At 36.1% G+C, this 72,089-nt stretch overlaps 1 protein-coding gene and 1 long non-coding RNA gene across 2 annotated transcripts in view; one reads left to right on the forward strand and one right to left on the reverse strand.

The window, feature by feature from the left end:
• Positions 1-16,176: 16,176 nt before the first annotated feature.
• Positions 16,177-23,068, reverse strand: LOC149847026 (small ribosomal subunit protein uS4y). Its single transcript, XM_089996752.1, has 3 exons — positions 22,928-23,068; positions 22,063-22,444; positions 16,177-16,596 (listed from the first exon to the last, which is right to left on the reverse strand). Exons 1-3 carry the CDS (start codon positions 22,953-22,955, stop codon positions 16,413-16,415), a joined length of 594 nt encoding a protein of 197 aa, XP_089852878.1. The 5' UTR covers positions 22,956-23,068; the 3' UTR covers positions 16,177-16,412.
• Positions 23,069-70,670: 47,602 nt separating this feature from the next.
• The window catches only part of LOC149847027 (uncharacterized), a 7,770-nt gene continuing 6,351 nt past the window's right edge, over positions 70,671-72,089 (forward strand). The window contains exon 1 of the long non-coding RNA XR_016430334.1: positions 70,671-72,089. This exon is cut by the window's right edge and continues 472 nt beyond it. This is a non-coding gene — a long non-coding RNA (uncharacterized LOC149847027).

Genomic DNA, 72,089 nt, shown 5'->3' on the forward strand with positions numbered 1-72,089 from the left:
TATACTTGGAACACATAAATTCAACCCACATGGAATCCCCATAGAATACATCAATCGCAAGCTTTGCTAGGTAAGCGAAATTTAGCTCTTCAATCCTACGAAGGCTAACCCTTCCTTCCCTTTTAGGTTTGCATATCACCTCCCATGCCACTAGATAAGGCCTCCTACCAGAATCTGAATTTTGACATAGGAAGTTCTTGAACATGGTTTCTAATGGCACCACCACTTTCTTAGGAACCTTGAAAGATAAGATCCAAAAAACAAGAATTGCAGTAAGAGTGTTTTGAATAAGTAACAATCTCCATGCATATGATAAAAATCTGGTTTCCAAGCTTCCAAACGTTGTTGGATTTTAGCAATAAGAGGATGACATAAAGATGTATTCAACTTATACCCTTGCAAAGAGGCAGCTCAAAATATTTCAACGGAAGGTTGCTCACCTACCATCCAGACAACTGCAAAACTTGAATAACTACCTCTGGATTCACATTAAATGGCACCATGACAGATTTTTCATTATTAATTTTCCTACTTGCAGCAACTTTAAATTCCAAGAAGATATTCATAATTCTTTGCACTTGAGTCTTTGATGGATTGCAGAATAGCTACCTCAATAACTTTATCGAAAGTTTCTGACAAATGAGTGTAGACCTTGGTATAAAGTGCTAGCTTCAGGCCTCTGGCAAGCTCCAAAACAAAAACCCTTGTTCACCCTCCGATTTTCCTAAGGGCAGTTGGAGAACTGTTTGACATAAATTCTCCTATTTTTTGTATGCTTTGCTTTGCGCAGAGTGTAGGAGGGCGAAGCTGAGGTGTAGAAGGCTAAATTTGAAGTGTAGAAGGGTGAGTCCAGGGTGTAGTGGGAGAAAGTCAGAGTATAAATGAGTATGGTTGGAGTGTAGATAGGCTCTTTGGCACCTGATGTGCTTGATGATGAGTAAAAAAAAAACTATCGAAATTGTTGTGTCTCGGAGGCAGCTATTGTATGAGGCTTCGTCAGAAGATTTGTTGTTGTAAGTTATTTTTTGTCTTTGGCCTGCCTGAGCTGGCAGCCATAAGTGGAATGGCATGTTTCTCCATAGTAGAGGCATTTCTATAGCTCCCATAAACACATTTGACCATGGTGAATCCCATGGTATTTCTGGAATTCTAGCCCATCACCAAACCCTTCTCATTTGGCATTCTCGTGGACCAATTGTTGAACTAGGTGTCCCGGGTTTCGAATGACTTTCTCTTGTTGTTCCACGACCTTAGTCAAGGCATTAGTGTCTTGACCATATCATCGTATGACATTTATTTACAAAAATTCTTAGCATTTTCAAGCTTCATAACATCCTATGTTATCAAAGAAGAATGAATATTTTATGGTAGGATCAAATGTTGGTCGGGACTTGAACCAGAAGTTCTGAACTAGGGCTTTGATACCAATATTGTAATGCCCCAAAATTCAAACTTGAAATTTTAGAAAAAAATTGATTTTTTTTTATTTTGAATAGCGAAAGACAATATTTTTCATGCGAGGGTTGAAAAACTCTAGAGCGGGTTGCAGGTATGAATCAACAATATAAATTCAGAGAATCATTCATGAATCTGTTATGAAAAGTAAACTGATTTATATTTCTAAAAGTATTCATTCACAAAATGCAGTAAGATGGATAAAACAGATAGAGTTGTGATTACACAAGCACTTAGGATCAAAATGATACAAAATTTTTAGTCTAACCCTGGATCCTCAGAGGTTCTAGTTCTTGATGTCGCCCCTGCATCTCATCATCCACGGTACAACATGTCAATCACCTGAAATCCCTTTAAAGAGTTGGACTCGTGAAAGTCTGGTAGGTATACATCAATCAGGTAATTACATAACATTAAAATATTTATTTCTATATAAGATGTCATAGTTCATTAAGGCATGATACAATTCTAACATAGTTTATCAATGCATGTAATAGTTAGCAAAAAATAGTACGACATGTTTCAAAGTTGATAATTATGAAGAGATGTGCAGCTTTATTCATAATATAATTGTGTGTTATCCGTGTATATTTTCATTTCAAAACTGTATAAATAAGAATATTTTGTTTCTCTTTATTGTGGTCTCCTCGGATATACGAAAAAAATGACTACCTTAAACAGTCTTGACGTTGCGGGGGTATATTATTCATGAGTTCTATTTTACCCAAGTATCAAACTGAGCAAGACCCAAAACAGGTGTTCTGTGAGCGAAAGAAAAATCTACTATGTCGTATACTCGATATAGGATGCATCCTAGACTAGCTACAGTAGTTGGAAAACTATCACCTAGGACAAGTTGATAGCCCTGGTCTCCTAACCTTCGAGTGACTGGAGACCATTGAGACATCTTGCTCCCATAAAATAATATTTTCACTCGAAGCTTATACCATCTACCTCTTCAAGTAGACCACAAATTTGAATGGGTTATAAAGTTCTTATTGTGAAATCTTGTCATTTCATGTGCCTCATAGGTAATTCAGGGTTTAATAACCCTAGTACCCCTCCAGAGTAATCTTGATTCATTCATAGATACCCAACCCATTCAGATATTGCTCAGGCACTTTTAGCTCGTACGAGCACTTCGCATGTGAAGGTTAACATAACGTTATAAGTGTGTTTACTTTTATATCCCTTATGGTATGGTGCCTCTTTCGGACCTCATGGCTTCATATCAACCCAAGCTCGTGTATGAGCCAACATAAGCACGTGCATGCCTATATTATATCACATGTCATACACACCACATGCCTAATGGCACTATACAAATTCTTTGAACCCTCAATTCCAACATGAACTAACATACATGCAAATCATATGTCATTTCATGCGTCAAAAAAAATATATAAAATCATGTTTCACTTGTCCTGACGAGTTCCATAAACTTTGAGCTCCATCAGGAGCCATGCATACATCATGTATCACAGTTATTTAATATTTTCACATGTGAGCATAAAGTTCGTAAAGTCTATGGAATCTCGTAAACATGCGAAAGCTCAAAATTATGCAAGAGCTTATAAATATTTTAAAAGCTCGTAAATATTTTAAAAACTTATAAATATTTTAAAAGCTCATAATTTTTTCAAGAGCTTATAATTTTTTCAAAATCTCATAAATATTTCAAAAGCTCATAAATACTTTAAAAGCTTGTAAAAGCTCGCAATTTATTTGAAAAGCTTCTAAAAGCTCATAAATATTTCTTCTTGCATATATATATATATATATATATATATATATATATGAAAATGATATAATTATATGAAAATTGATGTAAGGACCATACTTTGATGTTTGTGTAAGTTTTTGAGGAGTGAAAAGACATTGCGGTGAAGGTGGTGATAGCATGATTCTTGAGACGACAGGGATGCGGTAGCTGCGCCCGTAGGGCCCACCCGACCTTAGTGGTCGCGGTTACCGCAGTTTGTGAGCCACCTATTTTTTTTTCTTTCTTTCTTTTTCGCATGGCAGGGGAAGAGGGAGGGACGACACCTGAGTGGTGCCGCTGCTTAGGCAAGGTGTCACACTGGGGCAGTGTTGCTTTCTCCAAAAAGAGAGAGAATTGAGAGAGAGAGAGAGAGAGAGAGAGGAGGCCCTATCGCTCTACCTAAAAAATGCAGCAGAGAGGGGGAACGAGTAAGGGGGCGGCAGGGGAATGGTTGAGGCCTCTCCTTCCCTGCCCATTTTTTATAGGGGAAGTCAGAAGGCGATGGAGGTGACCCCCACCTTTCTTGGGCTGCAAGTGGTGGGGAGGTGACCACCGCCTCCATCTCATCCCTTGAGGCGCAGTAGGGTACAAATGAACAAGCGACAGGGGAGGTGACCCCTGCCATCCATGGATCGAGGGAAGAGATGGGAGAGGGGAGGTTGGATGGTTCCACAAGACAAAGAGACGGGGGAAGGGGGCTGGCGGCGTTGGGCCACCGTGGGTGGCCATCTGGCCACCTCGTTCACGAGAAAGAAGCAGGGGAAGTCTGGTGAGGCATTGGTGCCCACCGAAAGAGGAAGAAGGAAAGTGGAAGGGGGTAGTTATGGTGGGGTAGTTCCGGTGTGGTGGCACCACCGGAAAAGAGGCTGATGGTGGTTCTACGTCATCGGAGGATAAGAGGAAAAACAAAAAAATCAAGCCTTAGGAAATGATGGCATTTCCTAAGGTTTGAAATGAAACTTAAAAAAGATTGGGTCCCACCACAATCCAAGTGGTTTTGGTTTTTGGGGTGGATTTGGTGAGACCTAAACTGACCCAAATCCTTTTTTTTAATTAAGGTATATATATACACATATAGGATTCATTTGGGCCCTAAACGGAATCAAATCCTTTTTTGCTAGAATGAGATCCGTTTGGGAATCAAACAAATCCACACCCTTGTTTTCTTTAGTGGAATCCATTTGGATCTTTCAAATGAATCCCAATCTTATTTTTTTTAATGGGGTCCATTTGGGTCTCCAAATCGATCCAAAACACTTTTTCCTTTAGAAGGAAATCTATTTGAATTATAGGTGGATTCAAACAACTATTTTACTGTAATGGAATCCATTTGGGTTTCAAATGGATCTAGAAACTTTATTCACTTAACGAGATCTAATTGGGTCCCTAAGTGGATTCAATATTTTGTTTTCTTAGTGGGATCTATTTAGGTTTTCAAATGGATCCAAAATGCTTTTTATTTAATGGGATCCATTTTGATTTTCAAATGGACCCAAAATACTTTTTTTTATTTAGAAAGATCCATTTCGATTTTCAAGCAGATTTAAAATACTCTTTTCTTAGTGGGATCCATTTGGGTCTTGCAAATGGATCCAAATTTTTCCTAAGTCCGGTTTAAACCCCGATATGGGTCTAAACCCTACCCAAATCTAATTCGATTGACCTGACTCATTCAGAGATCCAAATAGTGTGGATCGAAGTCTTGTAAACCAATACAGATACGTTTGAGTTCATACTCTCTCCCAGGTCCAAACTCAATTGTTCAAACTTGAATTGGGTCCCTAAACGGGATCCAATCCCAATCACATGGATTGATCAGTTTGGATCTTCCTGAAAATCCAATTCCAGATATTTTACTAAAAACCTCATAAATTTCTAATTGAATGTTTAAATAAACAGAGTAAACAATAAACCAGTGCATTCCTTAATAATATATATTGAAATATTAAAAAAAAAATCTTGGATATTATATTGAGTTTTCTTATAAGGCTTAATTGTCTCCCTCTCTTTTTCCTTCTATCTCTTTGGCGTTCGTACCCTCTAACGCCCTCTTTTCTCTCATCTCCCTCTTAGACGTCTTATTCTCTTTTCTCCCTTTGGTCTCACCCGGCACTACGTGTGTGGCGGTAGATATAGCATACAAAAAGCACTCAATCTCTTTTATGAGTTTCTTTCATAGATTCAGGAAGGCTACACTGCCCAAGAAAGCTATTTAGAAGCCTCTATACTCGTGCTTCTGTTGTACCGTCCTCTTCGAAGCCTAACTTAGGTAATCAGTCCTTTAACCTTCTAATATTAGTTTCTTAGACCTGTAGCCAGACCTTAGGTTGCATTAGATTGCTTTTTATAGCCTTGGAATTAAAACATCTACCTAATTAACCTGAAAAGTCATGGTTTTACTGTTTAACCTTCTCATCCTTTCAACAACCTATTTCACTATTCTCTGGCCTATAGCAGCCTACCCTAACCTTAACACATGTCCTTAGGTGACCAGTAAGCCCTTGGTTCAGTTTATATCATATTTGAATTGATATTGTCTCCTGATTGACCTCTGGGACCGTTTTTAGCCTATCTGATTTCTCTATTTATGTAGGCCTTTTTCCATAACCACCCGGAACCTTCATCATGGTTATCCTTAGACCACTACCCCATCATGTCTAGCGGGAGTCCTCTCCCCAAAAATGTCCAGCCCAACCTCATAAGTCCAAGAACCTCATGTTCGATCATCTCGCTTCTGTTGGGCTCAAACTAGAGTACTCGTCTGTTGCTAGCTCAGGGCTCCCTTCAGATCCAAGTTATGAACCTTTAAAACTAGATGTTGATGAGAGTGTAACAAATTGGATGAATCATGTGTAATTTTGAAATTTCTTGAAGATCATACTGTGGAAAACCAGTCACAGTCTCCTAGAATTGTTTATGCAAATGCGCATGTATATATTTGAATTTCTTTCAAACTATGTGAATTTTTGACTTATGTACAAAATGTTATCAAATATGTGATATTTTAGCTTTAAATTTCATCCACAAACATAACATAATAGTTTCACCTGTTTAACAATTTAGTATTATATAAAAGCAGAACTTTTGAAATTTATAACTAAAATTCATCCACAAACATAACAGAACAACTACAAATTTCGTTAACTATACATTGAAAATTACAACCAAGTTTTTAAATACAACTACGAATGAACTTTATATCCAAATGGCATCCAAGTATTTGTTCATTCTATCAAAATTATATCCATATTTTTATTATCAAAATATAATATACATAATCATCAATGTATACTTGCCAAGATTGTCTAGAGCTCAGCTAACGTATCCTCGCAATCTGACACCTCATCGTCAGATGCCCTCTTTTTCCTTCCCCAAACCATCTCTTTGGTCCACTACAAACAGATATTATTTCTCTCACGATTATACAATTTCATCATACACTTTCTTTAAATAAGTACATCATTATGAAAAAATGGTTATTAGTAAACAACTAACAATAACTCACATAAAAAAATGGCATACAACATACATGCATGAAATTTATTTTTTTGCCTAAGTCCAATTATTGCATGTACATTAGGACAAATATCTCACAATCATACTTGTAACAATCATATACCAAGTCAAGAACAAGTACATGTACTAATTGAGTTAACAAACATGTGAAAAGTAATTTCAAGCTAGCTTGCTTAGGAATATCTTGCACAATAGTAGCCATCCAAACAGTGTAAACATCGTATCTAAACCGCCTTGCAAAAAAATGAACCTGCAATATAACATTTAGCCTAACAAGTATTTGAAAAAAATAAACACATTATTGAATAAGTAATGTTATTGTATCATATCTTCAAGGTTTTGATCACCAAGATTTGTACACCCTATGAAATTGTACAACCAAACTCCTTTGCATTCATATCCATTTCTCACAGAATCCAATAATAATTGTCCCAGTTGACGTGAATCAAGATCTACAACATAAATCGAGTTTAAGCTCATTGTGCAGTTGAAAATTTATGTTATGTAGACATAAACGTTAAGCATACCTTGTCATATTCATAAAATGGATACGACAATTGGTCGGTCTCCAAGCAAGTGTGAGCCCCTTCTCGATGTTTTGGCATTTTTAGCATTTGTGATGAATTTAAATGTTTACCAATTAGTTTTTATTAGATGATAGAAAAATAATATAAACATTGATTTTGAGACATAAAAGATATGGGGTACAATAAATGGCATTGACAAATTGTGTCATGCTTGCATTTGCTCTGTGTGGTACTTTTGGAGTCTCTCTATGATTCTTTCTATGTGTTATATCATCAAAATAAGTGACACATTTATGTTAGATTTAAATAAGTCTACATACAAACATAAAAAACAAACAACATGTCATATACTCACTTCACTGACCAACAATGTTTTTTCTTTGAACAGAAACACTTAAATATATTTTGGTTATTGCATACCTTTTATTCTTATTACCTTGTTTTCATCGCCAATTGAAATTGAATATCAACATGTATATGTAAGTATCATTAGTTATATACACTCATAACTCAAAATCTTAATAATTATACCTTAGCTACCTCAATTGGGTCCTTACTTGGGGTGCCATTGGGGTTGGTGACCTGAGATTGCAGGTCTTTCTTTTGCCATGTGAATATATAGTACCTTTTGCGAGATACTCAAGATATGCACAATAAACATAACACATTGGAGTAGTTTATTAAAAAATACTATATAAATTATAAAAAAACAAGTTTTGAAGGGGATGCCAAGACCTTGCAATAGGTAATGAATGATGTGATTCAGCAAGTGAGGGAGCAAGTGATGCACACTCTAAGGCAATCAGAACATCCGATGGTAGCTAGATGAAGGCACCTGCAGTATTGGGACCTCCCTTTAAGGGGGTGTGAATAAAGGTTAACATCCAGAGTATCTTTCAAGACAAATGATATATGAGGTAAACGGTGTGTACTCTAACATGTAATATAGTGGAAGTAGGGTGTTTTCCCCATGTTGAGAAGTTGAAAGATAAGAAATGGTCAGCATGGTAAAAAATTCTAAAGAATATGAAAGTAAAAGGGAAAGTCATTATAGAAACAACTCGAATGGACATCTACCATTGAGTATTACAAGCCTTGAAAGGATCCAAGAGGAAAGTTGTATATAGACCTGTTACATACTTTGTGCAATTTTGATAGGGTTACCATTACCTATAGTTATTGTAAAACTCACTTTTTGGTTAAAAACCTAGCACAACTAGCGAGAGGGAGAATTACCTCTTGCACCTATTAACAGAAGGGTGATTTTTTGTATACAAATCACAAGTATTGAATTGATAAATAGGTAGGGTCTCCTTAACCCTGACTTTACTATTAAAATAAATAAATACATATAGAGCAGTGGAAAGCTACGAGACACATCTCTGTCCTACACTGTACCCGATGGATATTTTTTCAAAAATCTGACCTTACGAATGTATTCTGCATGATCGATTTACTAAGAATTGACTCTTGGATAATGCATTTTGGGTGAATAAAATGGTTTTTGGAGCCTTGAAAGTTTTAAAAAATTGTAAATTGTTAGATTTTGAAACTTTATAAAAACTCATCCATGCATCGGAATCAAATGATCCAAGACTCGATTCTTATGAAAACAAGCACTTAGAAGACATATGTGAGGTTAGAATTTCAAAAAAATACCAAAAAATTTAAAAAAAAACCCATATGGTATGGGTTAGGCATGGATGGGATCGGGTAGCTTCCCATTTTCTGCAAACTTTTCATGAATTCAACATCGAAAGTAGACTTTCGCAACAACCAACGTAAAACTCTTGACAAAATCCCCACTCTAATACCATATATATACACTTAAATTCGAACAGTAAAATGAAATTTCGCATGTGAAAGTCCATAAATTTCGTAAAAGATGAATTCTGCACTGAAAGGCAGACTTTTGCAACTACCAACATGAAACTCTTGACAAAATTTGCAAGAGATTTTCACAAGAAGTGTCATGATTTCTGTACTATTTACGTTATTTCTACAAAAATATCATGTGAATTGCATTTTTAGTGAAATTTAGCGAGATTGGAAGAGCGTTGTGACATAACATTCAAAAATCGAAGAGTTCCATGAGTGTTATGGGTAAAAAAGACATAAAAAGTTGAGAACAGGTGAAATTGGACATGGAGCAGATTTTGAAATTTGTGGGGCATTTTAGGAAAACACATCAAATGTGTCATATGGTACGGTCATTTTTCAAATATTTTTAATGTTATTTTTTTACATTTTTACTTTTAAGCTTTTAACATATTTGAGTTTTGTTAACACTTGAATTTTAAGGGGCCCAGTTTGGCTGGGACCCAGGCCCAAGCCTGACCCAATAAGTTGTCAGGTCAGGCCTGGCTTGACTGTATTCGGGCGGGCTTAGGCATCGAGCCAGTACCCGAAGCCCGATGGGCAGCCCAGCCCGATGTCCACCCCTATGGTCAGTCACTTGGACCATCCCTAAAGGCTTCAAAATTTTGTACCCATTTGTCCAGAGAAGTGGGAAAACTTCAAATGCAAGAGAAGAGGACCGTCCCCACTTTATCCATAGCTAATGAAAAAAGGGGCAGGATCATTCCCCTTACTCCAAATGCAACACCCCAACATGTTTTGTCATTTGAACAAAAGATCCACAGCCTGCTTGAGCATTGAAGCTTGCCCCAAGTCATCAGGTCAGTGCCAAACAACTAGCTCTATTGCACGTTTTTGGCAGTCGGATCTACAAGCAATCAAATTCATTGACGACTTGGAATGTCACAAATCTCGTAATAAGGAATTTCTAAACAAGATAATAATTCAAAACTTTTCATAACTTTTAGGATGACTCGGGATAAACATTGACACTATTTCAAAATTGTAGCAAATATACAAAACAAAATAAACATATTAATATCTCTATAAACCAACCTTATAAAAAAAATAAATTTTGGATCTATCATGTTGAAGTCTACTGATATTTGTGTATAGCCCATTGCTGTCAGCATCGTTGCGAATTCGCTGATTCAGGCGGATCCATATCATACCGGCCCAAAATAAATTCGCAGAAGGCTGTTTCGGCTTATTTTTTAATATTCTTTAAAAAAAGGTTTGAAATAATTTTATTTTATTTTTTTTAAAATGGTTTAATGTTTTATTGACGCGTGTCATCTGCTGTATAAAAAGTGGCCGATTCATCTCGATTCTGTCGATTCGCTGTGCATTCAAGACAACAATTGTATAGCCCAACAAAAAACTGATATTTGTGTCTGGCTGAAAACAAAAACAATACAAACTTTAGTAGCTTAGCAATGAACCCCAATTTTGAATGGAAAATGACCGTATTATACAAAAAAATAACCTATTTTTAAAAATGCCTTGTAGTTTATCAAGTTCATGGTTTTCTTTTTGTGTTTAAGCTTTTACTCCTTGCAGGTACAAATTTTTATTTTCACATGTCATGACACTAAAATAATATACTCATAGAACTCGTTAACAAAATGGCATCTAAGGTTATGATTTTTCAAAAAAATATTGCAATTTTTTTTAAACAATTTGCGAAATTTTGAACGAGTTTTGCGCAATCGCCTCGAAAATCATAAAATTTGCGAAAGTCTGATAGTTGCAAAATTGAAGACGAGTATCGCATAAAGTATTAAGAAATTTATTTTTCTTGCGAAATTTTGTACTACCATAGCATAAAAGCAAAGCTAGGGTTTCATAGAAACTATGTTTTTTGATGTCTCCAACCAATGAGAAATTATGGTATTTTCTCACCACTAAGCATCGGCGGCGAGAAGATCAACGACGATGAGTTTTTCTGATAAGGGCATCTTATGGTATGGGTAGCATTGAAAATAAAATTCGCAACTCATTCTCATCATAGAGAATGGGAGCGATGATGGGGGGTCTCTACTTTAACGAACTGTGATAACTGGATAGATGTGTTTTCTCCCCATCAACACAAAGTCGATGTATCTCACAGTCAGCGTTCAATCACATGGTATGAATGAGATAAGAAAAATCAGGAGAACACAGAGTGTAGTATTTTTTTTATATAAAAATTACGGTAATATACAATATTCTTGAAGCCTAAGAAATAGAAGTATATATGCACATACTTTGTTTTGTCCCCATCAAAAAAGCAGTGAGAAGCAACATTCATGTGAAAAGTAAAATAAATGCAATGTACGAGCAACTTTATTTTGTAAAAGAATTGAATGTATGAGTAACTTTGCTTTGAGTAAGAATAGAATGAATGCAACGTATGAGAATCTTCATTTTATGAAAGAATGAAATGAATGCAATGTATGGGCGACTTTATTTTGTGAAAGAATGACGCTTTGTTTCTAATCTATTTTTTGCATCTAGATACCCTATTTTTGCAAACCCCGAATTTTGATCCCCTCCAACAATTTTTTCAATGAATTTTCTGTGAATGATGAAAGTGCATTTCGGAAAAAACAAAATTTTGCAATACTGGTGTGATGCGAATAAGAAATTTTGCAATATCGGATTTTCACAAATTTTTGCATGTACCTTGCAAAATTCCTTTTTGATATAAAAAGAATGAATAAAAATTTGGGTGCACCTTGCAAAATTTCTTTTTAATTTAAAAAAGAATAAATTGAAATTCGCATATCCCTTATGAAATTCCTTTCTGATGCAAAAAAATCACCAGTTGTGAAATTCATATGTATAATTGATTTTCCATAAACATATCAATCACCCATTACATAAACAACACATATCAAACAAAAAACAATATATACATAACTTATTCTTATAAGCAAATCAATCACTTGTTAGACAACAAATAATCAAACAAATCACCTATTATATAAACAATTCATTCTACTCAAAAAATAAGGATCAAACAACTTCATTCTCCTCAAAAAACAAGAATCAAACATCTTTATTCTTTATTATATACATAATTCATGCTCCTCAAAAAACAAGAATCAAACAACTTTATTCCTTGTTATATATGCAATTCTTTTATAAAAAAATGCACATACATGATAAGACTCTTCATTAGCTTTTATTGTCGCAAGTGCAATGGTCACCTTCATTAGTTTTCATCCACAAGTGCAAGTGCATCTTCTGGCATAGACACTTTATCAGCTTTCGTTGCTGCAAGCTTAGCTCTCATTTTTTGGTTAGCCTAATCTCAAATATTGCATATAATCCATAATCACACATGTAACATTCATGTACCAAGTGAACAAACATGTACAAAATGAGTCAATCAGTATGTACAAAAATAATTACCAGTTTGATTGCTTAAGAATGTCTTGCATAACAATGGCCGACCATTTTATAATATAACATTAAATTGAATGAGTACTTGAATAAAAGAAGCACAATATTGAAAAAATAGTATATAAACTATAAATAAACATGTCATAGACTACTTTCAAAATGCATCGAATACTCAGACATTATTTCCTAATCGTATTTCCTCCTATTGTGGCCAAACGGGTGACATACACTACACTTGTATGGCATCATCTCCTTGTGTTCCGTTCTCCATCTTTTTAATTTAGGTTGCCTTACTTTCTTAATTGGTGCAGATGATAATATAAGAGTAAGGGTCGGAGGAGCGACGTGTAAGACATTATCGGTGATCGAATGAAATGTAAAAGTTTTTGTACTTTTATTTGACGTTCTTTAATCGTTATAATTACCTCAAGCACCACAATGTCAATCATGTTTTTCTCATTAGTCCTTTTCTTGTAAAGTTTTATTAATATTAGACAAAGCTTCTAAATAAATGAGATTAAAGACTTGTCATGTATGGGGAGAATCCATAAATTAAAGCACTTTGTTATATTAGAGGTTAATCACTTGTTCCTTCTCGCAAAAAAATGATTGTTAGCCCCGTGTATTGATTTTACTTTATCAATGACATATTTGTATCATTTTTCACTTTGCTCACAGGTCTTTGAAATATATGACATTATCGTCTCGTGGGTGCTTTGGGTGCACTAAGTCACTAAGTGGTGCACCAAATTTCTTCAAAAAGTTATCAGTCTCGTGCTTCATGCAATATCCATAATTATAGTTATGCCATGTGTGAGGGACAATATACAAAAGTCTATCATGCCTATCTGAGATAACTGTCAACTGTTGTTTAACCTGGGGCTTATCATCATCGTAGATATTTATTTGGTCCTTCACATGTCTCAAAAATTATTTTTATGACTTCTTCGACTCTTTATCCACCACTCCAAATGCTACAAAAAATATATCACTGGAAGCATCAATAATGTGAACAAACAACAAATACCCATATATTTTTCTGTTAGTAATGTACCATAAGAAGTAGAGGGCATCCTTTGAAAAACTCATTGATGCATGGTCAAAAGGATATGAACATGTACTTGAATCTATTGTCTATATTAGTCTCAATGAACACTATTGATCCAAGGTTAGTCATCATCAAATCATGACAATAAGAGAAAAGCATCCTGAAGGACTCTTTGAATGAATTATATAGCATCATCCTAGTCAATTTATGTCTACACCATGCTTGTTTGTAAAAAACCTCAACATCTACATTGCAACTATGATTGTTCATGATTTCTCTTGGAGTCATTTTCGGGTTATCGTGTAAGTGATTGTGAATAATACGTGAAATCCACTTCGAAAGCATTTTTCCTACAATAAGGTTGTTTACTGATCCACCACTTGTGCAACTCATCATACAACTGAAAAGCCTTTGCATCAGTTATTTTTCATTGAATGAGAATTTGTTTATTGAGAACCAAGGGTTTGACTTCCCAAATATCATTAGTGCATCGTTCTCACCTACCAATACTTATTCCAAATCATCACTAATTTGGTCATTCCCTGTCATTTTTTAGGCTGACAAAGCTAACATGGTATACTCAGAATCATCGATATCATCTAATTTTGCATTGTGCTCATCATCACTGCTAACACAAAATGACCAATCGACTGCATAAAGAAAATCAAAACTCGACGTATCTATGACTTTTTTTGCTTCAAAAAATGTAATATTCTTGCATTCCCAACTTTTAAGATTAACAAAAAAATGACAACTTTAATTCAAGCATAAATTAAAAAGATCGTCAATATTTACCTATATTTGTCATCTGCATTGGAAGGTTGGATGTTATACTATCATGTGATGAAGATCACTAGCACTGGTTTGTCCAAGTGGTTTCACATCGTTTGCAGTGATCATTTCTCATCATTAATTATTGAGAACTGTGGGATGTTTGTTAGAAGAATGAGCTCAATAGGTGACTGAGATAGATGCACATTATCCATAAGATTTTCATCATTCCATTTTTGTGGATAACTTTTGGTAAAGTCTTGTACATCACTTTAGATTGTCACATGATGTTTAACTATGCATCCTCCAACTTCTTGGCAAACATTGTCAATTTGTGTAGTTTTACTTGCTCCTATATAATATTGATTGTATATCATCACCGTCCAAGAGATGTATCAATATATCTTCACCGTCTAATTTTGAAGTGCACTTATACGAAGAGTCATTAACTCTTATATATACCCAATTTTACAAGACATTAATGTTACAAATTCCTTATAGTTGTTTTTAAAGACCATTATATATCTTCAAAAAGGTTGCATAATGCTACATTAATTTACAAATATATGATGAACTACCTACACAGAACCATATAATGTATCACTAACTTAACTTTAAAACCAACAACCCATAATACTCGCACAACCAACCCCTATTAAATGTTCATTGATAGTCAACCCCAACCAATCAAATAGAGATAAATATTGACAAAACAAACGAATATTGATAAACAACACGCAAAATAAATAACCATATATAAAAATACCTAAAGATCGTAAACCATGAATGGTAAACAAGAAAAAAAAAGATATTGCAACATTTGCAACTGACTAAAGAAGTAGAAGAAGATACCACAACCTTACATAAAGTCAAGCCAACAACTTTCACAGGAATTACCAAAAAAAAATGGAGTTTTAAAGAACGATGATTGAGGTTACCACTCTTTCCAAATACAAACAAGAAAAAAAAAACTAAAAGAACATTTATATGAAAAAAATTACAGTACTAAGTGTAATGCAAATAAGAAATTTTACAATATAAAACTTAGAAAATATTAAGAAATTTCACAATAATTTGTGATACTGGTATGCAATTTTATAATTATCAAACTTTCATAAATTTTATATTTTTCATAGATGATCATGCAAAACTCATCACAAGTTTCGCAAATTGTTTAAAATTTCACAATCTTTTTTAGATAATCGTAATCTCAAAGGAAATTTTGTTGACAAGTTTCGTGGGTGTATTATTTTAATGCCATGACGAGAGAATATCAAAAATTAACACTTGTGAGAGGCAAAAGCATTAAAAAAATGACATTTAATAAATTATAGGGCATTTTTGTCCATAGGTCATTTTCCAAATTTTGAATGACCAATTGCATTGCTGTACAAAACCATCAAAACTCATCAAGATCGGCTAAAGATGGAGGTGACGAAGCTAACCCAAGTTATCACTTGGGACAACCCTGTACTACTTCATGTCAAACCAAGACCAGAAACGCTCGGAAAAGACCAGAAATGCTCGGAAATTGGAAAAACTCAAGTCAATCGAAGAGCACAATCCAATTGGGACACAGACTTTCAGTAACGCACAGAAACAATGGTCATTTTAAGTAATACATGTCATGTATGGCCTTTAAGACATTCATGGTTAACATCAATTCAAAATTTTAAAATTCAGGAACATAATTGGAAACGGCACCTGCTACTATTTCTATCCATTTTTCTTGCACACCATTTGTCTGTCTTATGATGATTGAGCTCTACAGAACTAATATTAAGCAGTGAAACCAATCATAACTTAACCTCAGCTGTCAGCGATAGAGAACAGTCAACACCAAGTACCAAATCTTCAAGTTCAAATTCACTACCATGAAAATCCAGCATATCATATGGCAGTGAAAAAAGATGTTAAAGGGAAAAAAAACAAAAAATCAACAAAAGGTCCTCGCAGTATAACCAAACAGGCAGGAAGCATAGATAAGGGAAAACATGGGCAAAGGAGCTTCAGTTCAGGCTAAAAAACGCTATTATAATAAGCAGAAGAAAAATGAAAAACAAAAAAAGAAACTAAACTCAACCGCAACTCAATCCTCATCCTCTTCGTCACCATCCCCACCAGCAGCCTTCTTGGATGCAGCCTTGAGATTCTTTCGCTTGACACGGCCAGGGCGTCCTCCGCCTAGTGGGCTTGTCAGCGAGAAGTCTATGTGTTTCTGTGAATCCACACGCACTAGAAAAGATGGAATGTTCACCACCTGCCTACCAACCCTGACAAACAGGACAATGAATAAGTTAAGCGATAAATTACATTCATACAATGTTCTCCTTTTAGGATACTATCCAATCCATAAAACTGGAAACCAGCTAAGTTCAGGCACATGAATGATGTAGATGGTTGCGCTTAGGATGGGACAAATCTCTATAACTTCAACATTGCCTAACTAATCTCTACTTATATCTGCTTATCTGGTAGAGGCGACTTGCGAATGCCACCAAGTTGACGGGACATCACAACCCACAGGTGGCATCCCTTGCTGCAAGGTTGACCCCAGTGGGCAGGAGGGATCTCAAGGACTTTACCAACCAGAGGCCAGTCAATGTGCAGTCGGTCATGGAAACTTTTAAAAGAATGTTATATTCTTTCTTAATTAAGATTACAAGTGAGAATTAAGAGTAGTTTCACTAAATATCAATGTTTACGATACACTCCCGTATCTTAAGATACGCCCCTGTATCTTACAATACACTACAATACGGGGTGTATCTTAAGATATCTATAAATGCAGTTTAAATGCATTTATTTCATTTTTTCGAAAACATTTAAGGCCCCTTGGTGCTAGTTCATGTGCATCCCTACAAAGATTAAAAGTGATTTAGAGAGATTTTTTCCAAAAAAAGATGATGTTGATGATACTCAATGATTGACGCTATCTAATTCATTTTTGTTTGAAATTTTAAAAAAAATAGTTATGTAAAATTTTTAAGCATTAAAAAACACTTTTTTTGTTTATGTAATTATGAATCTTGTGACCTATTAGCCTAAAATTGTTTCTTGTGAAATTGCCATTTATAGCATATCATCTATGTCACATAGGTGCGGGTAAGGGTAAGGGTAAGGCGATGCGGCACTTTAAAAAAACTTGGGTGTGGGGAGGGTATATATATATATATATATATATATATATATATATATATACATTTTAACAGATTTAATTTATCATTACTAATGAAATAAAAATAATATCATATCATAAAACAATTATTATATCATCAATTGATGCAATAAATCAAATTAACTACGAAGTACAAGTCAAGTCCGGCATATTGCATAATAATCAAACAAGTCAAGGAGAAAAGAAGTGGACAATTCAAACAAAAAAGAAGCAAATTATACTAACAAAAGAAGCAGGCGCAGGCCTGGGTTAAGATTTTGCCGAACCCAGGCTTGGGTTAAACTCTGAACCCAACAAGCATGGGTTCAGTTCTGCTAAACCCAAGTCTGGGTTCAGCAAGGCCGAACCCAAGCCTGGGTTCAACAATGCAGGGTTCAGCTCTGAACCGAACAAGCCTCGGTTCAGTTTTGCTGAACCCAAACTTGGGTTCGGCCTGGGTTAGGTTCTTCTGAAGCCAGGTATGGGTTCAAGTTTTGTCAAACCCAAGACTGGGTTATGCAGAGCCAAATCCAGCAACCCTGGGTTCTGGTTCTGCCGAACCCAACCTTGGGTTCGGCCCTTGCGGCAAAGAGGGGGGAAAGTGGAAGGAGTAGAAGGAAGAAGAAAAGAGAGGAAGAGTTGGAGAAGGAAGAAGAAGAGAGAGAAGAGGAGGCAGTGGAGAGAGGAAGAGAAGGAAGAAGAAGAAAAAGAAAGAGAGGAGGTGGAAGAGGAGAGGAGGAGAGAGAGGCATAATTGGGTGTCGTTGTTGTCGAAAGAGGAGGAGATCCGGTGTCGTTGCTGCTGTCGTAGGAATAGGAGGAGAAGGAGGGGTTACACAATTGTACCCTAACCTACCCCCCTACCCCGGTAAAAGAAAAACACAATTTTGTTCATGTTTTTTTTACTTAGACAGAAATGGACTCTATAATAGTTGACCGAGTTCATTTCTAAACATTTATAACCCTGAGTATAGGTTGACCACACCCGGTGCCGCACTATGTCACATAGGTGCGGGTGTGGGTGCGAGATGCGGCACTTTAAAAAAACTTGGGTGTGGGGAGGGTATATATATATATGTATATATATAATTTTTAACAGTTTTAAGTTAACACTGTGTATGTCTATGCATTTATGTATTTATATATAATATAGATAAAAAATGGACTTGATTAGGGTTAACAGAATCTACTTTTGGATAGAAATGGACCTCAATGTGGTTGACTTCACCTAACACAAAGGAAGTTGTGTCCAAGTGTCGCACCCGCCTAGGTGCGGGTGCGACGCAGGTGTTATGCCCTGTTAGAAGAGTCCGTGTGACATAGGTGCTGCACCTACACCTGCGTGGCGTCGCATTGATGCGAGTGTCGAGACCTATGTCATATGGGTGCGGGTGCGGGTGCGGCGCAATTTTAAAATTTTTGGACACGGGGACTCGGCTATATATATATATATATATATATATATATATATATATATATATATATATATATATATATATATATATATATATATATATATAATTTTATTTTATTTTTTAAAAAAGATTTTATTTTATTTTATTTTATTTAAAAAGTGCACAGTCACAGCACTGTTCACTGTGCACAGGCACAGCACTGTGCACTGGCACAGGCACTGTGCACTGTAAACAGGCACTGTAAACAGGCACAGCACTGTGCACTGTCTCTTTTTATATAAAAAAAATCATTTTTTTAGTTTTTTCAATAGACATTTTTGGACTCGGTCAAAGTTGACCGAGTCCAAAATGTGGACGGACTCGGCCTCGACTCGTTGACCGAGTCTGACTCGGCGTTGACCGAGTCCAGGCTGAGTCTGAAGCCGCACCCGTGTCCGCACCTGTGTCGGGGCGTGTCGACTCGGGTGCGACACCTCCCTAGCCGAGTCCGTGTGACATAGGTCGAGACCCTATAGAAGAGTCCATGTGACATAGCATATTATCATGATTATTTAATGTCTTATGCATGTCATTCATAGCACATAATTGTTTTGATATGTAATATTATAGTTTTGTCTTATACAATTCATCATTGTTTGAAGATGTCTTATGCAGCTCATAGAAACATAAATGCTTCATACGTGATTTTATGGTTGTATTTTGTGATATTAATCATCGTTTCATGTGTTATGATTTTTTTTCTTTATTTTTTTGAAAATTTAAAAAAATTATTAAAACTTTACAATTTTTTAAGATAAGATATGTATCTAACTTTTGGCCTGACCGATTCGAATTACGATACCATACAACCTTGATCATTATGGTCACCAGCCACAATCCATCTCTCAAAATGTGTCACACTCAAAGCAACCACTGGTTTAAAGCAATGTCCTCTTTAAAGGAGTACTCTTAAGTCCCTGGGACAGATGAATTTGGGCTTGGAGGCCAGAACATTATTCTGCTTTTTGCCGGCGCAATCTACTTCTGTTAGGAACTAGACTATTTCATTTAAGGTAAACAAGTTCTTGAACATTGATGATCAACATACCAAGTACCTAAACAAAATATGCATTCGGGTATCTCCGAACTTTGTGCCTGAGAGAAGGTATACACCAAATGCATGATCCAGTGTTGTGAAAAGCGTTGAGGGGAGGCGAGGCGCTCCACCAAAATCTGAGGCGAGGCATAAGCCTCAAGGCGCAAAGCATAAGCCTCCAAAAAAAATTAAAACTTAAAAAAACTACAAAAATCGTAAAGTAGAGAAAGATATTACATACGAAAAGGATAAAAAGGGAGAAACAGAACATAACTGTTAATGAACTCGCACCATAATCAAGTAAACTACAAAAATCGTCAACAGACAAAGCACAATCAACAGAACTAAAGCAGAACCAGCTCCAACCCCCTGTCGACAAGGCAAATGGCAGGGGGGTTGGAGCCCCCTGCCGGCAAAGCAAGAAGGGGCAGGGGGTGCAGAGCCCCCTGCCTGACGACAAGTTGAGCGACAGGGGGCGAAGCCCCCTACAAAAAAAGAAAGAGACAGGAGCTTTGCCCCCTTGTTGATCGACCAAGAGAGAAAAGCAGAGGAGGGGAAACCCCTGTCCACGAAAGGCGACGACAGGGGCTCCGGCCCCCTGTCGGTCAACCAAGAGAGAAAGGCAGGGGGGACCCCTGCCGACGAGAGGCGACGACAGGGGGCTCTGCCCCCATGTCGGTCGACCCCTCACGAATAAGAAGAAGCAAAGAAGAGAGTTTACCTGTCACCGGAAAACGCATAGCAAAGGCGAAGTCGTGGATGTCGTTCGAGGTCGCCAGAACGGACGACGGTGGCGGTGAGTCGCTAGCGCCCTCGCAACAGAGAAAAGAAGACGGTGGTGGCCGTCGGGTCGCTGACGCCTTCTCAGCAGAGGAAAGAAAAAGGTGGAAGAGGCGATGACCGGCGGCGGGTGGTGGCCGACGACAACGGTCGCGGGGGACGAAGTGGAGAGAGAAGGGGCGAGGGCTTTTGCCCCTCGCCCGAGGCGCCTGTGTCTCTTTTAAAGACACTGGTTCTCGATCCTTCCCGGGTCCGGGCCATCCGATTTTTTAATGAGGCGCACCTCGCCTCAAGGCGCATGAGGAGTACACCTTTATGGTTTTGCGCTTTTTGAGTGCGCCTCAAGGCAAAAAGGCCCTCGCCTCGAGGCTAGGCGTGCTTTTTGTGCCTTGAGGCGCGTTTTTAACAACACTGGCATGATCAAACACATTGAACATGAAAACATTATGGGTTTAATACATAGCCATGGCTCTACATAGAATCATTGCCAGAAGAGGGCCCACATGAATCATTGATAGAACAGTGCGGCTGTTTACACACACACATAGATGAACAAGAATTAAAGAAACATTTGGGTTTGAATAACAAATTAGGGCCTTCTTGGATTATATGGAATATTGGAATCCCAATCCGGAACACAAACCCAGCCCATAACTGCAGTGATTGGAATGATTCAATATCTGGGCCTTGCCATAATGACTAGATTCTTTGAACTAACAGCCAAATATGCGAGAATTTGAAAATCCTGGCATTTCTAAGACAAACCTAAGATCATCTACTATCCAATTTCAGGACCTTAATAGTCAAGAATTTCAGCTTCAACAGAGTCCAATTGGGAAAAAAGAAAACACAACCCGATTGGAATATGCACACGATCAAGCACATTCAGCACTATCACCTTCGTGACAAAGAACAGAGACCTTCTTCTCGAAAGAATAATAAAAAACAATCCCTTCAACTGTTTCCATAAGAATCCTTGCACGACTACATTATTCATATGCTAAATATCACATAATTTCTGTTGCATTATTTATGTTATAAAATGCTCAAAGAATGCAGTCCTAATCATCTATACCACATGCAACAAAAAATAAAAATCACAATACATGTTACAAACTATTATTGTTAATGATACATGAATAACCAGACCATAATAACACACTCTACCCACCTAAAAGCAAATAGAGATTTCAATTGATGATGTACCGTACCCATCAAAGCCACCTCATTACACACACACTTCAATCACAGGAAACAAAATATATAAAGCAAGATGACCACGAATGGCAAACAAATATAAAGATTTTCTCTACCTGATATGCCTCTGTCTGATGAGCACTCGTGCGTGGTGGATCGACTTGGCCATCCCTGACTTGAACACAAGCGTCTGGAGGCGGCGCTCAAGGAAGTTCTCAACAGTGAGGGCCAGGACATAATCAAGCTTGTTCTGGCTCTCGTCTAGAAGCCCATACTGGTTCATCCGCCGCAGCAGGGCATCTCCCTCAAAGATCCGACGCTCATTCTTCTCATCAAGGGTGAGGAGCTCCCTGGCAGCATTCCTGATGCGGCTGAGAGCATACTGAACCCTCCAAAGCTCCCTCTTGCACCGGAGCCCGTACTCTCCAACGAGCTTCAGTTCTGCATCGAGACGCTCCTTCTCGTAGGGACGCCGGGGCTTCTTGAACGTCTTCCCATCTATTAGGACCACAAATTAGGGTTTCCACAAATTGATCATATAAAATCAAACCCAAAAAACAATAGAAGGTTCTGAAAAAGATTAAGAAAGACATGAAGTCAATTTCACAAAAAAGTAACAAAAAGACCCATTGGTTGCCTAGAGGCAAATCCATCAACAAATTTTCATTACAAAAAATGAGGTGGAAAACCCAATGCCAGGTAAAACAGAGACCCTAAAACGATAGAACAAGTGAAAACAGAGATAAGGGAGACGCTCTTCACGGGATCAAACAACGGAATTCCCGTAATGAAAATATGACGCAAAAAACACTGAACTATGAGAGAGAGAGAGAGATATGCTTGTTGTTCGTGGAATCGTTTCTGGAAGTTCAGAAAGATCGAAGACGAGAAAACTGAAACCCCTACATCTCTTTGGAAATCGTTGTTGGATCAGAAAACCTTAAACCCTAGCAACATCAGAGAGAGAGAGAGAGAGCTTACAATTCCTATAGAAGCTAACGTGCACCATGGCCTCTGCACGAGAAGCCTCTCTCTCTGTCTCTCTCTCCAAAGAAGAAGGAGAGGGGATTATCTTTTTACGCTTATGTCATAAGGTACACCCCCCTCAAAAACCCTAGCGAGACCCCGTTTGGACAGAGTGTCTGATATCGATATTTTCTGTCAACTATAAGCAGATCAGGTTTCATCAGATCCGATTTTTGTAAATTACTTGTATATTGTTAGATTATCTCATTTGGGTTCTCGGGTTTGGGTCTACACCAAGTCAGTGTACATGCCGAAGTGATGTAGCGATTAACAATTCTGCCTAAAGACATCGCTCAACTAGAGTCGGGTTCAGCTTTGGAGTCAAGTATGAAATCACAACTGATTCGGAATCCAAATATAAAAAGATCCAAATCCAAAAGGGATGTGTTGAAATATTGTCAAACCGTTACCTGATTCTGTTTGTTAATTTAGCAATCCAGAGCTGCAGTGGAATATGAAACCGCAATCGAATCTGAATCCAAATGTAAAGAGGATCTGGATCCAACGACAATGCATTGAGATATTGGAACTTGATTCGATCCAAGCCAAATCCGTTTCTGATTTTTTAGTTGTTACTTTTAGTATTTTAAAAATGATATTTCACACTTTAGTTATTGCAAGCTTCAAAGTGGATTTTTGGTTAGTAAAGATGTTCTTAGACACTCATATGCCAAGTTTAGTGCCTTATAAAAATATAATCAAATTTGGCATAAAACCAAATCAAGATATGAATCCAATACAATTAGGGGTATCAATGGGTCGGATTTGACCCAGACCCGACCTGTACCAAACCCTATAGGGTCAAGGTTTGGTGATAAAAAGAAGGCCCGATTAGAATCCAGGTCCCACCTGAAGGCTCCGATTAATATATGGAGCCGGTATTGTTTGTGAAATTTCATACCAGACCCGAGCCCACCCGAGTTTCAATTAAGATTCACAATTTTTTAATGTAAAAATGATAAAAAAAAATTTATTATTTTACTGGGTATGGTCCGGGTCTGATTCATGTAATCCTTAGAGGATCCATGGATGGTTTCTCTAATGGTGGGTCCGATTAGACCCGAGTTTGGGCATGGTATCATCATCTCAAGTCAGGTTTGGGTCTGGTTTCACTTAGGTCCGAACAAAACCCAAACCATTGATACTGTTAAGTACAATATTAGGTAACCGGATATGCATTATAACCATTAACCCAGCTTTAGCCTTTTGACAAGGGACCTTAACCTGAAGGTTTCAAACTCATAATGACCCTTCAACTTGATAAAATTTACAGCTTGCTTTAGGTTCTTACCAGGATGACTGGAGCCCCTGTGGGTGATTCAACTATGGATTTGGCACATGCCAGACTTGGGACAGCTTGAGATATAAAAGAGGTTTGGGCCCATATTAAGCAAGTCACTTTTCTCAAAAGGACACTTTGTGTGCTTGAAGTAGGCTACGGAAGTTTAAAGTTTATCAATACTAGAAGTTGAATGCGAACCAACGGGGGCTCCACTTGTGTGGTAGGAGCAGTTAGTGAACATCACCTTGTGTTGGGATGTTAAAGGTTCGAATCCCAATGGTATGGTTGTATAACTGGTAACCCCAGCTTTCTCTGTTGAAAAAAAGAGGTTGAATGTGAGGGCAGATCTAGTCATATTATATATAACTACTTTGCTTGTATTCAATCATCACCTCACATCTCACTTGACCGATATATACATGGTAGAGCTGGAAAACAAACCGAGTTGCTTGTGACTTGGATCATGTTCAACTTGTAAAGAACTCGTTTATACTCGTAGAATAGGCTTGACAAGTGAAACATGAATAATAGGCAAATGAACAGTCTCATATAAGCTCCTTAAACAGTGATTAGTAGATATATTAATATATTTTGTATCATATACTATGGTATAAAACAAAATGGTTGAAGTTGTAACATTTCTTATTTTGATATTTATTCATTTTAAATTTTGTCAAAAATTGGTTAAGTTTGGGAGAAAAATCATTTGAGGCTTGATTTTTAGACTGATGTCTTTGAGGCTGAGCTTGACTCAGGTCTCATCGACAAGGTCGAGGCGAGCCAATCAAAGCGTGGGAAAAAGTTTTAATTTCGACCTTTAAATTCAAGCAAAATTTGATCGAAATTCGAGTTATTTTTTAGCGAAATTTGATACTCCTAAATACGAGCTTCGATTGGCCCGAAAATCACATTTTTCTACAAATTGAGCAGTTTGTCGAACTGGATCCGAAGCTGGATTGGATTGGATCCAATGCATATGATCCAAATTATTATAGATTTGGATCTTATTTAAGACATACTTTAATCTGGAATTAATCCAGATCTTGATCCATTTTTGCTTTGGATATGAGTTTAGATTTTGGATCCAGATCCAAATTCAAGCTCTATATTTTTCTAGCTTTAAATTCAATATAAAGCTTTAATTTGGGGTTTAATAAGGTTAGACAGCCTTCTCGATTAATTTGGCTATTTTTGAAAGTTTTAAATAATAATTAATTAATTAAATAAATTATATTAATTCTGAATTTTTATTTTAAGGCTGAGTAGGACTTCTTAAAAGAGTCCTTATTCTTGCTCAAGAGAGGTTAAGAGAGAGTTTTAAAAGTTCTAAAAAGAAAAAAAATACCAAATGTGAAAAAGTCAACCTTTAAAAAGTTTCAAAAAAAAAAATTGGAAACAAGATGGAGAGAGAGTTCCTTTTTGGAAACTCTCTTAGAGTGGAGTGAAGAAGGGGGGCGTCACCCCCCTCTTCCACTATTTATATAGAAAAAAAAAGAAAGAAAAGAGAAAGAAAGAGGGAAAGAGGAGAGAGAAAGAGAGAAAAAGGGAAGGAGAAGAAAGAGAGGAAGAAGGATGAAGAAGAAGGCTCTTCTTCTCCACCCATCAAGCCCCTTTTTCACCATTGTTTCTCATATTTTTTTCAATTTTTATAAAGGTACGGGTATCCTCTTTTGAATATAAGTGAGAAATCGAATGCCAGTTCGATTTTATGCAATATCTTGGATGAAATCCATGGGAAAATGTTTATATAGCTGATCCCTCAAAAACGCATGGAGGATGATATATGAATCTTTTTCCATGACTGATTTCTGGTTGTTCTTTCATCTTTTTCATGAAAAAAAAATTTGTACATGTTATAACATAATTTTATTTGACGTAAGAGTGGTTCTTTTAGAAATCGCTTTGATGGGTGTTGATTTCCATGGATGGATCTTGATATGGGTGGTTTATATGCATGAAAATATATGTTGGAATCATGTTGTATGCATGAATTTTTTTAGAAAAGTGTGTGTGTAATGATGTGCTTGTTGAAAACATTGAATACATATGCATTGTAGAATAAGCACACACCAATGGCTTGATGTTCCTGTTAGACTTATGAACGTGCATATGATTTGATTTGTTTACAGTCATATGTGAATGTGACTATGTTTAACTCTGCATATTTGAGCCTTAAATTTGTAAACACATGTATGTGCAATCTTGGGAATATTTACAGTGTGTTTCATTATGGAACCATGCATATGATTTGATTTGTTTACCGTCATATGTGAATGTGACTATGTTTAACTCTGCATATTTGAGCCTTAAATTTGTAAACACATGTATGTGCAATCTTGGGAATATTTACAGTGTGTTTCATTATGGAACCTTGCATGATACATGTATAGTTTGTTTTTGAAAAAGATTTTTTCTAGATTATGCTAGTGGGCTGTTTGTTTTAAATATATTTATTTATTTATTTGGTGGTCTGTCCAGCCCTGACAGCACACACATGCTTGAGTTGGGTCTGTGCATGAGCTGCAAGGCCCAGTCGATGGGTTCGGTTGGGTTGGCTCGGCTAACCCGGGCTGGCAGGGACTGGCCAGACTCAGTCCAGCCCTTGGGTCGGCCTGTGATAGGCCTGGCAGTCCACTGCCAGGTCCGGCCAAGGTCTGCCTAGACTAGACCCAGCCGATCCTGGTTTGCTGGGCCTGTTTGAAACCCGAACCAATTGGGTGTAAACCTGTTTATAAAAAAAAATGTGTGGTTAGGTGTTGGATTCTTGTATTAAAAAAAAAAACTTCTTGCATGTGTTGTGTATGCATTGATGTTCATTTCAGCGAGAAATAATTCATTAATTGTATGTGCATTGAGGTGTGTATGTTCGTTTCAAAGGAAAATAGTGCACTGATAGTCATGTAACATTGAAAACAAAAATGCATTGCTAAGTATATATAGAATTTAATAAGAACATGCATTGCTATGGTTATGCAGAATTGAGTGAGAACATACATTGATATGTATATGTAAATTTATTGAGATCATGCAATTGACATGAATATGCACACTTGTTGGGAATATGCATTTACATGAGCACATACACTCAAAGGAAGCATGCATTGGCGTGAATACGTGTATGCAAATAAAAGAATGCACTTGACATAATTATGCATATGAATTAAGTAAATACATGCTTGTGAATATTTTTTCTCTATACGCATAATGAAGGTTTGCATATATTAATGTGCAGTTGAAACTGTGATTTGCGTCATATATGGTATATGGCTATGGTTTTTGCATATGGTGCACCGATGATTCAAGTGAATCATCACAAGCTTGGAGAGCCTTGAGCACTGGATGTTCCTTTTTTATTTACTTTTAAATGCATCACAAAAATCACATTTATTTTTATTGCATTGTATTGCATTGTTCTATGTGTTTCCACGGGCGGGAGTCCCGAGATGACTCTCGCAGAGGTAGATGCGAGCTTTTTCATGCTGAATTGCAAAACTCAATAATTGACTTTTAATAAAAAAAGATAATGAATAAGAACAGTGTAATATACGTTCTGAGATCTCCTGTCAGAAGAAGGGAAATCTTAGAGATTTGGTTTTAGGAGACCACAAGAATACAAAAACTCTGTGTGCACTAATGAATACCCCTGAACCCAATATTGAGATTCCTTCAATAGTTGATCCCTATAAAATCAAGTAGATAGATCACATCTGTATGATCAAAATTTAAAAATAAAATAAAATAAATATGAAAACCCCGTTAAGCACATATCATTAAGCACCTATGCTCTCCTATATATATGAGTTAATCTAACATTAAACTAGTTGTATTTAACATTGAATGTATTCAACCTTATTAAAAAAAAAGTTTTAAAATAATGATATCTTTTAAAATACAAGGTTACTTTTTTAAGTAAAAAATATAACTCTAACAACTTCATAAAGTTACTTTTTTGAAAAAAGAGTTTGACTTTTCAATTTTCTTCAAGTTCAAAAGACCTATAATGCCTGAACAGGCAATAATGTATTTTAAAAAATATATATATATACACACACTATAAGAAAAATGTTAATTAGCGACAAAAAATTTGTGACAGAAATAATCCATCGCAAATTTATGATGGATTAACTAGAGAAAATGAGCCATCCCTAAAATTAGAATTAAGGACGGACTTAGCGACGAAACAATTCTATCGCAAAATCCATCTCTAATTAGCCACGTATTAGCAATGGAAAAATTTTATCTCAAACTTCGTCTTAGCTTCGCGATGGATGAGCAACAGAATTTTTTTGTCGTGACTTAGTCGCTAATTGGCGATGGATTTTGAGACCGAATTTTTCTGTAGCTAATTCCCCTCGTAAAACCCTAATGTGAGCCCCTTTCTTTCCCTTTCTATTTTATCTATCGATCGTCGTGTGCATCCCCTGACCATCGTCGCTCATCGCCCTTTGCCTGCCGCCCATCACCCGTCACCGTGTGCCATCGCTGCCCGCCGACCTCCTTTTTTTCCAACCCCTGCCACCACGTTGCTTGCCATCTCCACCCCCGCTCTTCGATGACCCACCGACGATGCCCTTCGAAGACCTCGTCCCTCGCATCTGGCCCACCCTCTCTGCCTCGCTGGCAGCCTCACCTCCCTCTTCGTCATCGTCCCTGTTTGCCTTCTCTCCTCTCTCGTCTGACCTCCAACCTCCAGCCAAATACCGTGGGAGTCCCCCCCCCCCCCACACACACACACACCTGCGACCCTCCCTCACTGACCTCCTCTTCTTCCTCCCTCTCTGGCGGCCTCGTTGTGCACTTAATAGGCCATAGAGGGCCGAACCCGCCTTCCTCCTCTCTCTGATTGCGCCTCTTCTCTCACCGCCACCCTCGTCCCTCTTCGCTCTCTATCTTCTCTCGTCCGACCTCCAACCGACAGCCATCGGAGTCCCCCCCCCCCCCCCCACCTGCGACCCTCCCTCGCCAACCTCCTCTTCTTCCTCCCCCTCTCATCTTCCTCCCTCTTTGACAACCTTGATCACTCTCTTCTCCCTTGACCCACGTTGGTGACCTTATCGTCGGTAGTCCTCCTATTCTGGTAGCCTCGCTCTATAGTCGACCCGTGGCCAGATACCCTTCATTAGTGAGTCTATAAGTATACCGCCTCTCTCTCTGTCAGGTGGTGGTGGAGCGCTGCTCCTACCGTATATAAATATGCATTGCAGGTACGTAGTTGAGCTAATTACACGATGCTTAGTACCAAGCATCGCATGCGGCTAAAAATACAATGCAAAAAGAAATAAGAAAAAAAATGCAAAGGCAAAAGCAATGCAAATTAGGTAAATACCCGTGGTGAGTAAGTGATGCAAGTGCATCACATGTTATTTACTTTCTTGGATGCGACACTTTCTTGTTTATACACTCACTTAGTTGTGAATATATAGGACTGCTTTGTTGGAGTTCGGAGATCATGCTGAGCATGATTTAAATGTATGGAAATAGAAGTGCTCTTATTTTTGTATTTTGCAGTTCATGCTAGTCATGGTAGTCGTTAGTGGGATAGTGGAGTGTATTTGCTGCAGGTACATGTTTGACGTTATTGGGATATGAATGATTGAATGTATTGCAATGTTTGAAGTGATTGTATTCATGCTTGCATAAAGTTATTTTTGAATTAATTATGCCCTCCATATAAAATTGTATTATGAAAACATACTTAAATTGAATGTATCGTGTTTATGAATGTGATTTCAACTTTCTAAATATCTTTGTAATATATATATATATATATATATATATATATATATATCAAATCATTATATTCACCAACAATGCATGATAAATTTGATATTTTTTCATCAACGCATTATTATGGTTATCTTTTAACTGATGAAGATAATATCCATAACATTATAGGATAAAATGGTTGCAACCGTAAATGGATGTATCGTAGGATAGTTGATAATGAGGTGTCGCTTGAATATATGGATGGTATTGACAATTTTATTGAATTTGCAACGGCAAGTATCAGTACAATGGATCTCATTGGTCAGATCAGGTGCTCTTGCACGATGTGTAAGAACAATCGATTTGTAGAACCTCATGGCATTAGACATCACCTATATATAAAGAGTTTTGTGAGTAGTTATCAGAATTGGACGCTTTATGGTGAAGAATTTTGGTATAATTTTGACGTATGGGTGGATGTGGTGCACGATAATCTATATGTGGATTTGATATTTGATGTCATAGGACCAAAATTGGGTTATGCTATGGGTCCTAGTGATGTATTAACTGGGGTAGAGGAAGAAGAAGTAAACGATACAGCTAGTAGATTTTATGACTTACTTAGAGATGTTGATGAGCCACTGTGAAATGGTTGTGAGAGTCATACTATCTTGTTTGCAGTTCTTCAACTACTGAATTTGAAGTCATAGTATAATTTGAGTCAATCATGTTTTGACCGTTTGTGCTCTATTATGAAGACTATATTGCCTAAAGATGAGAAATTGCCAAAAAAATTCTATCGTGCGAAGGTTATGGTCAATGCTCTAGGTATGAGGTATCAAAAGATAGATACTCGTCCAAATCACTATATATTGTATTTCAAAGATCAAGAAAATAGCAGATCATGTCCATCATGTGGGCATCCTCGGTTCAAGCCAAAGACAAGAGGCAATGCTAGCACGAGGTCAAAAGAAGTGTCATACAAGTCACTCTGCTACTTCCCTCTTACCTCTAGATTGCAACAATTGTATATGTCTTTGAGGACTGCTAAACACATGGGATGACATGCAAATAAAGTTTGACATGATGAAGATAAGATCACGCATCTTGTTGACATGGAAGCTTGAAAGCACTTTGATCGTACTCATCAGACCATCGCAATGGAAGTGAGAAATGTTAGGCTAGGTTTATGTACAGATGGATTTAATCCATTTGGGGGTAGATCAACTCCATACTCGTGTTGGCCAGTATTTGTCTCCCCTTACAACCTTTATCCAAGCTTGTGTATAAAGAGTCAAAATCTTTTTTTGTTTCTATTAATCTCTGGTTCGACCTCTTCGGACCAAAATCTTGATGTATATTTAAAGTCATTGATTGATAAACTGAAAATACTGTAGGCTGGCAGTATTTTAACGTACGATGCCCACAAAAAACAAATTTTTAATATAAAGGCTGATGTTCTATGGACAATTAGTGACTTCCCTGTGTATGGTATGTTATCTGGTTGGGGAACACATGGGAGATTGACATGTCTGCACTGCATGGAGGATACAAAATCTTTTAGATTGACGCATAGAATAAAGTCGTGCTGGTTTAATTGTTATCATCGATTTCTACCCAGCGACCATCCGTTTCGACGATAAAGGAATGCATTTTGAGCAGGCACAACTAAAATAGAAGGTCCACCTACACGGTTGTCTGGCATAGAGATTTTAAGATGTTTGTGATACTTTCCATATGGACTGACAGATGCCTGTAGTTTGACGCCCTTTCTTGGATTTGGAAAGGATCACAATTAAACAAAAAAATCTATATTTTGGAAACTATCATATTGGCTAACCTTATTGATAAGACATAATTTAGATGTCATGCATGTGGAGAAAAATGTGTTTGATAATGTGTTCAATACAGTAATAAATGTCAAAAGAAAAATGAAGGATAATCTGAAGGCTCGTATAAATTTAAAAGTAATATATAAAGGACCATAATTGAAACTCCAAAAGTACAATGACAAAGTACTGAAACCATAAGCAAGGTACGCGCTTCGACCAGATCAAGTAAAGCGGGTATGTCAGTGGTTGAGACTGTTGAGATTTTGAGATGAATACGTCTCTAACATTGCTCAGGCTGTGAAGATAGACGAGGGACAATTATATGGGTTTAAGAGCCATGATTGTCATGTCATTATGAAATGGTTGATTGCCCTAGCATTCCATGATATGTTAGACAAACCTATATGGGGGGTATTATCTAAGTTGAGTAGATTTTTTAGAACATCGTATGCATCAAAAGTTGTAGTAACTGAGATAAAGAATCTTGAGAATTATGTCGTCACTAGTATTTGTCAGCTAGAGAAGATATTTTCGCTAGCATTTTTCGATGTTATGGAACATGTGATCATACATTTGCCATATGAACTTAGGATTGGTGGTCCTGTACAATATCGGTGGATGCACCCATTTGAAAGGTATATTTTTTTATACTTTTCTCTCTAATTCTATTGAGAATTTATTGTATTACGAGATATATATTGTTGACATATGCATGTTTGACCTAAAAAAAAAAGGTTCAAAATAAAACAAGAGTGGAGGGTTCAATTTATGAGGCGTATACTTTAGAAGAGATTTCAAATTTCTCATCTATGTACTTTGAACCTCACATTCCAACAAGTTACACTTTCCCACCTCGTAATGATGATGGAGAACAATTTATTGTAGCTAACAAACTATCAATATTTAAACCACTTGGGCATGCCTTTGGCAGTTGCCAATCAAGACTCTTGGAAGATCAAGAGCACGACGCAACACAAATCTATATCCTTTTTAATTGCTCAGTGATCAACTTTTACATCGAGTAAGTATACTTAATATGTAACACTAAGTTCTATACATGTGTATATGGTACGGTAATATAAATATTTGTTAAGTACAGACGATTTGATCTGGAGTTGCGAAGAGAACTTCTACATCTCACTGATTCAGAAGTATAGAAAGAACGTGAAAACAAGTTTGGGGGCATGGTTCAAAGAGTTGGTAAGGACAACGACATGCATTCTTTTCGTATAAACAATAATATCTTACTTAATTGGTCGTGATTACAATCATTGTTTATGTTTGTAGGTCTGTCATGGTGATGTTAATGATCAAGGAATATGTGATTTATAAAATGATCTGACCAAAGTTATGCAATGTTACAATGGGTACATCATAAATGGTTATCGATTCTATACAAAAGACTATGGTGTAAATAAGTCAACGATGAATAGTGGTTTGTGTGTCAATGGTAGCAGTTATGGTAAAAATGAACTTGACTATTACGATGTTATTGAAGAAATAATAGAGTTGACTTACTTAGGCATAAATAACATGATAACCTTATTCAAGTGTCATTGGTTTGATCCCACAACAACAAGAGTCAACAAAGCCTCAGGCATTGTAGAGGTGAATCATAAATCAAGGTTTAGAATATATGAATAATTCATATTAGCCTCGCAAGCTCAACAAGTATACTATACTTCATATCTGAATACAAGGAAGTCAGATAGAAATGAATGGTGGGTGGTTTGCAAGGTGAAGTCTAAACTATACCTCAAGTATGATCAGTTATAAGAAGACAAGATTGTTGAAGAGGATGATTACTATCAATCAGATGATATGTATCACTTCTCTTATAGTCACGATGTCACATATGGTTTGCATGTCACATCTTCATTGTCCAATGACACACGTATGGAAGAATGTGATCCAAATGATATACCAAGTGGATGGGCGCCCAATGAAGAAGAAGACAAAGATGACTAAGAGGAGGAGGAGAAAGAAGAATATAAAAGCAAAACAAGTGATGAGGAAACATACTCGAGCTAGTAAAATATATCTTGTAATACATATCACATCACTTTCTCATGTGCTCTTATTTTTATAGTTTGGAGTCCATGTTAGTCATGGTAGTAGTTAGCGAAATATTGGAATATGTTTGCTATAGGTACATGTTTGACATTGTTATGATATGAATGGTTTAAATATATTACAATGTTTCATGTGACTGTATGCATGCTTTTATGAAGTTATTTTCGATTTGATTATGTATCCATATTTGTAGAATTGCATATCATGTTACATTCCATGCATACTTAGCATGTACATGCACAGTTCATGCATAGTTATAAAACTGATTCATATAGAATCTATAAATCTTTACATTTCATGCATATGTCATGTTCATGCTAAGATCAAGAGTTATGTAACTGATCCAAATAACATTTTTATTTGTTAGAATATGGTTCATGGAGGTAACAGTTGTCGAGCACCCAGTAGCCGAGGATCAAGTGATAGCCAGCCTCAGCCTTCGTATTCACGTAATCCTTCAATAGGTATATCATTTAAATAAATGTATAGTTGATTAGTTTATATGTGAATTATAAGAATTTCTAATTGATTGTTCTGTAGATGATGTTTCACCTGCATATGACCCACCTACACTAGCTACTCATACACATCACGAGACAACGCTGGAAGCCGGGTCTTCTTAGTCTGACACACGATGACTTATTTAAATATTGTATATCGATAGTCGATCGTAAGTATTACATTATCACTTGTCCAATACTTATCTTATAAATAGTGTATATCGATCGTTGATTGTTAATGTGTACCAATTCATGTGCAGCGCGAGGTTCGAGCCACAAGAAATAATACAAGAAATTAGGAAGTCACTACTTCAGCATCTATGAGGACCGGTCGCTCAATAGAAAGAGTACCCAAAGGAGGTATTGAAAAGATTATGATTCTCATTCATGGTATACAATCGTTTATCATAGATAATATGCTTCATATATAATTTTTTTGTTATAGACATATGCACTAACTTTCTGAAATTATTTGTAGGCTTCGAATCACTTCACGACTGCAAAAGAGGAGCAGAACGCGAGGATAGTGTGGCAGAAAGTGGTTGTCAATTGATTTGCCGACATACTGCATAATATGAAAACTGCATCAATAAAAGCAGCTGGTGGGATAGATGATCCACTACAGTGGAAGTGACATGGCCCTTCTACTATCAGGACGGATTATTGGGATGCAATGTGCGACAAGTGGGCGAGCAATGAATTTTGAAACCGCTTAGCAAAGGCTGTACAAAACCGAGCAAAGATGCCCAATGCCCATCTACACACAGGTGGTTCTAGGACTTTTGGGAGCCACCAGAAGAAAATGGCAACTCATCAATATATATATATATATATATATAATCAAATTTATAAGTATTTCTATGATACTTTTTAATTGATTTTTTTATCATTTAACTGTGCAAAAAGCCAAAAAAAGAGAAATTGTACCTTACAAGGATGTGTTTGTTGAAACACATAAACGTAAGAGCACGGGAGAGTTCGTATCAGAGAATGCGAGAGTGACAACGGTATATATTTATTGTATTAATAAACATTATAATATACAAGTTACCATGAATTACATTATCACAAATATTGTAATTCTTAATTATTAATTCCTATTGTAATAATTATTTTATAGGAGTCATACGAGTAGCAGATGATAGAGTGATATAGCGATGACTCCACTCAACATCTGCCTTTTGATCCTGCAGCATGGGTGACTGTAATTGGTGAACCCAAAAAGGTTCGTGTATTTGAGTTTGAGAGTAACATGAACACCACACCAGTTGTTACCTCCTACAGTCAGGGCTCTCAGAGTTCTCCTGCAATCATCAACTCTCATCGTCTGATTTACCCTGTTGTTTCTTGGGATGGCGTCCACCAGCTTCTTCAGGACACAATGCATGACTTTTTACATGAAGTCATTCCCAACCTTCTCTATAATGAGTTGTGCAATTTTTTTCGAGACAGGAGAACTTCGTCTGCATTCAACATAAGCTCTGGTGCTCGTCAGGTATGAATGATTGAATCACTATGAATTTTTATTGCTACCATTAGAACACATGCATGCATGATTTCATCACTATGAAAGTTTTTTGACTGCCTTATAACACATATATGCATGATTGAATTACTATCAAAGCTTTTTGCTAACCTTAGAACCCATATAAGCATGATTTCATCACTATGAAAGTTTTTTTACTGCATTATAACACATATATGCATGATTGAGTTACTATGAAAGTTTTTTGACAACCTTAGAACACATATAAGCATGATTTCATCACTATGAAAGTTTTTTTACTGCATTATAACACATATATGCATGATTGAATTACTATGAAAGTTTTTTGACAACCTTAGAACACATATAAGCATGATTTCATCACTATCAAAGTTTTTTGACTGCCTCATAACACATATATGCATGATTGGATTACTATGAAAGTTTATTGACAACCTTAGAACATATATAAGCAAGATTTCATCACTATGAAAGTTTTTTGACTGCCTTATAACACATATATGCATGATTGAATTACTATGAAAGTTTTTTGACAACCTTATAACACATATAAGCATGATTTCATCACTATGAAAGTTTTTTGACAACCTTAAAACATATATATGCATGATTTCATCACTATAAAAGTTTTTTGACTGCCTTATAACACATATATGCATGATTTTATCACTATGAAAGTTTTTTCACTGCCTTATAACACATATGCATGATTGAATTACTATGCAAGTTTTATGACAACCTTAAAATACATATCAACATGGTTTTATCACTATGAAAGTTTTTTGACTGCTTTATAACATATATATGCATGATTGAATTACTATGAAAGTTTTTTGACAGACTTAAAACACATATAAGCATGATTTCTTCACTATGAAAGTTTTTTGACTGCCTTATAACACATACGTGCATGGTTGAATTACTATGAAAGTTTTTTTATAACCTTAGAACACATATAAGCATGATTTCATCACTATGAAAGTTTTTTGACTGCCTTATAACACATATATGCATGATTGAATTACTATGAAAGTTTTTTGTCAACCTTAAAACTCATATAAGCATGATTTCATCACTATGAATGTTTTTTGACTGTCTTATAACACATATATGCATGCTTGAATCACTATAAAAAAATTTTGACTGCCTTATAACACATATATGCATGAGTGTGATACATAACACATTTATTTGACAACCTTATAAACCATATATGCATGCTTGAATCACTATGACATTTTTTTGACAACCTTAGAAAACATATATGCATGATTGAATCACTATGAATTTTTTTTGTCAGCCTTAGAACACATATTTGAATTCTGTTAATGTTCTTCACTTTATTGTTAGTCTATGTGTCATTCAGCCATGTTACTTTGATTTTCTTAGATTAGGTGCATTGCATATAATTTATTTCATTATATTTTGTTTATCAATACTAATATTTTGGTTCTCTTGTAGGATGCTAGAGATGATCAACGTAGAGGAGCTGATGAAGGCATGGATGAAGGGGGCAGATCGAGGCAATGAAGAGGATGATGCTCCAAATCTTGGCGATGATTAGATTCATCTATTGAATTTGTTTCACGTACTTGTTGTTTCAAACAAAACTCTTTGTTTATGTTCACTTGTAACTAATTAGAACTTGGCGAGGATTATAGAGGGTTGTTAAATTTGTTTCACCTATAGCTTGTGATAAATTTGTTTTACCTGCTTTGTATATGTCTTTTTTATGTGTACTTTGTTTTTTATACACAAATTATATAAATTGTATACCGAGAAATTTTTTCTTGATATTTATATTTCAAATAAATTTATTTTTTAACTTTTGCGACATATTAGTGATGGATAATATCTGTCGCTAATATTCATCATGAATTTAGCGATGGAATAGGGATAGATATTAATCTGTCTTAAAAATTAAATCAACTGATGTTTTGCGACAGAATGTAATTTGTCGCTAAGTCATCATTGAATGGGCGACATGATTTAGCGATGAAAATGTATCCATCTTGAAATGTTAGCGATGGATTATCGACAGATACATATCTGTCGTAAAACCAAATAAGTCCTTATTTAGCGACAGATTAGCGATGGATCATGACATTCACTAATTCGTCATGAAATAGCGACAGATCAGTTCTGTCACTAATTAATGACTAGGAAATTATGATGGACGCTATCCATCGCTAAGCCATCGCCAATCCATCGCTAAACAGATTTGCGATGGATTATCATCAGATAGCGTCTATCGCTAATCCGCAAATTTCTTGTAGTGATATACAAAAAATGATCATATCATATGACCAAAATAATATGTTTCCAAAAATGCCCCATAATTTACCAAATTTGTATAATGAACAATATCGCAAGTTCTTAATTTTTATTTAGCGCTTTTACGCCTCTTAATTATGAATTTCTGATTTTCATGCATCATGATGCTAAAATAATGCACCCACAGAACTCATCAACAAAATCACATCGGAGGTTGCGATATTCCAAAAAGGATTGTGAAATTCTAAAATATTTGTGAAACTTGTGACGAGTTTCATGTGATCAACTGCAAAAACATAAAATTTATGAACGTCTAATAATTTTGAAATTACGGACGAGTATTGCAAGGCACATTGCAAAAATTTGTTTAAGTGTTGTGAAAGTTCATACCTTGCGAAATTTATTATTCACATTAAAACATGTATTGCGAAATTCTTTTTTCTTGCAAATTTTTGTCCCATATAAATGCATGTTTATATTTTTTTTTTCTCATTTGTATATAGAAAGAGTGGTAACCCTGATCATCCTTCCTCTAAAACCCCAACCCTTCCAGTGATTCTCATAAAAGTTATTCGCTTTACCTTGTGCATGGTTGTGGTATCCTTTTCCTCCACTTCTCGGGTTAGCTATTAAGGTGAGTTTCATACAATGTATCTATTGTTTTGTTGTTGTTTTTTTCTTTACAATGTAACGTCCTCTTCTTTTTGTTTGGTTGTTATGGACTTATCATGTATGTTTTGCTATTGTGAGTTATGTAAACATGTAATATTTGTCATCGGATTTACCGTTTAAGGTTTACGATCTTTAGAAAATTTTGTATATAATTACTTATTTTTGTTTGTTTCTTGTCAATATTTGGTAATTTTATCAATATTTATCTATGTTTGATTGGGGTTAGGGTTGACTGCACAAAAGCATTCAATTAGTTAGATGTGGTTGGGGGTTGACTGTGCACAAGCATTGAATAGGGGTTGTGGGGGTATTGTGGTTTATTATGGGTTGTTGGCTTTCAGAATTGTTAACTAAGTGATACATTATGTAGTTGGTGTAGGTAGTTATGATGACTGTTGAAATGATATTTGCAAATTATTGTATCATTGAGCAACCCATTTAGAGATCTATAATTGTCTTCAAAAATCATAGTTATAAGAAATTTGTACCATTAATGTCTCATAAAACTGGATATATGGAAGAGTTAATTGTCTTCTGGTATAAGTTTACTCCAAAGTTAGATAGTGAAGATATATGGATACACCTCTTGGATGAAGATTATGTACAATCAATGTTATATAAAGGCATGTTATCATCGCAAAATTTCCCCCCCTCTCTTGCGAGAGAGAAACAAATTTCGCGAGTCAAACTCGACAAAAGTTTTGAAAATTGATTTTGAAAATTTACTCGCCTCTGGTTTGAAAATTTGTGAAAAAATTCCGTGGAATGGGATCCGCCTGTCGGTACGAGGTTCGACCGTTCCTGGCGTCTTTACCAGGGGTAATCGAACCAAGGATCAATTGTGCACTTTGACTGGACTCAAATATCTAAATTATGCTCTATTTTTCTTAGAATGCACAAAGAATCAGGCTTGTGCTATGAAATTTTGAAAAAGTGCAAGTTTGAGAAAATATGATGTTTGCTTTGGAAAATTGAAATATGCTTGAAAAATGATTGGAAAAGTGCTTGAAATTGGAATTCTTGGGAAAATAATTGAACTTCATTGAAAATCAGAAATTGGATTGGAAAATGAATTCTCAGGAAAACTTGAATCTTGGGAAAATCGATTTTTGAGATTTGGAATTTGCTTTTCTAAGAAAATGGATTTAAGAATTCTGAGAAAATCAAGAAATTCATTGGAAAATGACTTTTGAAATGGAAAATGGATTCTCAGGAAAATGGGGATTCTGAAAAAAATTGATTTCTGAAAACTTGGGATTTTGAAATTTGAGAATGTTAAATCATTGGAAAATCTTCATTTGAACTTGGGAATGCTTTGAAATGTCATTTGAAAACTTAGGATTCTGAGAAAATCAAATCCTGAGAAAGACTTAGGAAATCCTTGGGAAATTTGATTTTTCTGAAATTGAAATTGGAAAATGAGTTTGAAAATAATGCAATTTGAATGATATGAATGAATGAATATGAATTTGAAAAAGGAATTTCATTGAGAAATTAGGAAATCCTTTTGAAACTTTGAGAAATGCAGTGCATTTTTTTGAAGTTAGCGTAAGAGTGTAGGCTGAATGTGGCTAATATGAAGATCATAAATCTTGGTTTTCTTTGTATTCTGACTATGGCCATAAATACGAATCCCACCAAGTTTATAAACTCCATAAGAGCTTATGCACGTGCCATTCATGTCAACCATAGTGAATTTGAAATAATGTGCATGAATCAAGTATCAGACATCAGAATTTTGCAGAAATTAAAATATATGCAATGCAGTTCTATTCTAAGCAGAAATGTAACTCTTATTCCAAATATTACATTGATTTTTACATTGAATTGAATAAAATAAAGAAATAAAGTAACTAAGCCTTCTTCTTGAATGTTCCTGCAAAACTACAAAACAGTGTTAGCACAGAAATGTAGGTTTTCTGAATTTATCTGAAAATATGAGAAATTATCAGATATAAACCCAAATTCATACCCCCTTTGATATAAACATGATAAATAATGAATAAATTTCAGCAATAAACTTGAAAATTCGAAATTGGGGTCAAAATGACCAAAATGCCCTTAATGACCTTGAAACCAGGGTTTTCTAAAAGATTTTTTATAAATTTTGGAATTTTGAAAATCAAATAAAATAAACCAAACACAATATGATCAAATATGATGATATGTATGAAAATTTATGAAATTAGAAATTGAAATTTCGAAATTATGGTCAAAATGACCAAAATGCTCCTAATAACAAGACTATGGCCTTGAAACCAAGGTTTTCTGAAATAAATTTTGCAAAAATGGAAAATATGAAATAAAAATGAGGTTAAAATTAACCCTAATATGATTCTACATGCTTATGTACATGAATAAAAACCCTAAAATGACGAAAATATAATAAAATATCAAATTTAACCTGATTTTTGCCTCATTTTCGCTTCTGAATTTAAAGATAAACTAACACATGCAGCAAATAAACTTGGAATTAAGCCAAATTTGTCATGGACACCTACAATAACCCTAAAAACAGAATGGAGCTCGAAAATCTATTTTTTTTATTTTTAAATATAGAAATTCAAATAAAAATACTAAATTTTGTGATTTTTACCTAAAATGTTGATTCTAAAGGGGATTTAGGATATGAATCTTTCATAAAAGTTTCCCAAATTTTATGGGGTGACAGAGAACAGTTAGGCAAAGATTTTTGCCTTTTACACTTTCTAGTTTTGACCTATGGTCGGAGCTGTACCACTCTGGTAAGTCAGATCAGAATCTGGCGACTATAGGATTTGGGGGAAACAGACAGGTTTCGGTAGAAAATGTGGGAAAAATAGTAAACAGATGGGGAAAAAGCTGAAATTGTGAGAAAATGTCTCTGACAAATAGAGGAAAATTTTATATTTTTTAATCATTGGAATTCGAGTTACGGTTTGGAAAAGGGCACACTGTTATCAGAGATCTAAATCTCTGAAATTTCTGGATATTGAAATCTGTCAGACAGAAAATACATTTTTGGGAAAAATACTGAAACAGTTCCAAAAATCTCCAAATTTTGGAAAATGGCAGGAAAACATGTTAGAAACAACTTTCGTGTTGAAATTTTTTGCAGAAGAGCTACGGATTGAACGGACTCGATGCATTAGGGTCTGTCTACACCCTGATGAAGGAAAATCGAGATTTTCCCAGGGGTCTAGGAAATCCGATTTTTGATAGAGGTCAAAATTGCTTGGAAAAACCTCGAAATTTCTAGATCATTAGTAGATTCAATAGCAAATCCACTGTGATTTTTGGAGGACGATTTGAATCCCCCACAAGGGTGATTTCGAAGGTTCTTTTTTGCTAAATCAGAAATTGAAATTCAGAGAGACAGAAAATCCGATTTAGGGTTTGAGGGATTTAGATGAGTTCTGAAACCCAAATTAAATCAAAATTTTAGCAATACATCACAGATAGAAAAATTTAAATACAGTAAAATTTCCAGCATTTTTTAATAAAGACATCTACATGGAATTATAACTGGACTTAACGTAGACATGAAAACCTATGGATTTAACAATTCTACTTAACATGGACAAAATGAAAATGAAATCAATCTATAAATGACATCAAAAGAACTGCGTGGAATATGAAAATTAAATAAAAATAAAAATAAAACACTCAAAAGGGGCATGAATCACCCTTTTTCTTGCTTTTGACTCTCAAAGTGTGAGATCCAATCCATTAAGTGGATTGACCTCATCACTTGTTTAGTCTAAACACATAGACATATGTTTCAATTGCATAAAGAAAAGAAAGAAACTAGTGTGGGATTCCAGTTGGTGCGAAGGGGGTCTCACCTTGTATCCTAGCTATAATAAAGGCAGATGCTTCCTTGATGGGACGGGGCCTTGGAATCGAGGTTGGTTTGATTCGAGGAAGGTAGCAGCTTGCTGCTATGGTGAAGCCGAAACAAGAGGTGCGGGTGGTGGCATTGAAGACTATTTGCACCTTGGAGATGGTTGCTTGTTGGAGCCATGGTTGAAGCTGGTGGTTACAGTGGATGACGACTACACTTGTTGCTGCAGCTGCGAAGAGGATGCCGGCTGGAGCTGGAGGATGACATGGATGGAGCTATGCAAGGAGGGCTGCAGTGAAGGGTCTTGCTGCAACCTTGATGTAGCTTGACTTGCTGCTACCTTGGTGTAGCATCAGGAAGGCTGAGATGTTATGGTTGGAGTGAGAGTGATGGCTGTAAGGGAAAAGAAAGAGTTGCAGCAAGGAGGGGAAGAGAAAGGGAGAGAGAGAGAGAGAAAAAGAAAGGCGTTGAATGAGTTGGAGGCAGTCGTATGGCTCTCTTTATTCTTTTTTTTTTGGTTTTTCCAACTTAGGTCTTAATTCATTCTCAACTTAGGGTTTAATGAGAAGGGAATGAAAGGGAAAGAAGAGTTTACGTGAGATGGGTTGGAGAATAGGGAAAGGAAGGAAGGGAAGAAGGAAAGAAAGGAAGAAAAGAAGAAAAGGAAGGAAAAAGGAAAAGAAGAAAGGAAAGAAAAGAAAGAAGAAAAAGGAAAGGAAGGGAAGAAAGAAAAGGAAGGAAGAAGGAAATGAGGCTGGAGATTTGGGCGACCCACTCGCGGGTCCCACCTCTTTAAAATAAAATAAATAAATAAAATCAATAAAAACAAAACAAGCAAATAAAAGAAACATCTTTTTTTTTAATAAAATAGAAATGTAAATGAATGGGTCATCTCAGAGCGGGTCCAAATTCCACTTTTGAAATTCATTTTGACAATTAGAGGTGTAAAATAGTCTTTTCAGAAAATTTCCAGACGAAACAAGCTATTTTTGGCAGTTTTTGAAACGAGCTCGGATTTTGAAGTTCAATACCTCGTTGCGAAGCAAATCCAATGTAGAATTTGAACATTTAATTTTGAAAGAAATCCAGATTGTTTTTCTCAAGAAAATATTTCCAAATGTAGACTTTCGAGGGTAAAAATGTCAATTTTGGAAACCCAGGGTTTGAAATTGATTTCTAAAAGCTTTTAAAACTCGATCTAGATTGAAATTTATAAAAGTGGAGTTCTGGACTTCAAAAATGAAATGAAATGTGATGAAATGCTGAGAAATGATATGAAATGCTGAGAAATGAGATGAAATGACATGCAAAATGCTAACTTTGAATGGAGAATTTTGGATTTTAAACCCCAATTGGCAGTTGTACCAGTTTAAAAAGCATTAAAATTGATAAAATTTGCAAAATAGCTCAAGAAATGGTTTTTGGGACTCTGCTGGGTCAGAGTGACACTGAAAATTGGGGTTCAAGCTGGATTGAACTGAGATGAGCTAGATTGAGCTGGGTTTTAGAGTTTCAGAACTCCAATGAGCTGACAATGATGCTGACTCAACTGACCTTTCCGATTGATTTTTCAAGAAAAGCTGCCATTTTTAAAGAAATGGTACGGAATGGTCACTAGAGCGAAGTGAATTACAAACCTGAACTGGGTTTGAGCTGAAACAAAGGTTACTAATACTGAGATGAACTAAAATCAAAGCTCAAACACTAGCTCAACTAACTGAACTCAGCTCAGTTTCAGCCGAAAGAGCTGAAATGGACTAAAATGGGATCCTAGACACTTGGAAATGGTTTTGAACTGAAACTGGAGCGCTTGAACTTCTGGTGAGCTCAGGCTAGACTCTGTGGAACATGACTGACTGGGAATGACTGACTGGGAGACAATTGGTTTGGATTTGAGTGAAAAATGAGCTCATTTCTGAAGAAATGATCCCATTTTGGCAGAAATTGTCAGAAATAAAAATGGCCTTCTCGCTGTGAGCTCAAATGAATTTGAAATGACTGATATTCTAAATGTTCTGAACTGATCAATGAGCTTGGTTGACTCCGACTGACTGGGGTCCGGGATGACCTAGGGGTAAAATGGTAATTTCCTAATAAAACTTGGTAAAATGGTGATTTTTTAAAACTGACTCGGGGTTTGACTCCTACACTGACCTAACAAGGTTGGCACTGTACGAGGAGGGTTGTTTTGAGAATGGATGTTGAAAATTTGGGGTGTTTACAAGGCAACATTTACATAGTTGCTAGTAAAGCTACACGAATTGATAATGTTTAAGAAGTTAAACAAGAAGTTTGAGGATGCATAGTTAAACATCAAGTGACAATCTGAAGTGATGTGCAAGACGTGATAAAAAATTATGTACAATAATAAAATAATAAAAATATTGTGGATAATATGCATCTATCTCAACCACCAGCTATTGAGCTCACTCCTCTAGCTATCATTTCACCGTTCTCAACAGTTAATGATAAGAGGATCATTGCAAATAATGTGAAACCACTTGGACAAACCAATGCCAGTGATCTTTATTGCAGGATGTTGTGTGATACCTAACCTTCTAATGCAAATGACAAATCTAGGTAACAAGGATAGTCTTTCTAATTTATGCTTGAACTGAAGGTGTTATTTTTCGTTGATATTAAAAGTTGGGAATGTAGGAATATTGCATTTTTTAAAGCAAAGAGAGTCATACATACGATGAGTTTTGATTTACTTTGTGCAATCAATCAGACATTTTATGTTGGCAACAATGACAAACAGTGCAAAATTAGTTGTTATTGATGATTCTGAGTATACCATGTCAGCTGACTCGATCTCAGAAACAATAGTGGATGACCAAATTAGTGATAATTTAAAACAAGTACTGGTGGACGAGATCGATGCGCTAATGACATTTGGGAAGCCAAAGCTTTGGTTCTCAATGAACATTTTCTCATTCAATGAAGAGCAATTGAAAATAATTGATGCAGAGGCTTCTCAATTGTATGATAAGTTATGCAATGAAAAACTTAACGAATGCAAACTGTTCCAGTAGCTATTAATAGAGTCAAACGATCTTAAAATTACTTGCGAAAAAAAGGTTTATTGATCTTGAGCAGTTTCACAATTTTTTGAGAGATCATATGGTTAGGAAGAACATTAAAATAAAATTTACAAAGAGCCACAGTAACATAGTCATTGTCATATGTACGAGAAAGAATCCATAGACTATGGTATATTACCCTTGGAAGATCCACTGCATAAAGATGCGTAGAGTAATGTTCTTTATAGTGAAAAGGTATCAAAGTGAACATATATGTGCTAGATCAGTAGGTAACCTTGTTGTGAAAAAAGTGTCTTTCAGGTAGATTTCATGTGTTATTCATGGATGCTTGCATAATAACTTGAAGATGACTCTAAGAGAAATTATGAACAACCTCAGTCATGATATAGGTGTAGAGGTTTCTTATAATCAAGTATGATGCATATATGAATGGACTAAATTGATGCTATATGGTTCATTCAAGGAATTTCGCAGGATGCTTCCTGCTTATTGTCATGATTTCATAACGGCTAACCCTGAATTGATTGTGTTCATTGAGACTGATATGGATAGTAGATTTAAGTACATATTCTTATCTTTCTGGCCACACACATCATGTTAGATGACACCTTCCTAAAATAAAAATACATGTATTTTTTATTATCTACCCACACGATTGATGCTTTTGATCATATGTTTCTTGTAACATTTGGAGTGGTGGATAAGGAGTTGAAGAAGTCATGGAAATGATTTTTGGGTCATGTGAAGAATCAAATAGATATCTACAACGATGATAAGCTTAAGGATAAGCAATAATTAACAGTTATCTCAGATAGGCACAAATGGTTTCTATATGTTGTCCATCGCACATGGTGTAACTGGCATTATAAATATTGCATGAAACACTTGAATGTGAGCTTTTCAAAGAAATTTGGTGCACCACTTACTGCATACTGGTGGTGCACCACCAAGGCACCTACAAGATGACATTGCCATTTTTATATTTTAGAGATATGTGAGCAAAGTGAAAAAGTATACGAATATGTTATTGATAAAGTTTAACCAATACTTTTAGCTTAAAGTCATTTTTCTGCTTGAAGGTACAGGTGCTTAACCTCTAATATAGCAAAGTGTGTTAATTTATGGATTCTTTTCATACTTGATAAGCTCTTAATCTCACTTATTGATAAGCTTCATCTAATGTTAATGAAATTTTATGAGAAAAGAAACACTAACAGGAAGAAAATGATTGGCATTGTGGTTCTTAAGGTAATTATAAAGATTGAATGGTGTCAGATATAAGCACAAAAGCTACACGTGCAAGTAGTGCATTGCCTCCACCATCGTTATGAAGCTTGTGACAAGAAGCACAACTATAATGATGATCTTGAGAGTATGAAATGCTCTTGTGGGATTCCTTGTAATCATGTCATCACATGCATTTTGTATGAGGGCAATCTTTTAAATGACTACGATAAGTTTTATACAGTTAAATTGTATCGAGATTTGTATGGTATTTATTCATTTTATTCGATGGCCGATAATGTCCCACACGTCACTCCTCCTACTCTTATTTATATCTTACCACCAATGCAATTAAGAAAGTAGGGCGACCTAAAGCGAAGAGATGGAGAATGAAACACAAGGAGGTAGTGTCATACAAGTGTAGTGTATGTCACTAGCTTGGCCACAACAGGCAAAAACATGATTAGGAAGTAATGTGTGAGTATTCGATTCATTTTGAAAGTAGTCTATGACACGCTTCTTGATAGTTTACATAAAGTCTTTTCACTTAAATGCTTCATTTTCTATTGTCTGCAAAGTATATTGTTTGTTATTTAAATCATAGGTACTCGCAATGTCTAAATGTGATGCAAGCAAAAAGGTCAAGGATCAATCACTCGACCTAATTGTGAAGGATGAGACTGAAGAGGTTGTTCTCACGAAGCCAAATATAGTGATGTGCTATTATTTTTCGAAAAAACTTTGTTGGTCAGTGAAGTAAGAAAACTATAGAATATATTGATAGGAACGTCGTAGATATGATACATAATGTTATTACATAAATATTGTGCTTCTTTTGTTTCAATACTCATTCAGTTTAATATTGTGTTGCAAGTTCATTTTTTATCAGGATATATTGGTTATGATATTTATGCGAAATGGCCAATCACTATTGTGCAAGGCATTCATAAGAAATTAAACTGGTAATTACTTTTGTACATATTTGTTAACTCATTTTTTATATGTTTGTTCACTTGGTATATAAATGTTATAGGTATGATTGTGGAGTACATGCCTTTTTATATATGTCATACCTGAAATTAGACGAGCAATTAAATTTCACACAGTTACACCATGTTGTTGATTATGTTTTTTTCTGTGATATTAGTCGCACGTTTACTGAGTCACCTTTTTTCAAGATTATATAACTGCAGTTAGGCATTGAATTATAAAGTTATATAAACATGAAAGAAAGATTGTCCATGAAGAGTGAAACAAAATGAGGGATAAGCTTGCAATAATGAAAACTAATGATCCGTATAAGTTGAAGGATGATGATGAGATGACATCAAACACTGAGGTGTTGGATAGCGACGAGAGTTTACAAGGGCTATGAGTACTCATAGGTACTTTTTGATAATGGTTGTGTATATAATAAGGACTTTATAATTTTGACAGAATGGACAATGAATAAATTTTATATGCATAACTATGCATATTTTAGACTATGAATGCAACAATAAATAAATTTGATTCTTGTTTTTTAAGGAAAATGAATTGTGTATGTAACAAAAAATAAAGTTGTTTGATCTTGTTTTTTATTTAATATATGTTTTTATATAATAGGTGATTGATTTGTTTATGAAAATCAATTATATATAATGTGTATATAATAAAGAAACTTTTTGCATCAATAAGTTATTTTGCTAGGTACATGCGAATTTCAATTTATTCTTTTTAAATCAAGAAGAAATTTTGCATGGTACATGTGAAATTCTGTTTATTCTATTTATAAAGTGTGTAGACTCAAGTCTCCCATTAAGAAAATAAGTATTAGTTAATGCAAACCTCTAAATGCACTTTTTTAGTTGACAATGTCATCTTTCATTATATAATATTTCTCATTAAAATAAGACTCTAAAGTTGTAGAGATTTTGGGGATACCAAAAACAAATTTAATAAATGTAATAATTATAAAAATATCCCAAAAAACAAGATTTATAAATTTATTGTTTGGCAAATCATGACTTTGACTCAATATATGCATATTTATTAGTATGCTAACTCAGACTACATTGAAAGACATACTAGAGGTGTGGTCTTAATATAATGTGCTCATGCTAGTTACTATTACGAGCATCAAAAAAGTTTTTCTCACCTAGTACATAGACACAATACCAATATAGGACACATTGATTGTCTAAGACCAAAGTTCGAGTAGCTCATCCTATCTTGGTCTCTGTCGGGCCCTCGTGCAATTTTTTCATATTGTCGTCATGAGTAGGTCTATCTCTTAAAGGCTTCATCTTGAAAAGACCCTACTGCAGAAAAAGAATATATAAGATATATTGCATCACCCCAACTCAGTCAAGCTTATACCCCTAACTTGATTTGTGAGACATCAAATACAATGTATTCAAAGTTTCGAAGTTGGGGTTTTTCTCGTGTCCAAATTGATACTACTTATATAAGTTTCTAGATGAGCTCATCATGCAACCAAAATTGACAATACCATTATAAGATGTTACATAAGCCATAGTTGCATGCAATACAAAAAAAAAAGAATTCATTAACATAATCACCACCATATTTAAATATCCATAAATTTTATAAAAAAAATTGTCATATAAAATTTCTAACATAAATCACTCCTTGATAATAAATAAAAACTCAAAGAGGCTTTAGCCACAAATAAAGACTTGTGACTTTGTAAGTAAGAGGGTTGCGACCAGCCGACCCTTTACCTACAAAAGAGACTGGAGCCTTTGAAGCTAATGGGTACATGAGCCATTGAAGATATTATAGACTTTTAGAAACTTAACTATAGTGTTTTAAAACATAGGTAAAGGATTGAAAAATCTTGCAAAAAAAAAATCTTGTTTGTGTGAGTTTCTATTACTTTAATATGAAAAGCTGAAAGGTAACTTTGGGCAAACTTTCTCGTTTGTGTGAGTTTCTATTGCTTTACTATGAAAAGTTGAAAGGTAACTTTTGCCAACATAGCCTCAAAGGGTTTAACTATTGAATAGCTACCAACTTACATATATATAGATATAGATATAGATAGATAGATATTGAAATTGGATAAAGTATTTGATTGAAAAAATGAATCCATCTTGAATCCCATCTATTTTTTGGTTTTATAATTTTTTTGTTAAAAGAGCCTATGAATTGATGAACACGAAAGAGAAATGTTGTGAATATATAGTGACTTGCAACTGAGCCCGACCCAGTCTGAATTAGGCCCATGGGCTCAATGGGCAAGCAATGGGTTTTGTATTAGACCTGCGGATGGCTCAAACCTGGCCCGGTTGGTCAATGGGTCAAGCTTGACTAGGACCAACTTCTCAACAGCCTGGTCAAGCCCATCCACTAAATAGGTTGGGTTGGCATGTCCCGCTTATTGTCCAACCCTACCACAAAATGCTAATTTTTTGTTTCGACTCCCCTAGAACAAAGTGCGCGAGGATAAGGGGGACAATATTAAAAAAAAAGGAGGGGTTGCTGGGATAGTGAGTCCTAGACAAGGACATGTCTATCTTTATTAGTGTTGGACAAGGACAATGTGTTTTGTCCAGGCTTGGACAAGCAGTCAAATGCCCTTTGGTAGTACAAGACTTGTAACACATACAAAGAAGTTAATTGCCTATATCTCATCTAGCAAGTGTTTAGATTCTATAGAGTTAAAAAGTCTATAAAATGTAAAATTATATTGTTTTAGCCCTTTTTTCTTTCTTAAACACCCTTAGTCATGTCAATTATCGTTCAAGTGTTGAATTAAGTGATGTGTGGACCAAGAACAATTGCCATTGTAGGTTTTTTTCCTTTCTCTAATACTCGCGTTTATGCACGTTGTGTGTGTGTGGCCGACTTATCACGCATAATATTTGCATCTTATTTATATCTATTTATGCATAATCCATGATAAAATCATACTAAAAACCCATTTTTATCGTTGCTTTCAAGAAATTGCGTTAAATTAAATTTTGGGCAAAATCATATTTTCAGAGCTTGCCCTGCATTTTTCGGTGTTTTAATTAGTTAGAATTTTTCTAATCCATAGTTTAATTAGATCAGGAGTGTTTTACTAATTTTTAATTAGTTTTAAAAAAACCTCTTTTGAAAAACATATTTTTGAAGAAGACTTGTTTTGAAATTTTTGCAAAATTTTGGGACTTCCATAGAAATCATGTTTTGACCTAATTTTTATTATAAATAAAACTTTTGCAGCACACCTCCATGTTTTTTCTTCTTGAAAAAATGCAGACCTCTTCTCCCTCTTCTCTTCTCTTCCTCCTTCTCTTTGTTCCCAACTGGTTCTCCCCTGTTCTCTTCCTTTTCTCCTTGAATTCATGTTACTTCTAATGTATCTCTGTCGTCGGTTCTTCTTGCCTTACTCGATGGAGGCACGCACTGCTCAAAAGAAAAGTCTTCTTCTTCTTCTTCTTCTCAACTCCTCCATTGGAGGTGAAACACAATTTGTCTCTTCTCCCCCATCTCCGTAGATTTTAGGATCATATCATCACATGCACATTTATTTTCTGCATTGTCATTGCATATGGTATAAGGTATTTTCTGTGGTTTTAGTGCATATAGATTAGTAAAAAATTTAGTTTGAACACCATAGTAGCTTTCCTTTCATAGTGTAAATCGTGTCCATCTTTATGCTTGGCTGGACTTTGTGGTGCGTGAGAACAATAAACTGCGTTGATGTGCATGTTGTTTAACACACTCATATTGGTGTGATCTTCCAATCACATGCCCAGACCGATCGGCATAACCCAACTCAGCCCGATCAACAAGTGTACCGACTCTAAACTGCAGTCTTGCATTAAGCCACTGGAACTTGCATAATCAAAATATTAACTCAAAAATTTTCTGGCAGCATAATCCAAAGAACGGACATCACCATCACAAGCTAACGTTGAGATTAACGTCAAACATGCATAGGCAATAACTAGTTCTTTGTTTGATAGTTACAAATTTTGTAGGCTAAATAATTAATTAGTATAGATCAATGTTTTCTTGAATGAGTCATTTCAAAATTTATTAGATCAAGTTGTTGATCCCTATTTTCATTATTGGTTATTTTTAGATATTAACAAATAAGGTTAGTTAGCTATTCAGCTACATATGTGGTTTGTTTCTCTGGTTTATAGTTAGGTTCATTATCTTCTTCTCATCAATTTTGATCTTAAATAGTTATTGCATGATAGATCAATTAACGTGCTACCATTCGAGATACTGTTTCATATTTTTTTAGTGGTGAGTTAGTTGAGTAAATCAGTATTAGCTTATTGACGTCAACTAGATTAGAATAATCGGTTTGGTTAAGTTTCTTTTACTAATATAGGCTATTTCAGAATTAATTAGATTTAATTTAGATGGTTTTATTTAGTTCACGTGTTTCATGAGAATTACTAATTTGTGTTAGTATAGTTCATACTTAAGTAGATAATTTTTTATATATAGTGTTGTTCACATTTTCTTTATTTTCTCAAGTTATTAGATTGTTAAGAAATAGTCAGTTCTATATTTGATTCAAGTAGCTAGTTTGTTTCTGAATTGGTTACAGAATTTGTTAAGAGAGTTAGTTTTACTATTTTGTCTTTTAGTAGTTTGTTATCAGTTAGTTAGACTAGTTTTTTTTATTTAACTAACCTCAAGTTTTGTTTTGTTTTTGTCTTGTTTTGTATTTTTAGTTTTTGCAGGGAAGCGCTTGGACGTGCGATGAGCTCCTTTTCGTACCCTCGAAAAGCCCTCTGAGGTCTCCTCAAAAAGCCCTTCAGGCTCTCAGAAGTGTCTTAAGGGAGCCCTCAGAGAGTAAAAGTTCAAGAAAATAAGCATTACCTCAAAAGGACAAAGGACTTGAAGCACTGAAGACCTTTTCTTTATTTTTAGATTAGGGTTTATTTTATTTTATTCAATTAATTTGGGTTTGTAATAAGGCTGATATTTTATTGTTTAAAGTCCTCCGCAGAGGATGTACTTTCTTTCTTATTTACTCAATTACTTGATTTTTATTTTTAAGGCAATAAAGAGTAGTTAATTGTGTGCTTGAATGCAAAGTATTTCTCATTTCTTGAGTTCGACTCGGACTTCACCGCTAGTGTGAACCTGTTTTTATTATTTGATACATGGTTTGCACAAATATTTTTATTGAAAATATATTTTTAAAATACTTTATTGAAAAAGTTGCTTCACTAACCCCTCCTATACAAATTATCTGGTTTCACCACTGGATGTCATCCTAGCAGGGTGCTACCACGTCCACCATTTTCTGGCTAGAGATGGTCTACATGTGAATCACCTAAATAAGGTGGGGAGAAAACGGTAAGGGGGAGGGCAGCACCCCCTCTATCCTCAATAAACCAGGTTTTCTGGTTTAAAATCTGCAAGTTTTCTTTGAAAACTTGGTTTTGCCAAAACTTAATGGTGCATATTGCGTCAATACTTCATAATGAAAAAAAAACACTAGTTTTTTCTTCAAAACAATTTGCTCATGACCATATTTCCTACTATAGAAACAATGATATGGATGTCTACAACCACGTTAATAAATTTTAAAAAACTCTACAACTTTGACTTTTAAATGTGGTTTATACTGATTCCATACTCAAATAAAGAGGACAAACTAATTATTCTCTGTCCTTATATATATATATATATATATATATATATATATATATATATAGAGAGAGAGAGAGAGAGAGAGAGAGAGAGAGAGAGAGAGAGGCATAATTGCTCACTCGTTAGGTGCTCAAACAAACATCACTCATTCTGACGCTCATCATCTTCTTTTACGCAAAAAGACTTTTAGTAGCATTTCAAAAGCATAAAAGTGTTTCATTGAGGCATTAGTAGTGCTTTTGAAGTGTGTAACAATGGAACGGGTACCTTTAGTGGTGCTTTAAAAACGCTAAAAGTCTTGTTTTTGCAAAAAAACATATGTTTTTGCACAAAAAAGATGTTGACCATCCATCACACCACGCGATGGATACTCAGCGTAGTAACTAACGAGTGAGCAATTACCACTTTTAGTATATATATATATATATATATATATATATGTGTGTGTGTGTGTGCGCGCGCGCTCGTGCACATGTGCGTGATAATGTTTGCTACCCTCATAAGTAAGTAGCTCTTTAGTGAAAAAATGTTATATTTTTATTTTTTTCAGTTTTTTTTTGCATATCTGAGCGTTCAAAATGATCGGCATATTAAGTTTGGTAGAAAATGACCTTTGGACAAGGGGTGACAAAACCTGACATGACCCGCCAACCCACCTCTTAGGCGGGTTCGGGTTTGGAAAAAATGAACCTGTTTAATAAATGGGTCGACCCGCCTAACCCATTTATTAAACGAGTCGGGTTCGTGTTAGGGGTATGCCAACCCGCCAACCCGGCTGACCCGTTTAATAAACGGGTTAGGCGGGTGGGTCAACCCGCCAACCTGAGAACCCGTTTACTCGACCCAACCCATTTATTAAATGGGTTGGTGGGTCATGTCGAGTTACCCATTTATTAAACAAGTCGGGTTCGTGTTTGCCACAGTCGACCCGTTTAATAAATGGGTCGGGTTCGGGTTGAGGTATGCTGACCTGCCAATCCGTCCGGTCGACCCGCCAACCCACCAACCCGGCACGATTGCCACCCCTACTTTTGGACCATGTTTTTCAGATGTATATGTCAGATTTTATAAGGGTTAAAAAATTGATGGCCCAAAAATGTGTCAAATTTTCAAGCCTCAAAAAAATATAATTTAAAGTAAAAAAAACTATTACCTAAGGGTCAATTTATACTATTTTGACCACTATGATATTTGGTGAAAATAGCCTCCCCCTATGAGTTCCAATCAGGGGGTTTCTTATCACATGGGTAGCAAATGCTAGTACGTTCTTGTATATATAGATAAATAGATAGATAGGAAAACCTATATCTTCGAATGGATTTTCCTTCAGACTCATTTGAAAGCATAGAGTAACACCACATGTTCATTTTTTTTTTTTAAAAAACTAGATTTAGCGTGTACCACCGCTAAATCTTTGTTTTTCGCCTAGAGATTTAGCAGCGGTCAAGACTGCCACTAAATCTCTTGAGTGCATAAAAAATGTTGTAGTGTCACTGTTTAATCATGCGTGATCAACAACGATGCTTCGTCCAACGTATCTTCAAACCCTTTATGTGTTTGAAGACACGGGTTACTATATATATATATATATATATATATATATATGAAATCCTAATAAGCAAGGATATATTCTTGCCACCTGCCAATACTTTCATTGGATACAAATGTCAACAAATATATGCAGGGGGCACAACTAGGATTCTAAACTAGGGTGGCACAAACTCAGTAAAATAGAAAAGATAATTATTAACTAACTACACTAACAATATCTAAAAAAGTAAAATAGTTGTTTTAAAGCACACATGTTTCAATTGACCTCATTGAATTTTCAATTTTGAAAATCATTCATAATACATTGTTGATGGTATGTTATTCTAAAAAAACAAATCAAAACCTTGATTCCTACAAACATCATAAATTATGCATTTATACTAATTGATAAAAGAAGCCCTAATATTCTAATTGAAATCAAATCACACAATATTCATGAATCCATGCCTAATGGTAATTAAAAAAAACATAAAAAAAATCTAAAACCATAAACCAAACATATATGTCATTCTAAAAAACAAATCAAAACCCTAATTATTATAAATATCATAAATTATGCATTGTGGGGAGGGCAGAGGTAGGGAATAGAGAGAAAGAGAGAGGGAGTGGGGCCAAGGGCAAGGGCAGGGGCTGCAGTGATGGGCCCACAGGTGAGAACGGGCACTCTGCAAATGGTAAATAGTTGAAAATCATATCATTTTTACACAACTTTTTCAGAGAAAAAAAGTTCTTTGCTAAAATTCACTGTTGTAATTTTTTGTGCTTCATGTTTCCTGTTCTGTTGATGTTTCTAACGGTTTACTCGTTGGGGAGTTGGCACTTTGTGATGCAATCTAGAGCCATAGATTACTAAAGAACAACTAAGTTATGCCACTCCTATCAATTACACTATCAAAAGCAAGAATAATGAAAATTGCAAATTAACTAAAGCATAAAATTAAATGAAATAACAAGTCTCAATCAAATCAACCTCCTTATGAAATCCCTATAATGAATATGAGCATTTATAAAGGAACGCTAAAAAACCTAAAACAATTTCAAATCCGAGATGGGTCTATTACATGAAAAAAAATCTAAATATAAGTAAACCCAAATCAAAACCTCAAACTAAATTGTATCCAAATGGATCTCTTATAAACTTGGATATGTGTTACTATGCTCTTGCATCAGTCTCACTAGGTTGGATAAGACTTGTCCTCAAGTTGGAATCTTGCTTAGGCTTCTTCCAATCTCACTCAACTTTTAAAAAAACATGAAGATGATGCAATCTCCAATGGATGTAGACCTATTAAGCACTGGTTTGGAGAAGATGATAGTGACAAGATCTGTTTTGCCAAAGATCCAAATACAAAGAATATCTGGAGCTTGCTGCTATGTGGTGACTGATGTAGAATAATGCAAAAATGGATCATCGTACAATATATGAGCCAAAGTAGAAAGATCTAACTGTAAATGCTTATTAATCAAATTATGACTGATTGGACCAACTTGGTGACACCTAGGTCAGATGGGTATTTTGAGGATTGTTCAATTAATGGATGGATTTGAATAGGTATTGATGAGTTTAGGGTGGTATTTGGGTTTTAATGGTTCAATTGGGATGGGTATAAGTTGGGACGATATATTGGGTCCAAAGAAATTGGGCAAGTCTATGTCTAATATAGCAATTATGAGTATGTTTGGAATATTGGGACCAAAAAATAGGTTCTCGGGTCCAACCCCGGGGTTCGGGAGCTGAAGGTCGATCCACCTGAGTTGGAACCAGTGGATTCAGGACTAGAGGTACGAACAATTAAACTCGGGTTTTTGGCCTGTGTACCATCGTGGGAGAACCCACCCGATTTGGGGGGGGGTGGCGGTGGCTCACGGGTGGAACGCCTCAGCCGAGAGGAAGGGGCGGGTGCCCTCCTTCGGCAGCGGGTTGGGTCACCATTGGCCTTCTCTTCTGACGACTGGTCATGGAATGGAAAGCCATGAGTGAACAGACCGGCTTTTGGGCTAGGGTTTGCCGCCCCTCCTTCCCTTTCTTCATGACCAAATCCAAGTGACTGATTATATTTCATCACCGCTTATATGTCACTTCATGGAGGCTTGTCTGGCCCCACTCTCATATGCCCTAACTGAGATGAACGGTTCACAAGTGAGATGTGTGGTGGGGATCAAAATATAGCCGATGATCGGTTATATGCAATATGACCATAACTGCCATGCTCGTCATTGAAGTCAATGTTCTTTATAGCATGGTTTTGCTTTCCTTTTACAAGTAGGACAACAACAACCACAAGTCCATGTCTTATTGTCCTATAACCACATAGCACATGGTAAACTTGAACAGTTTCATTTATTTTGGACAAAATTTTAAAAACACTCCTGAAATTTTAGTGTTAATGAAAAACATTATGACATACATTGGGCAACAACTTTGATGGAAGTAAACTAAGCTTTTTTTTAACTAACTGCAAAAAAAGTTTAGGTGTGTTTTTTTGTTATCCCTCAAAGTTTAAGTGGGATTTTTTTAAATTCCTCTTTTGTTTTTATTTAATAGTAAAATTATGAGATATCCCTCGTGGGGGGTTTAAACTCTAGACCCTTCAGTTGAGATAAATTTTAGGATCCGGGGATGGCTCATGTAACACCAGCCAACCACATGACAACATTTTGAGTGGGACCTGCATTCTGCTTCTGCGGAGCCTATGGAATGCTATCATGTGATTGGCTCGAGCCCCCACTAGTTATGATGTTGTAGCCTACAATCACACTATCACATTCGATCCCTTTTCTACAGTGCTTTTTTGCTCCTAGTGAATTCGAAGCAGGTTATATATTTCCCCTGGAACATGCAGGTGCGTGTTCTCGGGTCTGAATGAGCATCACGTATGTAAGCACATGGGGCTCATTTCCCTGTGTGTGTCGGCATCACTTAGCATCAGAGTCCGATGTGTTTGCAAAGACTTAAGTACCTTTTTCCGCCATTAGTGCCATAAAACAATGTTTTGAGTAAAAGACAAAAATGTCCTCCTGCCAGAAAGGGTTAAAATCATCACCGTTTTTGCCCTAAGGAGTAAACTTCTTTACTTTAACAGGAGCTCCTCACAATATGTCGCCCTAAACATTCTGGATCACCCTTTGACGATGCACCATCTACTGTAACAGGAGCTCCCTTTGACGACACACCATTTGTCATCGGCTGCTACCGTCGGAGTACCCTTTGTCATCGTCTACTGTCGTTGGAGCACCCTTTGCCATCGTCGATGTCGTCTATTATCGTCGGAGCACCCTTTGTCATCGTCTGTTCGTGAGAAATAGTTAAACTACCAGAGGAATCAACATTTTGTCTATTGTTTATCATGATACCAAGGTGCAAACGCCGAACTGAGTAGACAGAGAAAAGTGATTTACATTAGAGATAATGGTGGCAGTGTCGAACTGAGTAGAGTAATGATTTACAGTAGAAATCAGATAAGAGAGTAGTGATTTACAGTAGAAATCAAATCAAAGAGTAGCAATTTACAGTAGAAATAAGATCAGAGAGTAGCGATTTATAGTATAAATTAGATAAGAGAGTAGCGATTTACAGTATAAATCAAATAAGAGAGTAGCGATTTACAGTATAAATCAAATCAGAGAGTAGCGATTTACAGTAAAAATCAGATCAGAGAGCAGCAATTTACAGTAAAAAACAGATTAGAGAGTAGCAATTTACAGTAGAAATCAAATCAAAGAGTAACAATTTACAATAAAAATCAAATCAGAAAGTAGCGATTTACAGTAGAATTCATATCAGAGAGTAGCGATTTACAGCAGAAATCATATAAGAGAGTAGCGATTTAAAGTAGAAATCAGATCAGAGAGTAGCAATTTTCAGTAGAAATTAGATCAGAGAGTAACGATTTACAATAAAAATTAGATCAGAGAGTAGCGATTTATAGTAAAAATCAAATCAGAGAGTAGCAATTTACAGTAGAAATCAAATCAGAGAATAGCGATTTATAGTACAAATCAAATTTCTATTGTAAATCGCTACTCTCTTATCTGATTTGTACTGTAAATCGCTACTCTCTGATCTGATTTGTACTGTAAATCACTCCTTTCTGATCTGATTTATATTATAAATTGTTACTTTCTGATTTTATTTCTACTGTAAATCACTACTCGCTTATCTGATTTCTACTATAAATCGATACTCTCTGATCTGATTTCTATTATAAATCGCTACTCTCTGATCTGATTTCTACACAAGGCAGTGTTAGGAAACACTCAAGCAAGAAAAAAAAAGAAACAAGAACAACTAAATCATAAAGAAGAGGGATACACAGATTTACGTAAAAAAAATCTTCCCTCAAACTAGAAAGAGAGTAAAAAAAAACCACGGCCGTCCAGAGAGAAATCTTATTGGTCTTTTCAACAGTTACAAGAGAGAAAGAAAAGAAAAAAATTATACAAGGCAAGGGCAACAACTCTAAACCTAAACAAGTTGGGTCCAAGAAATTTTTTTTCTGGGGCGCTGCCTCCTAGAGACCCCCCGCCAAGGGTGGCCCCCCCTGAACCCCCGCCCGCTGACCGCGCAGCGGGACCCGCATCGAGGAAAACCCCTGGACCCCCCCTTCTGTAAGGGAAAAAACTATGAGTTGGGCTCCACAACTCATCAGGCAGGAACGAGAAGGCGGCCATGTGTTGTAACACAATCTAAAAACAAAGGCAGAACATGCAAATCTATTTACGAGGAGTGGGAGGACATTTTTTGTCCAACACATATCTATCTTACAGGAGGATATTTCGGTCAAAAGCATATTTACCTTTTTTATATGTTATTTTATTATAAAGCCATTGTGGGCAACATTGGCATATGAATTATCGTGGGTCCCAAGATATTCTTCGGTACACACCGGAACACGTGAATTTGTGTTCTTGGGAGAACACACAACACCCTCTCCTTTCCTTCCATGTTCGACTTAGACCGGGTGAGCAGGTGCCTTTAACTGGTAGGCTCTGTAATAGCTTGGGTCTCGGTGGGTTTACCTCCCAAAAGGGCAGGACCATTAAGTGACTTGGTTCTAAAGAGGGTTCTTAGTCATAAAAAAAAAAAAACATCCAGCAGAAACGTAAACGTGTTCACCTGTAGACTTGAAGAACTTCTATTAATTGAATTGGTCATAACAACTAGCATTTTCCTTGGATGTGAAAATGTTTCTAGTGAAGTACGTTCTACCGGTTGCAGTTCTACCCTTGGTGTCCCGCTCTCTATCTTATATGGGGGCCATAAGAGGCACAATATTGTATTTTAACTTGCGCATCACACTGAATATGGCCAAGTTCATGAACAGAGTTTCAGTTCAGCCAGTAACAGAAACAATATTGCAGTCATGAACATGGTCCTGTTACAAGGGAACGCCGCACCTTCTGGGGCTTTATGCTATTGGATTTTCAGGCCATGTTAGCCATGTTTCTTTAAAAATAATGACTTGCAAAAAGTATTGCCATTTTAGAATCTCAGCTTCTTTTTTCTATCCTCGTATAAGAGTGGGAACCAAGTAATTAAGTTACTATTTTAAGCGCTGTGAAATTCAGAAATTTAGTATTTTTTTTTTTTGAAAGGCAAGCTGGGGTTAGGCAGACCCCTACCAGATATCTCTTAAGAACCCTGTGGCAGAGGGATTAGTATCCCATGTGGTAAGCAGGGTCATGTGCCACAGTTATAGTAATATCATCGAACGCTGTTCATCTATTGGACGAACGACGCCAACCACCATGAATTCAGCCTTTGCTTTCAGTCGTTCATTTAAAAAAGCCCATCTGAAAGATAGCAATCCAGCCATGGTAGTTGATTGCCGTTCAGGTTCAGGAAATGAACGAATGATAATATCAATTGACAAATATGTAAATACTTAACCTGCTTTCCAACTTTGTGTTGACCTGTTAAAACCATCTGAAGATACAAGGTCTTTTATGAAGTTGACGAACACGGCTAGCTCCGCGTCTTGTCAAAACTAGTAAGTTCAGCATGCGCCAAAGAGCTAAGAAAAGCTTCTAAAAGTGTAGAAGCCGTATCGTAGCTTTGCGTAATTCTCCTTTTCGCCTCCTGTAGAACACAGGCTGTCACGCATGTAAACGTTTATGCCGGTTGTTACACGAACAAACCTCTCTCTCTCTCTGACACACACACATGCAATCAATATTTAAAATTTTATAGTTTAGCACCATAACAAAGGCTTAATAAAGAATATAATCAAGAGTCAGAAATTGAGTAAACAAAATTGCAACGATCAAAGGAAAATATTCAAGAAAAATTCAACAAAATTGTAACGATCGAAGGAAAATATGCAAGAAAATTTCTCAATCTTCGCGCTACACAGGTATTTACAGGCAGAAGAAGAAGAAGCGAGATCTCTCATGATCTCTCATGAATCAGAATCGAACTCAACAAAGAAAAAGAAGAAAATATCTAATCCGCTGGAATGAACATCGAGAGATCGGAAGGCCTGGAACTCTATCGATCGCGAGAAGACGAATGAGGCCCCTCCCTGTGACCTGAACCGCTCGACGAAGAACTCAATCGATCGGAGACTTTGTCCCAAGAGGAGAAGGCAAGATCGGACGCGCGTAGAAGAGAACGCCCATCCGGGGGCTCACTTGCACGAATGCGACCTTTTCCCTCGCGCTCAGGCCCTCGCCGACGTCCTCACCGAGACGAAGATCCTCCTCTCTGATCCTTAAAACCTGGCTATGTAGGATCTTGCTTCCGCTCATCTCCTTCCCTCCTCCACAAAACCCTATCCTTAAACCCAGAGGATCGTCCGATCGCCGGTGAGCCGAAAGGCCGATCAGATTGTCCGGTTTGGAACCGGAGGCGGTTTTCCTGGCGTCGGAGGTGACCGGGAAACCGTCCCGAACCACCGCCTCCATGGCGACGGAAACCTCCTTAACCACCTCTGTAACGGATTCCACCGTCATCGGGAGAAGGGAAATCGCAAAAATCCCGACGGAAGGACATTCACTCGATGGCTCTGCTCTCTCGCTGTTTATATTGACGAAGAGAGAGAGAGAGAGAGACGGTTTCCTTTTCACGTGCAGATTGGACACGTTTGCCAAATGGTTCACGGTCAGCGCTCTTGAACGGGTGTCCATAGACGAATCAGGGCATTGGCTGAGCTTACGTGGAGTACCCAAAATTGCCACGTCATATTGCCCGCTGACTAAAAACGTAAAGGCGTATTCGAGCACGTGCTTTAATTGCACGCTGAATTTTACTCGACATTTATTACTCATTAAAAATGGAGTTCCCTGTCTCCCCAAGGCCCCCAACATCACATTCACGTGGGCCCGTCCGGACTTTGAATGTAAGCGTGGGTCCCATACTTGGGGTTCTTTCCGAAAATGAAGGTCCAGATAGCAATCTCAATTCTGAGACGAGGACCTAATCTGATCGGATCGGGATGAGTAACACTTGATCCACAAGGTGGCTTGCCAGCTGGTTGAGTATCGGATGACACCCGCTCAGGATCAGATTTGAAAAAAAAAAACTTTTTTACTCTCTCTCTCTCTCTCTCTTGGCCACCATTCACAATCACTATATTCGGTGTCATCTCTCTCCCTCTCTATGTGTTCTCTCTCTCTCTTTCTATCAGCCACCACCCCTACTGACATCCTCTCATTCTCTTTCTCTATCAGGTACGGTCTGACAACCTATCACCACTGACGGCATCCTCTCTAGCATGCTTCACTCTCGACAGCATCATCTTTGGTGTCCTTCACTCCCAATGGTTAGATTTTAAGGGTTTTGGACTATAATTCATTTCTTGTAATTTATTGAGTAAATCCATGCTAAATATTAATTTTTTCTTATGTATTTTTTAGATTTTAGGGTTTTATATTTTAATCATATTTTTATATTTTATTGAGTGAATGAATGTTAAATTTAATTTTTTATGTCATGTAGATTTTAAGGGTTTTGTATTTTAATTGTTAATTTCAAATTTTATTTAGTAAATGCATACCTACTTCAATTTTATTTTAAAGTATGATCTAGATTTTAGGGGTTTTGTATTTTAATTGTTAATTTAGAAATTTATTTAGTGAATGCATACTTATTTTGATTATATTTTCAAGTATGATATAGATTTTATGGGTTTTATATTTTAATTGCTAATTTAAAGTTTTATTTAATAAATGCATGCTTATTTTGATTATATTTTTAAGTATGATATAGAATATCAAGTCCTCTCAACTACCTAAAGAAGTGTGACTCTCTTGGCGCCACCCCGAGCCTCCCATAATCACCCTTCAACTTACTCGTTACTTGAAATATTAAAAGTAGATGCATAAGTCCACATCCTTAGTAGGTTTCACTAAAAACATGAACACAAATATATTCTAATAACAGAAATAAGCATCGATACATTTTTAGATAATATCTAAATCATGCAATACAACATATAAAAAATAAGAATAATTTACAATTTCACAATCAATTATGCTTGCATTCATAATTTCAAAATAAACATGCTACAATAAATCATGCCAATGAAATAACAATTCATACACAAACTAAAATATTGTAATAATTTCATTATTGATCTTTTGTTTCTCTTTTCCTGTGTCGAAGGTACACTCTTAGGTTCCTAACTCTTATTTAACCAATCCAAATAAGGGGTTTATTATGCCATGTATTTTATTAGCCTTATTTAATCGAAGATTCTGCGACTTTTCACAGAGGTTCCACTGGAGCGGTTCACGACCAAGAGAATCTCTTAGTGGTATTGCATGAAATTGATTCATACTCGACAAAGATTCTGGATATACTACTTAGGACACGAGGTAGCCTGAGAAACCTACGACTGGAGACTCGGAACCAAAGAAGATGTGCTCTTCAAAACCCAACAACAATCAACCGATCGTGTGTACTACCACTCTCTCTAAAGTGGTCACAAATTTGAATGAGTTATAGGTGTTATTTAATTATTAAGCTTATCAATTAATTATAAGTGCTCACAACACACACACCTGGGCTCACAAGCCCAATCTCTACATCAGAGATTCTATAATAAAAAATTGTTCTAACTCATTCAAATAGCTCATAATTCAAACCTCATTACTGGGTGACCTTGAGCACGCCCTCCATGAGACAATTATGTGATTATGTGCATGTATAATTTTTTCTTTCCTTGGTGCACCACAGACACCCATAGGTTCTACGAACACAGACTCACTTCTGAGTCACACTTATTCTTATATTCCACATCTTTATCACCATATTATATGCTTACATGCATGTATAAAAGCAGCACACATATGCAATCATGATCATGCTTCAATAAGCAAAACAACATGTGTAACCAATTATTTTCTACTGATAATGTCTTATGATGCATAATGCTCATTAACATACTTGTCATATCAATGGTTATCAATCAAGAATAACTTGGAATGCATTCAATTAATATACATAGAAGACCAAATTTTAATTAAAGCATCAATAAACATGTTGCAAAAAGTAGAACACAATTAAGCACCAATACATGTTATATTATGCAGTTCAGATCCCTGTTAACTTAATTTTGAAAAACCCAACAAAAACCACAGGGATCAAATATCGCTATCAAAATTTAACTAGGATTGTCAAACATCTCAAAATACTGTCCAAAAAACATAACCACAAAATCAATTATAATAAAATCATAAAAATTCTAGGATTGAAGCATATTTAGGAAAAATATAAGACAAATCCTGTCAACTATAGAAATCCATCCTAGATTGGAGAATTTTTCAAGACTTAGAGAAAAATCTTTTGACAAAAACCTTTTTACAGGATGTTCTTATACCTGTTAGCTTTCACCCAAATTTTTCATAATTTATTTTGATTACTTTTGATTAGGTCTTTATAACTTTCAAAATCTTTGGTCGAAATAATCCTGCTGACAGGGCAGAAAACCTGTACTCTGTAGCAATGGATGTTTTGGCCTCAAAACTTACTCAAACGGAACAAAACAAGATTCTAAATTTAAAACACGGATGTGTAGAACACTTTAGTGTTTTTATTTTTATTTATTGACTTTATTTTTACAAAGATATCATTTTTTTCAAACTGGTTGGAACCTAAAATGAAGTCAGAATATCTAATATTTCAAACTCATCCAATATCCATTAAGCAAGAACAAGAATCGTGTTATAATCCATTCAATCACGATTTTCAATGCTCTAAACTTATTTACAGTATCATACATTACATATTTAATCATATTTATGTTAATCTTTCTAAAACATTAATATCCATCATCCAATAATCATAGTACCTTTATGGAATATCTCAAATAAAATTTTATCTATTCAAGAATTACAAGAAACCTTAAACAACATCAAATCATGGTTTATTCATGCAATAACATGTTGTTTAATCATGATAAACATGAACTTAACTATCATACATGCTAAGATTAACCTTTCTTTATCATAAATCATCAAAACTCTAAAATACTTTTGCCAAACCCTTCTTTAAAAATGATTTTGTATACAAAAACATGGATTCAAGCATATATCAAATTTTTAGAACTTTTAGAACTTGTATTTCAACAATATAATCTAATATTAACATCTAATCTTACTGGAACAAATAAAATCTAACAAATAACAAGACAAACCTTCTCAAATATTTTTTCATATTGAAAGCCTGAAAATAGTCTCATTTTAAAAACCATGACATGGATTCACCAAAAATGCGTTCTATAAATTGAAAACCAATATTAGAGAGGTGTTTCAAGGTCTGATATCCATTGGTTCAGATCTGAAAATCATTCCTACACATATCTCATGCGTTTGGATAGATCTATGTCTACACGATTGATGTATCTACCTTAATTAGGTTCTCAAATGAAGTATGACCTTCGTCTCCCATCTTCAAACCTCAAAGTAGTTTCAATGACTGCTGAAAAAGCTCTAAGAAGAAGGAAAAAGAAGATAAAACAAGAAAGAAAAAGAAAAAGAAGATAGAAGAAGAAGTATAGAGAGATTGGGAGAGAGAGAAGCTTAAGAGGCCACCATACGGGGGTCGTCCCCTCCTATGGTTCTCTCTAAAGGCCCATAAGAGATAGAACTCTATCTCAACTACCTTCTAGGTGAGAAGTCCCACCTAGAAGTCTCTCCTAAAGACTTCTAACTCTAAACAATATCTTTCTATTCAAGACTTCAAACTATATATGGACTTTTTAGAGTCATAATGAAATAAAACTCTATCTAAGTAACTAACATAGGGTCCATTAGGGTGGGGGGACGTCCCACCCTCTCTAGAATCCTTTTAATTAGTTTAATTAAATTAATTAACTAATTAATTAAATATCTTCTAAAAAGGCAAAGTGAATCCAGATCCATAAATCTTGATCTGTATTTAAACCCAGTTGGGTTAGATCCAGAAACCAAATAAGAATCTAAATTCAAAACTTAAATTAAAGATCCATATCCAAACATGAAATCCAAATCAACATTGGATCCAAAACTTAGGTTTGGATCTAGTCATGACTCATCCAGGATCCATAAAATCTTAAGTCACCCATAAACTCCTATGGGACACCCTAGTAGTACCTTACACCCCCACTGGGCTGGGTGTGACCCCCTGTGTCTCTCCTGGAACCTGGTTTGCATCCAGAACACAGCCTAATCAACGTAGAACAAACAAATTTAGAACCCTGTTCATGTTGAAAAACTCAAAATAAAGGCTGATCAATTTTAAAAATTATATTTTTTGAACCAACCAAAATCCAAAGTTGTTGAGTCAGATCTCCTATAAGATCTACGGATCGTAACAGATCTAACTAGAGTCTTACTTTAACTTAGATTCTTGGATTTTGCCTAAATTTAACTTGCTTTTATCATGAATTTAACCTGAATTTTGCTTGAATTTAAAAGTTAAAATACATCAAAATCACAGTTGTTATATTTTACCTCCTTAAAGAAATTTCGTTCACAAAATTTAGTACTTACTCGAATAGGTAAGTGTATTTCTCCTTCATGCTGGTCTCAGGATCCTACGTACACTTCTCAATGTTGTGGTGTTGCCAGTACACCTTCACTAAGGAAACAATCTTCGATCTCTGTACTTTTTCCTTACGGTCTATTATCTTAATTTGGTGCTCTTCTATGGTCAAATCTTCTTATACATCAATATTCTCATACTTAATCACGTGTGACAGGTCAGGTACATACTTAACATTGACACATGAAACACATCATGCATCTTCGTATACTCGAGTAGTAACTCCACTCTATATGCTGTTGTGCCTACTTTTTCTCAAACTTTGAATGGTCCTATGAATCTAGGACTGAGATTTCCTTTTTTGCCAAATGTGAACACACTCTTTGTTTGAGAAACCCATACAAAAATGAAATCTCTAACCCTGAATATGAGCTCTCGATGTCGACCATTCGCATAAATCTTCTGTCTACTCTAAGTCGTCTGTAGTTGATCGCGAATCTTGCACACTTTCTCAGTGTAGTACTCTATCACCACTAGTGTGTCTAGAGTACGTGCATCAACCTCATCCCAATATACCGATGATTTATATGGTTGTCCATACAGGACCTCGTAGGGTGTTATGTCAATACTCGCATGGTAGTTATTGTTGTAGGTAAACTCAGCCAAGACAACATGCTTATTCTACTCACCCTTCTAATCTAAGGTACATGCTTTAAGCATATCCTCCAAAGTCTAAATCATCCTCTTTGACTGGCCATTTGTCTGAGAATGAAATGTCGTAATGAACTTTAACTGAGTTCCTAAAGCCTTCTGCAACTGTCCGAAGAACTTCGATGTAAAACGTAGGTCTCGATCAGAAATGATTGATAGAGGTATTTTATATAGTCGCATGATCTTCTGCACGTATAAGTCTGTCAGATTCTCCAAAGAATAACTAATCTTGATCGAAAGAAAATGAGCTGACTTGGTGAGTAAATCTACAATCACCCAAATCACGTCCTTATCCCTGCGGGTTTTGGGTAGACCAACTACAAAGTCCATCGTGATTCCTTCCAATTTACACTAAGAGATCTCTATCTACTGCAGTAATCCTCCAGGCCTTTGATGTTCTATCTTCACCTACTGGTAAGCCATCAAACATACCCTAAAGAACTTTATATGCCAATGTGACTCCTTGTATTTGAAGAATTCTCCACACATTGTAACTCTCAAAAATTTATATAAACATAAGTCTCCTCTCAGAAGCATGAAGCATAGAGAAAAAGAGAGAAGATCTACAGTGAACGTAGGTCACATTAGACATATTGTGTGCGCTTATGCATGTGTGTGTTCCACGAATTATGTTTTTACACACAAAAGTTTGTATTGTTCATCCCTTCTCGGTATACGCCCTATGAGTGAAGCAAACAACTGACAAAAACAGGACATATTGTTGCATGATCCCTCCCATTGACTTGCTTCCTCAATGTACGAGACAAGAGTCGCACATGACTCCAGCCTGAGGGTCATAGCTCGGTGTGTCAATGGGTCGGGTTTACCCGGACTTGACCTAGACCAAACCCTATAGGGTTCGAGTACGGTGATAAACAAGAAGAGCCGATTAAGACCCGTGTCTGAACCCGAAGGTTCAATTAATGCATGGATCCGGGTACAATTTGTGAAATTTTAAACCAGAACCGGGCCCAACCCGAGTTTCGATTAAGACCCACAAATTTTCAATGTAAAAATGATAAAAAAAAAATTTATTTTATCAGGTATGATCCGGGTCTGGTTCAAGTAGTTGTTCTCGGGTCCGGGTATGGTTTCTCTTATAGTGGACCCAATTAAACTCGATCGGGTCCAGACCCAATACCATACCCAAAATTTGGGTCCAAGTCTGGTTCCACCTGGGTCTCTAAACCAAACCCGACCCGTTGACACCCCTATTCACAGCAAACGGTATTAGTGTATTTTCAATATGAAAGAAGTTCGATTTTTATATGGAACATAAGTTTTGTATTTACCGGCAGTAAACTTCTGGTAAAGTTTGAGAAGCATGAAAGAATTAGAAAACATGATTTCATGCTTTAATTTGTAGCAAGCTACCTGAGTTGAGTGCCAGCTTCCAAGCTTTTTTAAAAGCGTCTGGTTACTACAGTTTTTTATAAAGAATGTGCTGACAATAATCGGGAGATGGTTGAGCCAAAGAATCAAAGTCGGTGATAGTGATACGACAGTCATGGTTTTGGAACAACATGGTGGTGGTTGTGGTGAAACCTGATGAATTCTTCCTAATGTTAGATAGTGATTGATATATATATGCATGTGGGTGTGAGTGAGTCAACCGACGCATTTCTAATTTACCAACCCCTCATGGCTTTTCAAAAGCACCATGGATCTTAAGGAATTCCACATATATAAAAGCCTTGAGCCCTTTTGTGATTTACGGATCTGTTTTTTACAAAAAACAATAAAGACAGCAACTGACAGGACTGTTATTTGGGTAGAGGATCCGAGCACCCCTCACCACCTGACCTGGATCTAGACCTTCTGTACTCCTTATAGGTTAAATGTATAATGCATGTTAAAGACAAAAGGCTTTTTGATATAGAGAGTAAGGAAAGGTCTACTTACCTCTTGTCTGTTCAGGCCAGCCGGGTAATATCAACTGATTGGATCAGTAATGCTTAATTAACCAGTGGCTCGAAACAAAGAAATAAATGAAAAGAAAGAAAACGAGAGAGGTAATATTTCATAGCCTCAAGGTTTCAAAATCAGTATGCAACAACAAAGGGGTGGCCTCTTATGAACCAAACAAAGAGTGTATCCAAGAAGTTTAGGTGCAAAAATAATCCATTTATTTCTTTGCATATTGCATCAGTTGAAACATGACCAAGCTCATGGAATCTATCATCCCTATCATAGACAATGTTTTTTTCAGGAACTTGGCCACCCAAAAATGTTGCATTTTCATGAGGATTCTCTATTGTAACTTTGGAATTCATGGACTTGGTTAGTTTTTAGGAACTTGGTCTCAGAAAAAAATGTTGGATTTCATGGACACCCTCATCTCTACTTTGGAGGTTTGGACTTGGAATTAGGGATGAAAATGGTTCGGATTCGGATCAGCTAAATGAATAAAAAAGTCAGATCCAAATGGGGTCAGAACTGCCAAATTAAAATCATAAATATGGTATACTGGGTCCGATCCTTTTTGCATCCCTACTTGGAATGGAGACACCCCAACCTACTTATTTGCACAAATGACCATGTTGGATTTATGGTGTTGGGACTCGAGTTAGGATATGGATCTTACAAATTAGCTAATTGGAACGTGTAGGGGCTCAAACCAAGGACCTGATTGAGCATCTTCAGATTGGGTGGATACACAGCCACAAGCAAACCGAACCTATCAACACACCCAACATCACATCTATGAAGGGTAAATTAACAGAGTAAACTTTAGCTAAGAGATAGAAAGAGTGAACCAACCGACTTGGCCAACTTTTTTGAGTTATTCCCTCAACCCGGTCCATGGATTGGGCAGCAGACATGGACTACATGTTTGTTGACTTTGAATATAAGGAGAATTCCATGGTGGTGATTCTTTCCATGTCATGAGTGGGATGCGATCGTGGATGCGTGCAAGATTTTTCCTCCTCTTACTATTCCTCTTCGGCCTATAAATAATTATAAATCTTAAGGAGACTTTCTCCTAATTGGCCTTCTTCTGAAGAGGGGATTCCTTCGGACGGCAGCAAGCGCTCTCCCTTTTCTCTTTTATCTATTCTTTGGAAAGGTGAAGGATCGCCTTTCTTTTTGTTTTTTGTTTTGTTAAATCCCCAATTACCATCTAGGTTTTGCTTAAGAATTCTACAATAAGCAGAAGAGTAGCCAATTCACCAAGATTCATCTCTTATCATTCAGGTGGCTTCTATAATTCTTCAATCCCTTTGGGTTTTCTGAATGTTTGGTTTCAATTGATGGTTCTTCGTTTGGCATGGTTTGTTGATACAGTTCCGTAGTTCCTATCTGCTTATTGTTGGAACCAACATGGCTTATTCTGTCGCCCAAACATATTGTCATCAATTGGGTAATCACAAGAATCATCAAAGCAATCACAGAAACAAGAAACACCAACACCCCAATTCATCGAATTCATCGTTTCATTCCCTATGCGATGGATCGCATGCCGTTGCCGTCGATGTCATAATCTTGATCCTCGTTCTTGGTGCTATTGGCTTCCTGGTCCTCCCTTATCTTAGATTTTTCTACCATGGAGTCTCCCAGGTTGTTCATGCCGCCGTCTCGATCGTCGTTGAAGAAGTTCGTCAAGCCCCATCCATTTACGCATCGGTGATTGCATCCTCGCTTTTGGTTTCCATTTCTCTTTGGGAGATCATTCGATATATGACCAGGAAATGCGACAATCCGAACTGCCGAGGCCTGCGTAAATCTGCTGAATTCGATCTCCAGCTCGAGCCTGAAGAGTGCATAAAGAATTCTCAGGCCTCGTCAAAAGATGATTTTGGTGGTAGAGGGCTGATTGAGTTGGGGGAGAAAAACAAGGATTTGGAAGAAGATCTCAGGAAGTTGGCTCCTCCCAATGGTAGAGCGGTTCTTATCTTCCGGTCAAAGTGTGGTTGTCCCATTGGCAGAGTCGAGGTTTGGGGCCAGAAGAAAAACTGCAAGATAAAGAAGTGAATTTCAGTAGACGCTGATCGAATTGTTTGATCGTTACTGATGCTTGCTCGATTGCTCTTCATCTCATTTCTTGATCAGTTAGTAAAGAGGAGATGGGTCTTTAGTATTTTCATTTTAAATTATCTGTTTACATGCTATTTCCGTATAATGTCTGTCATATAAAGAAACAATATGGACTATTTCATTCTTGAATCAAAATAACATATAGCTTCTTTGTTCGTTTGTCTCGGTTAGTTTCTCATGTTCTGTATTGATATGTGAATTGTGGGATTTGAATGTCAATTACCTTTTTTGAAGGCGTGGTGCTAAAATATTGGTTTGTCTGGGTAAGATCATATTCAGGAATTAGATGCTCTGGTGAACTGCGATCAAACA

This window comes from Nuphar pumila, chromosome 2, assembly GCF_984573655.1.
Source record: "Nuphar pumila chromosome 2, dmNupPumi1.hap1.1, whole genome shotgun sequence".
In the NCBI taxonomy this organism is placed as follows: Eukaryota; Viridiplantae; Streptophyta; class Magnoliopsida; order Nymphaeales; family Nymphaeaceae; genus Nuphar; species Nuphar pumila.

Excerpts from the sequence above, each read along its gene's own strand:
- LOC149847026 (XM_089996752.1), bottom strand. The coding sequence starts at position 22,955 with ATGGTGCACGTTAGCTTCTATAGGAATT. Across the intron at positions 22,445-22,927 it reads CGTTAGCTTCTATAGGAATT|ATGGGAAGACGTTCAAGAAG; the intron begins GTAAGCTCTCTC and ends TGGTCCTAATAG. Across the intron at positions 16,597-22,062 it reads ATCAGACAGAGGCATATCAG|GGTTGGTAGGCAGGTGGTGA; the intron begins GTAGAGAAAATC and ends CCTGTTTGTCAG.